Below are 71,523 nucleotides of genomic sequence, written 5' to 3'. Positions count from 1 at the left end.
TACCAGCTTCTGGCAAACAGAGGCTAGGGACACTTTAAGAGCATGGTTTTTTATCCCTGCCCATCCTGGCTAATAGCCAATGATGGACCTATCCTCCATGAACTTATCTAGTTCTTTGTTGAACTCTGTTATAGTCTTGGCCCTCACAACATCCTCTGGCAAAGAGTTTCCCCAGGTTGACTGTGCGTTGTGTGAAGAAATACTTCCTTTTGTTTGTTTTAAGACTGCTGCCTATTCATTTCATTTGGTGACCCCTAGTTCCTGTGTTATGAGAAGGAGTAAATAACACTTCCTGATTTACTTTCTCCATACCCGTCATCATTTTATAGACCTCTATCCTATCCCCCTTAGTCATCTCTTTTCCAAGCTGAAAACTCCCCCCAGTCTTATTAATTTCACCTCATACAGCAGCTGTTCTATACCCCTAATCGTTTTGGTTGCCCTTTTCTGTACCTTTTCCAATTCCAATATATCTTTTTGAGATGCGGGGACCAGCTCCAGTATTCAAGATGTGGGCATGCCATGGATTTATAGAGAGGCAATATTACATTTCTGTCTTGCTATCTATCCCTTTCCTAATCACTTCCCAACATTTTGTTCGCGTTTTTGACTGCCGATGCACATTGAGTGGACATTTTCAGACAACTATCCACAATGACTCCAAGATCCCTTTCTTAAGTTGTAAGAGCTCAATTAGACCCCATCATTTTAGATGTAGAGTTGGGATCATGTTTTTCAATGTGCATTACTTTGCATTTATCAACAATGAATTTCATCTGCCTTTTTGTTGCCCAGTCACTCCGTTTGGTGAGATCCCTTTACACTCTCACTTTGCACTCTCTTTTGGACTTAACTAACTTGAGTTGGTTTGTATCATCTGCAAATGTTGCCACCTCACTGTTTACCCCTTTTTCCAGATCACTTAGGAGTATGTTGAACAGTACTGGTCCCCGCAGTACAGACCCCAGGGGGACACCACTATTTACCTCTCTCCATTCTGAAAACTGAGCACTTAGTCAGACCCTTTCTTTCTTGCCTTTGAACCAGTTCCCTATCCCAGAGAGGACCTACCCTCTTATCCCATTTTGCTTCAGAGCCTTTGGGGAGGGACCTTGTCAAAGGTTTTCTGAAAATCTAAGTACACTATATCCACGGATGACCTTTATCCACATGCTTGTTGACTCCCTCAAAGAATTCTAGTAGATTTGTGAGGCATGATTTCCCTTTACAAAAACCATGTTCACTCTTCCACAACAAATTGTGTTTATCTTTGTGTCTAATAATTGTGCTCTTTACTATAATTTTACCCAATTTGCCTGGTACTGAAATTAGCCTTAGTGGCCTGTAATTGCCGGGAGCGTCTCTGGAGCCCTTTTTCTACATTGGTATCATATTAGCTATCCTCCAGGCAGCTGGTACGGAAGCTGATTTAAAGGACAAGTGTCCTAACCATACAGCTAAGGGTAGCCTAGAATTCCTCCTTACCTGTAAGCGGTTAAGAAGCTCAAATAACCTGGTTGGCACCTGACCAAAAGGACCAATGGGAAAGAAGATACTTTCAAATCGTGGGGGGGTGGGAGGGGGAGGCTTTGTTTGAGTGTTTTCTTGGGAAGCAGAGAAGCATCAAGTCAGAAAACTCCTTCTCCTATAAACCATCCTAAAATGAGTCTCAATATTGCAAAAAGAGTAAGTAAACAAGGCAAGGCGTGTTAGATTATCTTTTGTTTTAGCTTGTGAATTTTCCCTTTGCTAGAAGGAGGTTTATTCCTGGATTTTGTAACTTTGAAACAAAGCCTAGAGGGAGTTCTGCTGTGTTTCTGAATCTTTTGTTACCCTGTAAAGTTATCTTCCATCCTGATTTTGCACAGGTGATTCTTTTACCTTTTTTTTTTTTAAAATAAAATTTTTCTTTTAAGAACCTAATTGATTTTTAGTGTCCTAAGACCCAGGGGGGTTGATCTGTGCTCACTTTGTAACCAGTTGGTTAGGATATTATTCTCAAGCCTCCCCAGGAAAGGGGGTGTAAGGGCTTGGGGGGATATTTTGGGGTAATAGGAACTCCAAGTAGTCCTTTCCCTGATTCTTTGTCTAAATCACTTGGTGGTGACAGCTTACCATCCAAGGACAAAGGATTTGTGCCTTGGGGAAGTTTTTAACCTAAGCTGGTAGAAATAAGCTTAGGGGGGCTTTCATGCGGGTTGCCACATCTGTATCCTAGAGTTCAGAGTGGGGAGGGAACCCTGACAACAGGTTACATACCACAGTTATTTATTAGTACTGCAATTTCACATTTGAGTTTCTTCAGATCTCTTCGGTGAATACCATCTGATTCTGGTGACTTATTGCTGTTTAATTTAACGATTTGTTCCAAAACCTTCTTACTGGTCCTTACTGAATAGTCAAGTCATGATCACTGGCCCCAGAACAACCATGGACATCCAGTCCAGTGATCAGTTCATCTTTATCCTCCACAAGCAGGCCCACAATAGCCACCCTTAGTTGGGTACAAAACTTTGTATTAGAAAAGTATCTATAATTTTTCAAAATCTCCAAGGACGATTTACTCCTGGCTACTTGAGACCTCCACCGTTTGTCTCCCAATAGGAAGTCCCCCGTGCTAACCTAATTTCTTCCCACAAGTCACAGACAGTTGCAAAAGGAGAAACATTTCCTGCTCTCTGGTTTGGATTCAGTGAACTGTGCCAGCCCCGCAACGGTTCATCTGCTGGGCTGTGTTAGTTAGCCGATTGATCCCTATCCATTCGAGGTCCTGGGGTTCTCCAGAACCAAGAACGGAAAACAGGTAATGATGTGTCTAATGCAGGGGTTCTCAAACTTCACTGCACTCCCACCCCCTTCTCACAACACTTACTACACGACCCCAGGAGGGGGAACAGAAGCCTGAGCCCTCCCGAGCCCCACTGCTCCGGGTCTGGGGGAAAGCCAAAGCCTGAGTCCCCCCCACCCTGCGCGGGGAGGCCAAAATCGAAGCCCAAGGGCTTCAGCCCCAGACAAGGGGCCTGCAACCTGAGCCTGACTGCCCAGGGCTGAGGCCCTTAGGCTTTGGCTTCGGCCTCAGGCAGTGGGGCCTGGGCTTCAGCTTTGGCCCCAGGCCCCAGCAAGTCTAAGCCAGCCCTGGGGACTCCATTAAAATGACCCATAGTTGGAGAACCACTGGTCTAATGGAAAGTGCCACCCTGCCCACCACTTTTTTTACCCTCTCTCCCCTACCTCAATGTGTTGTAACCAGCGACACGAACATTCCAGTCAGACGCATCGTCCCACCGGGTTTCCCCATTTCCCCTCCCCATGGAGAATTTCCAACTCCTCTTCCTTGCCCAGTTTCCTTGCCTCTTCCTTGCCCAGTTTCCACTGCCACCACGCAAAGTGATCTGTTTGTAGAGATGCATAAAGCCCTGCACTGATTCTCTGAGAGAATTTCCCCTGAGCAGTTGGGGGAGGCAAGACCTTATTCCTTACCTCTCGTGACAGGGCTGCGTGAGAGCTTGTAGAAAGCCAGAGGCAGCTTTCTAGAGCGTTAATTCAGAAATTCCCTGTGGAACCTAGGGGCTGCGGCCTATGGCAGGAAGGAGCCAGGTGGTTCTTGGAGTGACTCTAGGAGGAATGCTAGGGGATGACTCTCTGATCACCTCTTTACTCTGCTTCTCCCCACCCCCACCTTTGGGGTAAGTCCATCACCTCCTCCTTAGTGCGTGTGGGCTGGAAACCAGATATGGCAGTAGAGAGGTTGCCCACTCAGCCCACGCACAGGAGGATCCATTGCAGCTCACGTCCTCCGACTTGTCACAGCCCAGAGAAATGCATGACACCGATCCTGGACTCTGTGACTGCATTAGTCACCAACAGGTGAGTGTGGCAGGAGAGGACACATAATATGTCTACAAATAATTTTTTCTGGACTGCTAAGGTGGGGGGAGAGAGGCCAGATTCCATCTGGCTCTTTAGGACTCTGAGGAAGCTCTGGGATCTGGAGAGAAGTCTCTGGAGCCTCGAGATGTGCAGGTTTGGAGACATGTGGCTCCTACCTAGTCCGAAGTAACCTCCCGTGCTCCCCCACAAGAGCCATATTAACAGGCAACATTGCCTCTCTATTTCCTTGGCCAAATGTATCATGTCCTTTTTCTGGTGGCTAGTCCAGAAAAGAAAAGGAGTACTTGTGGCACCTTAGAGACTAACAAATGTATTTGAGCATAAGCTTTCGTGAGCTACAGCTCACTTCATCGGATGCATTCAGTGGAAAATACAGTGGGGAGATTTATATACACAGAGAACATGAAACAATGGGTGTTACCGTACACACTGTAAGGAAAGTGATTACTTAAGGTGAGCTATTACCAGGAAGAGAGTGAGTGCCATTGAGCAGCCTGATGGAAATCCCTGAGTCCTCTGTCTAGGCACACAGGCCCCGCAGCTAAAGCCAAGCCCCACTGAGAGCAGTGGGAGATTAGCCTGGAGTGTCAGGAGGGGAGGCTTGGCCCATGGGGACCCCAGGCACTGCAGCTGCTGACACCCACAAGGTGAATCCCCCAACCCATCGCCAAAAGGCTCTTCCACATTCTGCAAACTGGCCTCACTGGCTGACTGTCTAGGAGAACAGAAATCCTTTGTTAGAGCAGGAGAGTCTCTTCAATGCAGCACTCTTTCCACGGCTCCCAGAGGGTCCCAGTGAAACCCCTGCGAGTCTCTAGGAGGCTCTCAAGGAGTTCCCTGCTCAGTCACTTGGCACCCACTAGCAATGGTCTCGACAGTGGCATTGCAAAGGGGAGCTCAGCAGATGGTCCCTTCTATGGCTTCCTGAGTGGGAGGGAGGTTGGTCTTGTCATTTAAGGCCTAGCTGTCAGAGTCAGGGCTCCTGGGTACTCTGACTTTGGAAGTGGGTGGAGGAGTCTAGTGGTTGGAGCTGGACTGGTGTCAGTACCACGCTTCCTTCCTGCCTCTGTCAGTGACACTGTGTGTGACCTTGCAGCAGGGGTGAAAGTAAATTGAGTGACTTACCGGTACTTTGGGTCCAGCTCTGTCCCCTGGAAGGGGCGGGGCCTAGGGCAGAAGGAGCGGGGTTGAGGGGGGTCAGAGCCAGCCCCAGCCCACCCTGTAAGGTAAGTGCCCCCTCCACTGGGGTCGCAGCAGCAGCTCAGGTCTCCGGGGCTATTTAAGGGGCCCGGGGCTCCCCTCTTCTACCTCCCTAGCCCTTTAAATAGCCGCCAGAGCCCTGGGGAAGCAGCGGGCTCCAGCGGCTATTTAAAGGACCGGGGCAGCAGAGGCAGCTGGAGCCCGGGCCCTTTAAATAGCCCTTGGAGCCCCCGCTACCCCAGGGCTCCGGGAGCTATTTAAAGGGCCCACGGCTCCCCTGCTTCTACTGCCCTGGTCCTTTAAATAGCCGTCGGAGCCCTGGAGTAGCGATGGTGGGGCTCCAGTGGCTATTTAAAGGGCCTGGGCAGTGGAAGCAGAGGAGCCCCAGGCCCTTTAAATAGCTGCCAGAGCCCTGCAGCCACTGTCCCAGGGCTCCAGCAGTGGGGCTCTGGAGGCAATTTAAAGGGCTTGGGGCTCCAGCCACTGCTGGGAGCTCCAGGCCCATTAAACTGCCCCCTGGGGAAGCCGGGCTGCCCCATTACGGTGCACTGGCTCTTGCTGGTACGCCGTACCGTGGCATACCGGCTTACTTTCACCTCTGCCTTGCAGCCAGTTGCTTTCTATCCCTATGCCCCAGCTAACAGGGATAATACTGACCCACCTCAGAGGGGCTGGCAGGGGTCACCACTGTCATGACTCAAGTTGGAATGAGTTGTGCTCTTGGTAGTGAAGGGCCCAGATTCAGTCTGCATGGATGCCCAGGGTGTCTGTATTGTGCCCGTGGTTTGACTCACCTAGCATTCCAGGCTGTTTAGCCCGGTCCTGGCCAGGCGTGGTGCATCTGCTCCTGGCCCTCTCTGGCACACAGCTCCGTCACACACAGAACACTGCCCGCCAAGGACAATCTATCAGCTCCCATCTGGTGTTCAGCTCCAAGATGGATGGTGAGCCCTAGCCAGACCACAGAAAGAGAGGGTGGTGCTCTTTGGTGGAAACTGCTCGAGCTTCAGCCTCTGCTCCCACCTCCACCCACAAGCTAAGGGCTTCAAAAGTGGTCCCTGACCCCAGGTAAACAAAGTAGCTGAGCTGAGGCCAGGGTGGGTGGAATTACTGCTGGGACTGATCCTAGAGGAAGGGCAGATTTCTCCTCTGCTCTAGGGAGATTCCCATCGGAAAAGTAGCTGAGGTGGGGGTGGGGGTAATACAAGCACTACCCCTCAGCCCTTGAATAGCGGGCAACTAGGACTTTGGGAGCCAAGGGACTGGTGTATCTTGCTGGAGAGCAGAAAAGGGCATTGGAGAAATTGTACAAAAGTCAAGGTCACGGCTGAGTCAAGGGCAGCCAGGTCTACTGGTCAGAGTAGGGTCCAAACTCCCATGACAGGAGTTGAGAGTCAGCTGGGTCAGGATACTGGAAGATCGGCAGCAAAAGACAAACTTGCGATCACAACCACAAATCAGATGCCAGGAAACCAAGCCAGGGGAGCGGCAGCAGAAACAGGCACCACACGGTCCAGAACAGGGAGCAGCCCTGGTGTTCAGTCAGCTTCCTGTTCCCGCTGCTGTCTTAAGCAGGGCCAGGGGGCCAATTAGCTTTTCTGGGACTCCCCAATAGGACCTCAGGAGTGGAGCCTCAAACTGGGGCTGAACTTCATGGGTCCTAGGTAAGCAATTTTCAGCAGGCTTCTGGGTGGAGGGTTAGAGTGTGGCTGCTCCCATGAACCCTGCAGACCCGGGTTGAAGGCCCCTGGGTTGTGACAGTGAGTGATCGCTCCCTGCTCAAACCTCCAGCAGCAGGAAACAGTCTCCAGGATCCTGGACACATCCTCTGAGAATCAAATGAGGATATCATGATGAGAAATAGGTCTCTGTACCAGGGCCAGGATCCAGGGACAGGGAAAGCTCCCAACCAGGTTATGTAGCAGGAGCTCCGTTTGTTGCAAGGGCCCCAAGTGGCGGGACAAGTGAATGGTTCTTACCTCCAGGAGGTGCATGGGATCTTCCATCTGAGCCTCAATGGGACCCATGTTGCTTGGTTTGACAGGATGAGATGACCTGTTCCCACTGCTCCCTGAGCTGGGCTGGCTGAGGGATATATCTGTTTGAGAGACTGGGACAGAGCCTGAAAGACAGATGTGACAATCAGGGTAGGGTTCTCTCACCTCAAGGGGAGAACAGAGGGTCTGAACCCCAGAGAATAAGCATTTGAATCAACTGATTCATTGAAGAATTATTGTGCCATACAGGTACATCATACGGTCCTCTCATGGATTGGTAACTGGTTAAACACTGCTCTGCACTGACTGCCCTGACCGTGGGTGGCTCAAGGGCCCACTGCACCCCCAACTTAGCAGCTCCAGCTACCAAGAGAGCAAGAACCAGAGGCCTTCCTGCTCCTGGCACAGAGGAGTAGGTTGATGATCTACCTGGATGTGAGTGTTGGCCTTCCCCATGTCATGTTTTACGAAGCTATGCAAGAGCAGAACGGAGACTGTTCTAAAGGAGAGCTACACATGAAGCAGCTCTGGGTTGCACTGATGTACTGTCTCAATTTGAAGAACAGAGATATTTGCAAACTAAACCTTTAATATGGTGTTTTGGGGCTCTTGTGATAATATCAGCACCCAATCATTATGTCAGGAATCAGCTGTAATTTAACCATATACAATTATTTCCCCTCTGCATTTGAATCCGCTCTCTCTGCTGGATTTACAAGAAAAGCTTGGTACTCTTGGGCATCATAAGTATCAGAAATCTCATGCTAACCCTCCTGAGGACTATGATGTCTCTCTTCTGGTATCTATAGCATCACAAAAAGAAAAGGAGGACTTGTGGCACCTTACAGACTAACAAATTTATTTAAGCATAAGCTTTCGTGAGCTACAGCTCACTTCATCGGATGCATTCAGTGGAAAATACAGTGGGGAGATTTATATACATAGAGAACATGAATGGGTGTTACCATACACACTGTAAGGAGTATCACAGAATTCTGAACATGGGGCGTCAGTAGCAAAGCTGGAAAAACAGGTATCGTGGCAGGAGGGGAGCGGTTTGAAAGAATTTTTGGAACGTAAATTAAAACGGATTTCTGTGCTCAATCTCCTGTGCCCAGCCCAGTGAGCAGACGTTCCAGTCACCTATCTGAGCCTGCCTACAATTCCATTTTCTCTCTACACTTCACTTTTAACTAGAGATGGGCCCCAAACTAGGACATAGAATCCAGACCGCTCAGAAACATGAGGAAAGTCAGATCTAGGTGCAGATTTCAACTTCACAGCTCAGGTTTCTTTTTATGGTGTCCCATTTAAGAACTCAAATCCCAACACTCTTATGAAGTGACTTGGGTTTGGATCTGAAGATTAGGAGCTTGAATTTGGATCAAAGCTTCACAACTGACCCACTTGTGCTATTAACATTACAAAGTTGAATTGTGTGACTTTCCAGTTCTTAATAATATATTCTTATAATATATTCTAGCATTAAGGCCTAATCCAGCAAGCTCTTAAGCATATGGTCAATTATAAGCATGTGAGTAGTCCCACTGAAATCAATGGAACTGCTCAAGTGCTTGGATTTAAGTACATTCATAGAATCACAGAATATCAGGGTTGGAAGGGACCTCAGGAGGTCATCTAGTCCAACCCCCTGCTCAAAGAAGGACCAATCCCCAATTAAATCATCCCAGCCAGGGCTTTGTCAAGCCTGACCTTAAAAACTTCTAAGGAAGGAGATTCTACCACCTCCCTAGGTAACGCATTCCAGCGTTTCACCACGCTCCTAGTGAAAAAGTTTTTCCTAATATCCAACCTAAACCTCCCCCACTGCAACTTGAGACCATTACTCCTCGTTCTGTCCTCTTCTACCACTGAGAATAGTCTAGAACCATCCTCTCTGGAACCACCTCTCAGGTAGTTGAAAGCAGCTATCAAATCCCCCCTCATTCTTCTCTTCTGCAGACTAAACAATCCCAGTCCCTCAGCCTCTCCTCATAAGTCATGTGTTCCAGACCCCTAATCATTTTTGTTGCCCTTCGCTGGACTCTCTCCAATTTATCCACATCCTTCTTGTAGTGTGGGGCCCAAAACTGGACACAGTACTCCAGATGAGGCCTCACCAATGTCGAATAGAGGGGGACGATCACGTCCCTCGATCTGCTCGCTATGCCCCTACTTATACATCCCAAAATGCCATTGGCCTTCTTGGCAACAAGGGCACACTGCTGACTCATATCCAGCTTCTCGTCCACTGTCACTCCTAGGTCCTTTTCCGCAGAACTGCTGCCTAGCCATTCGGTCCCTAGCCTGTAGCGGTGCATTGGGTTCTTCCGTCCTAAGTGCAGGACCCTGCACTTATCCTTATTGAACCTCATCAGATTTCTTTTGGCCCAATCCTCTAATTTGTCTAGGGCCCTCTGTATCCTATCCCTGCCCTCCAGCGTATCTACCACTCCTCCCAGTTTAGTATCATCCACAAATTTGCTGAGAGTGCAATCCACACCATCCTCCAGATCATTTATGAAGATATTGAACAAAACCGGCCCCAGGACCGACCCCTGGGGCACTCCACTTGACACCGGCTGCCAACTAGACATGGAGCCATTGATCACTACCCGTTGAGCCCGACAATCTAGCCAACTTTCTACCCACCTTATAGTGCATTCATCCAGCCCATACTTCTTTAACTTGCTGACAAGAATACTGTGGGAGACCGTGTCAAAAGCTTTGCTAAAGTCAAGAAACAATACATCCACTGCTTTCCCTTCATCCACAGAACCAGTAATCTCATCATAGAAGGTGATTAGATTAGTCAGGCATGACCTTCCCTTGGTGAATCCATGCTGACTGTTCCTGATCACTTTCCTCTCATGTAAGTGCTTCAGGATTGATTCTTTGAGGACCTGCTCCATGATTTTTCCGGGGACTGAGGTGAGGCTGACTGGCCTGTAGTTCCCAGGATCCTCCTTCTTCCCTTTTTTAAAGATGGGCACTACATTAGCCTTTTTCCAGTCATCCGGGACTTCCCCCATTCGCCACGAGTTTTCAAAGATAATGGCCAATGGCTCTGCAATCACAGCCGCCAATTCCTTTAGCACTCTCGGATGCAACTCGTCCAGCCCCATGGACTTGTGCACGTCTAGCTTTTCTAAATAGTCCCTAACCACCTCTTTCTCCACAGAGGGCTGGCCATCTATTCCCCATGTTGTGATGCCCAGCGCAGCAGTCTGGGAGCTGACCTTGTTAGTGAAGACAGAGGCAAAAAAAGCATTGAGTACATTAGCTTTTTCCACATCCTCTGTCACTAGGTTGCCTCCCTCATTGATTAAGGGGCCCACATTTTCCTTGGCTTTCTTCTTGTTGCCAACATACCTGAAGAAACCCTTCTTGTTACTCTTGACATCTCTCGCTAGCTGCAGCTCCAGGTGCGATTTGGCCCTCCTGATTTCATTCCTACATGCCCGAGCAATATTTTTATACTCTTCCCTGGTCATATGTCCAACCTTTCACTTCTTGTAAGCTTCTTTTTTATGTTTAAGATCCGCTAGGATTTCACCGTTAAGCCAAGCTGGTCGCCTGCCATATTTACTATTCTTTCAACACATCGGGATGGTTTGTCCCTGTAACCTCAACAGGGATTCCTTGAAATACAGCCAGCTCTCCTGGTCTCCTTTCCCCTTCATTTTAGTCCCCCAGGGGATCCTACCCATCCGTTCCCTGAGGGAGTCCAAGTCTGCTTTCCTGAAGTCCAGGGTCCATATCCTGCTGCTTACCTTTCTTCCCTGTGTCAGGATCCTGAACTCAACCAACTCATGGTCACTGCCTCCCAGATTCCCATCCACTTTTGCTTCCCCTACTAATTCTTCCCGGTTTGTGAGCAGCAGGTCAAGAAAAGCTCCCCCCCTTGTTGGCTCCTCTAGCACTTGCACCAGGAAATTGTCCCCTACGCTTTCCAAAAACTTCCTGGATTGTCTATGCACTGCTGTATTGCTCTCCCAGCAGATATCAGGATGATTAAAGTCGCCCATGAGAACCAGGGCGTGCGATCTAGTAGCTTCTGCGAGTTGCCGTAAGAAAGCCTCGGCCACCTCATCCCCCTGGTCCGGTGGTCTATAGCAGACTCCCACCACTACATCACTCTTGTTGCTCACACTTCTAAACTTAATCCAGAGACACTCAGGTTTTTCTGCAGTTTCGTACCGGAGCTCTGAGCAGTCATACTGCTCCCTTACATACAGTGCTACTCCCCCCCCTTTTCTGCCCTGCCTGTCCTTCCTGAACAGTTTATAACCACCCATGACAGTACTCCAGTCATGTGAGTTATCCCACCAAGTCTCTTATTCCAATCACGTCATAATTCCTTGACATCACCAGGACCTCCAGTGCTCCCTGCTTGTTTCCAAGGCTTTGTGCATTCGTATATAAGCACTTGAAATGACCTGCTGATCGCCCCTCATTCTCAGTATGAGGCAGGAGCCCTCCCCTCACAGACATTCCTGCCTGTGCTTCCTCCTGGTATCCCGCTTTCCCACTTACCTCAGGGCTTTCGTCTCCTTTCCCCGGTGAACCTAGTTTAAAGCCCTCCTCACTAGGTTAGCCAGCCTGCTTGCAGAGATGCTCTTCCCTCTCTTCGTAAGGTAGAGGCCGTCTCTGCCCAGCCCTCCTCCTTCATGGAACACCATCCCATGGTCAAAGAATCCAAAGCCCTCTCTCTGACACCACCTGCATAGCCATTCGTTGACTTCCACGATTCGATGGTCCCTACCCAGGCCTTTTCCTTCCACGGGGAGGATGGACGAGAACACCACTTGTGCCTCAAACTCCTTTATCCTTCTTCCCAGAGCCACGTAGTCCGCAGTGATCCGCTCAAGGTCATTCTTGGCAGTATCATTGGTGCTCACGTGGAGAAGCAGGAAGGAGTAGCGATCCGAGGGCTTGATGAGTCTCGGCAGTCTCTCTGTCACATCGCGAATCTTAGCCCCCGGCAAGCAGCAGACTTCTCGGTTTTCCTGGTCAGGGCGGCAGATAGATGACTCAGTCCCCCGGAGAAGAGAGTCCTCGACCACCACCACCCGCCTCCTTCTCTTGGGAGTAGTGGTTGTGGAACCCCCCCATCTCAGGACAGTGCATCTCATGCCTTCCAACCAGCGGAGTCTCCTTCTGCTTTCTCCCCCCAGACATATCATCTGGTCCACTCTCCGCAATGGTACCTGTGGAGAGAACATGAAAGCGGTTAGTTACCTGTGTCTGCATTGCTGGAACCCGGACATTCCCCCTTCTTCTTCTGGAGGTCACATGTTGCCAAGCTTCTTCACTGGCCTCTTGGCTCCACTATGCAACCTGCTCTAAATCTTTAGAGCTTTGTGCCCGTAGAAGCATTCATGTACTCTGCCGGGTGAGGGTCTTAAGAAAAAATGAAATAAAATATTGTCAGTTTCAAGGGAACTGCACTTGTATTCCCCTCATCTTCCCATTGCCCTGGCCCCTGCTGCCTCCTCACCCACCTCCCCATTGCCTTGGTCCCACTCCCCACCCCCAGGCCCTGGCAATCCCCTCTTACCCCTTCTGTCTTCCCCATGCACATCCCCATCATCCTGGTTCCCTGCTGCTTCCTCCGGTCGCCCCAGCCATCCACTCTGGCCCCGATGCCTCCCCCAGGCTCCCCAGCCATCCCCACATTGCCCCTGGAGTGTTCAGCTTCCCACGGGCTCCCCGAGCCTTGCTGTCTACCCCCCACCTCCGAATTTGCCCAAGCTTCCTTCTGCAGTCAGCCAAGCACACCAACACTGTTCTCACCAGCCTGGATTATCGCAGTATGAACCCAACACACTCCCAATCCCAGATTTTCCCTCAGAAATGTATGTTCTGTCATGTCCAACCCTCTCCCAGGCAGTCGAGAAATGCTAAATTCGTTATTCCTTTAAAGGGAAAATCAACTGCAATATAAATATTGTACTTATATTTCAGTGTGTAGTATATAGAGTGGTATAAACAAGTCATTGTCAGTATGAAAGTTTAGTTTGTACTGACTTTGCGAGTGCTTTTTTTGTATCTGTTGTAAAACTAGGCCACTCTCTAGATGAGATGGTGTACTGCCTGGTGTACCCCCTCAGCATACCCCCAGGGGTATCTGTACCCCTGGTTGAGAACCACTGACTGAGTGATTTGCCCAAGGTCAGAGAGGGACTAAGTGGCAGAACTAGGAATAGAAACCACGAGTCCTGTAGTCCAGGCCACCACCATAATTACAAGCCCAGCCTCGCTCCCTCATTCAAGGCTCCAAACGCCCCGTTTTAATATATTTGTATCTTGTGATTTTATAGCGTTTTTAATGAGGTTTTATGATGTTATCCCCTCATAATCACTAAAATGGTGATTATCCAATATGGAGTCGGACACTTAATATGGTGTCTCTTTGCCACAAACAACAAGACTCCATCTTGTTTCAGCTGGGTGGTGGTGGTTTTGCGCCGTTTTGAACTTTGGTGGGAAAGGGCAGCTAACAGGCCACAATGAACTGGTTCTGTAACTGACTACCTCAGTCTACCTCAGGTTTTCCTGTCACAGAACCGTTAAAAGGAACTGCATGACGTCACCACAATGCTGTCCATCACAGAGGCAGCCAAGCACAGTGGCGTTCGCGTGGTCCCCAGATCACGGGTCAGCGAATCCTGAGAGACAACTCATCCTCATCCATCCCATCCGCGTACCTGCCGCATCCAGGGTTCCTGGCCATACCCCTGCCATTGGCTCCAAGTCCAGCTACAGCACGATCCAGCGTTCCTCCCTTCGGGCCATCACCACATCTGGGGGTAGTAGGTCCTGGGTCTGACGCACTCCAACACCCAGCCTGTCCGGAGAAAGCATCTGACAGCAGCAGGACTTTAGGGGATTTTATCATTTTAGTTTGCTTCAAGCTCCTTGTATTGTGATCCCACTTTGCTTAGGTTTTATGACAGTTGTGTTTCCTTTTCCCCTTTTCCCCAGTTATTGTAAACCAACCTTCATACACTTACCTTTTGTTAACATAAGTATGGCCATACTGGGTCAGACCAAAGGTCCAGCCAGCCCAGTATCCCATCTACCGACAGTGGCCAATGCCAGGTGCCCCAGAGGGAGTGAACCTAACAGGTGATCAAGTGATCTCTCTCCGGCCATCCATCTCCACCCTCTGACAAACAGAGGCTAGGGAGACCATTCCTTATCCATCCTGGCTAATAGCCATTAATGGACTTAATTTCCATGAATGTATCCAGTTCTCTTTTAAACCCTGTTATAGTCCTAGCCTTCATAATCTCCTCAGGCAAGGAGTTCCACAGGTTGACTGCGTGCTGTGTGAAAAACTTACTTTTCTTTGTTTTAAACTTGCTGCCCATTAATTTCACTTGGTTTCCCCTAGTTTTTATATTATGGGAAGAAGTAAATAGCTTTTCCTTATTCACTTTCTCTACACCATTTATAATTTTATATACCTCGTGCATACACCCCCTTAGTCTCAGTCTTAGTTGACCTTCTCTGAACTTTTCTAATGCCAGTATATCTTTTTTGAGATGAGGAGACCACATCTGTACGCAGTATTGAAGATGTGGGCGTACCATGGATTTATATAAGGGCAATAAGATATTCTCCGTCTTATTCTCTATCCCTTTTGTAATGATTCCTAACATCCTGTGTGCATTTTTGACTGTCGCTACACACTACATGGATGTCTTCAGAGAACTATCCACGATGACTCCAAGATCTTTTTCCTGCTTAGTTGTAAAGAAATTAGCCCCCATCGTATCATATGTATAGTTGGGGTTATTTATTCCAGTGTGCGTTACTTCACACTTATCTACATGAAATTCCATTTGCCATTTTGTTGCCCCCTCACTGTTTACCCCTTTCTCCAGATCATTTATGAATAAGTTGAATAGGATTGGTCCTAGGACTGATCCTTGGGGAACACCACTAGTTACCCTTCTCCATTCTGAAAATTTACCATTAATTCCTATCCTTTGTTCCCTGTCTTTTAACCAGTTTTCAATCTATGAAAGGATCTTCCCTCTTATCCCATGGCAACTCAATTTACATAAGAGCCTTTGGTGAGGGACCTTGTCAAAGGCTTTCTGGAAATCTAAGGTCACTATGTCCACTGGATCGCCCTTGTCCACATGTTTGTTGACCCCTTCCAGGAACTCTAATAGATTAGTAAGACCTGATTTCCCTTTACAGAAACCATGTTGACTTTTGCCCAACAATTTATGTTCTTCTACGTGTCTGACAATTTTCTTTTTATTATTGTTTCAACTAATTTGCCCAGTACTGACATTAGACTTACCGGTCTGTAATTGCCGGGATCACCTCTAGAGCCCTTTTTAAATATTGGTGTTACATTAGCTATCTTCCAGTCATTGGGTATAGAAGCTCATTTAAAGGACAGGTTACAAACCATAGTTAATAGTTCCGCAATTTCACATTTGAGTTCTTTCAGAACTCTTGGGTGAATGCCAGTTGGTCCCGGTGACTTGTTACTGTTCAGTTTATCAATTAATTCCAAAACCTCCTCTAGTGACACTTCAATCTGTGACAATTCCTCAGATTTGTCACCTACAAAAGACGGCTCAGGTTTGGGAATCTCCCTAACGTCCTCAGCCGTGAAGACTGAAGCAAAGAATTCATTTAGTTTCTCCTCAATTACTTTATCATCTTTAAGTGCTCCTTTTGTATCTCGATCGTCCAAGGGGCCCCACTGGTTGTTTAGCAGGCTTCCTGCTTCTGATGGACTTAAAAAACATTTTGTTATTACCTATTGAGTTTTTGGCTAGCTTTTCTTCAAACTCCTTTTTGGCTTTTCTTATTACATTTTTACACTTAATTTGGCAGTGTTTATGCTCCCTTCTATTTACCACACAAGGATTTGACGTCCGCTTTTTAAAAGATGCCTTTTTATCTCTCACTGCTTCTTAAGGCTCTTTTTTAGTTCTTTTACTGTGTTTTTTAATTTGGGGTATACATATAAGTTGGGCCTCTATTATGGTGTGTTTGAAAAGTGTCCATGCAGCTTGCGGGAATTTCACTCTATTCACTGTACCTTTTAATTTCTGTTTAACTAACCCCCTCATTTTTGTATAGTTCCCCTTTCTGAAATTAAATGCTATAGTGTTGGGCTGTTGACATGTTCTTCCCATCACAGGGCTGTTAAATGTTATTATATTATTTTGGAACACCTATCTGTCTCTGTCCTCTTTCCTTGCACTACACTGGAAGGAGGATGGGACCAACATCACCAGCTGCTTCCACAGCGATAGATGCAGATACCAGGTACAAGATCCTGCGTCCTGTGAAGGGGGAACATATAGGTTTACAATGGTTTTCATTTTTCCCTGTAACACCTCGGCATGGTCTGGTCTGATCCAGAGAATTCAAAAAGGCTGCAGCCCATGAGCCCAGCTGGCAGGACGCAGCGACGTACCCTTCCCTTGATGGCCACCTCAGTGGATGCTATGGTCCTTGACTCCATGCTCCATGCTCCGGCACTGCTCAGTGAGGTTGGCCAGGTTGGTGTTGAAATCAGGGTTGGGTCCCCCTGCTGCAAAGGACAGAGATGGAGCATCACAAGGGAGGCACAGCTGGGACCCCACTTGAGGGCAGTCCTGACTCCCAGCCCCCACTGCTTTAACCCACCACGATCCACTACCCTCCCAGAGCCAGGAATAGAAACAAGGTGCCCCCCCTGCTGTAACCCACTATCCAATTGCAGAGGTGGCGATTAGACCCAGGAGTCCTGGGGCTCCTGGTGACCCTCCCTGCCCCAAATTACCTGTTCCAGGGCCCTTCCCCTCTTCAGCCACCGTTAGCTGTTATCTTAGGCCGCCTGAACCACAGAGACTGGGCTGCCCCCTCTTATGCGAAACATCTGCGAGAGATGGGGAGAGACTCAGCCACCGTAGGGGAGGTGCTGTGAAACAGAAGAAAGGTCCAGTGGAGAAAGGATGCGAAGGGGAGACTCTACCCCTCAGACCAGCATCCTCTGCTCCAGCAGCCAAGAAGGATGCTGGCCTTGGGTTAACAGAGGTTAGGGGGTGCTGTGGTTATTACGGGCAACAGGGTCAGTGCTAGTGGTCAAGGCTGGGCTGGCAGGGCTCTGTAGCCACAGCCTCTGGCTGGGACCTGTCAAGTACTGGGAGGCTGGGAAGTCTCTGTAATGCCCCCTCTGGCTGCAGCGGGGCCTGTGGGGCATGGGGGAGCTGGCAGGGCTCCGTAGCACTCCCTCTGGCTGGGGCTGTGTCACACACAAGATCCATCCTTTCCTCCCCCCGCGATACCTTTGCGAGCAAAGCGCAGCAGCATGGTGAGCTTCTGGAAGAGCCGGCTGCGCTCGGTGTCCCGCAGGCCCTTGATGTGCTTCACCTTGGACCATTTGTTCTGACCGGCCGGGGGCACCTGAGGTGTGCAGGGCCCGGCCCAATGAACCGGGGACAGGGGCAGCTGCTTCAGTGCCAGCACCGAGGCCAGAACACGGCATCTTATGGGGCACCTGCCCTACCCATGGCACTGGGAAGGGACATGGATGTGAGCGCTTGAAACACACCCCAGGCTGTGATCCCCTGGAAGTAACACACACACCAACATCACACAGCCAGACCCTTGTCTTACTGTGACACACACACTCCACAGTCACGTTGTGATCTGTAAACCACTCACATCACACAGCCTTCCTGTACCACTCAGACCCACACCCCAGACCCAGCCTGGGGGGGATCTCCTCAAATACACACACCAACTTCACAGAGCCTAGCAACAGGAGAGTGGGTTTATGGGGGGGGGCAGGAGGGGAAGAGAAAACCTGGATTTGTGCTGGAAATGGCCTAACTTGATTATCATACACATTGTAAGGACAGTGATCACTTTAGATAAGCTATTACCAGCAGGAGAGTGGGGTGGGGGAAGGTATTTTTTCATGCTTTCTGTGTATAGAAAGATCTTCTACACTTTCCACAGGATGCATCCGATGAAGTGAGCTGTAGCTCACGAAAGCTCATGCTCAAATAAATTGGTTAGTCTCTAAGGTGCCACAAGTACTCCTTTTCTTTTTGCAAATACAGACTAACAGGGCTGTTACTCTGAAATCTAACAACAACCACCACCCACCTGCCCTGCTCCCAGCTCCCCACAGCACAGCGGGGCCTTGTGCACAGCCCAGGGGCGGGGACCGGGTTGCCCCATTAGGGGCTCCTGCCGCCCGGGAAACAGGTGCCGCGAGCGCCCCCGGCGGCGAGACTCGGGACCCAGGCGTCCGGGGGCTGGGCCGGAGGGTCGCTGCGCTGGGGCCTCCCCCGGCTGCTGGAGCTGGCGGCGCAGGCGCGGGCCGGGCGCGGAGCGGGCGGGAGGCGGCTGCGGGGAGGCACCAGCCGCGGGGCGGGAAGTCGCTGCCCGGGCGGAGGAAGCGGCCGGGGCCGGAGCCGGAGCCGGAGCCGAGCCCGGCGATGGCTGCAGCGGGGCCGGCGCAGGTAGGACGCGGGGCGGGGACTCCCCGGCCGGGCACTGGCTGGTCCCGAGGGGGGCCGGGACCGGGTCCCTCCCGCGCTAGTGACCCCGGGGCTGGGGGCTGCCGCAGCCGGAGCGCTGGGGCCGGGGAGCGGCGCTGGGAGCCCCGGGCCGGGCGGACACGCGGAGCCGGGCCGAGGAGCCCCGAGGCGGCCGAGCCGGGGGCGGGGGCGGGAGCGGGGCCGAGCACAGGCCTGGGGCGGAGGCGGGGACTCCGGCCGGGGGAGGAGCCTGGTCCCTGCCCTGGGATTCGGGCCCTTCCCAGCGCCCCGCCCCAGAGCCCCGTGGGGAGCCGAGGGCGACTCCTGTCGCCGGCCAGCAGGGCCCGAGTCCCCGGGGGGCTGTGCGGGGGGGTCTCCCTGGGTCACAGCTGCTGGGCTGGGGGTTCCCCGGGAGCCGCTGCCCTAGAACCCGCGTCCCCTGCTGAGAGCCCGGGCTGGGGCTGGCGCGGAGGGTGCTGAGTGTGTAACGCTTGTGCCAGCAGCTGCGGGTGGCGTTTGAGGACGTCGCTCTGTATTTCACCCGGGAGGAGTGGGAGCTCTTATCCCGGCCAGAGAAGCAGCTGTACCGGGACCAGATGCTGAGGAATTACCAGGTCCTTGTTTCCCTGGGTAAGGACCGATTTATCTCTACTCATAGCTGTCAAATGTCTGTGTTTCCTTGATGGCACCCCTGGCATGTGCCACCCGATGGCTGAGTAGTGTCAAATGACAGCCTCTTTCAGTTCGGCTTCCTGTTGAAGAACTCAGGGCGACAGAGCCTGGGGCTAGTCTTAGTTGTAACTTGTTTACTTGCATTACCTACCTCACCTCAGTCGTGGTACAGGGCTGGTTCCAAACAGCACATGAGCAAATAAGGGAGGAAGAAAACTCTTCTTCTGCTTGTAACAGCTCCCTACCTCCCCAAAAAGAATGAACATCATAAACTTAACAACCGTGCAGTTGACCAATACTTGCATCCTAAGCAAAAGAACTGATAAGTCTGTGTAATGGTGACACCTGCCGTGTCTAAGTCCCCAAAGCAAATTGAGACGGGTCATAGACATTGCTGCTTCAGAGTATGAACTGAACTTGCCTGGTGAGAGACAGGAAGAAATTTCCTCTAAGGAAGGTTTATTTCATTACTCTCCTGCTTGGGATCTCCTGCGCTTTCCTCTCAAGCAGCATCCGAGATTGGGGCCCCATCATGCCAGGTGCTGTGCAGACGCACCTTGACTGAGATCGGGGTCCTGTTGTGCTGTTTAGCTGTTAGTACTCAAGAAAGAGAACTCGGAGTCATTGTGGATAGTTCTTTGAAAACATCCACTCAATGTGCAGCAGCAGTCGAAAAAGCAAACAGAATGTTGGGAATCATTAAGAAAGGGATAGATAATAAGACAGAAAATATCATTTTACCGCTCTAGAAATCCATGGGATGCTCATATCTTCAATACTATATGCAGATGTGGTCGCCCCATCTCAAAAAAGATATATTAGTGTTGGAAAAGGATCAGAAAAAGGCAACAAAAATTATTAGGGGTATGGAACGGCTTTCGTATGAGCAGAGATTAATAAGACTGGGACTTTTCAGCTTGGAAAAGAGACAGCTAAGGGGAGACTGAGGTCTATAAAATCATGACTGGTAGAGAAAGTAGGTAAGGAAGTGTTGTTTACTACTCATAACACAAGAACTAGGGGTCACGAAATCAAATGAGTAGGCAGCAGGTTTAAAACAAATAAAAGGAAGTATTTCTTCACACAATGCACAGTCAACCTGTGGAACTCCTTGTCAGAGACTGTTGTGGAGGCCAAGACTATAACGGGGTTCAAAAAAGAAGCAGATACATTCATGGAGGATAGGTCCATCAATGGCTATTAGCCAGGATGGGCAGGGATGGTGTCCCTCGCCTCTGTTTGCCAGAAGCTGTGAATGTGAATCCAGGAAATGGATCACTTGATGATTACCTGTTCTATTCATTCCTTCTGGGGTACCTGGCACTGGCCACTGTCAGAAGCCAGGATACTGGGCTAGATGGACCTTTGGTCTGACCCAGTAGGGCCATTCTTTGGTCTGCACCAACATATAAATGAGTCCCTGTCCCCAAAACTTCAGTAATAAAACTGATTCTTTCCCCCCAAACAGGCTATTCAGGTTCCACACCAGATTTAATCCACAGAATTGAGGTAGAGGAGGCAGAGCTCTGGATCCAGGATGCCGAGGACTCCAGGGAAAGCTCGGGGCCTGAGAGCCCCTCCCGAGGTGAGTCGTCATAACCCAGTCCCTTGTGATTTATATACCTGCTAGCACAGGGCTCCTTCATGTAGAAGGCAAAGGCCAAGTGAGATCCACTGGCTGGGAGCAGAAGGGGACAAATGGAGACTGGGAATTAGGGGCCAGTGTTTATCTGGGAGGGGAATGAACCACTGGGAGAGCTCCCCACAGGACGCAATAGATTCTCCCTCACTGGAAGTCTGTCAGTGGAAATGGGGTGTGACTTTCTCAAAGCTTTGTTCTTCTTCAGCCAGGAGGTAGGAGTCACGGGGGAGAGATTCTTTGGCTGCGATAGATGGGAAGCCAGGCTGGATGGGCACAGTGAGCCTGTCTGGCCTTGATATCTATGACTCCTGGAAATCCTAGAAACATAGAATTAGAAGGCACCTCAGTAAGTCATCTAGTCCAGTCAGTCCCCTGCACTGAAGCAGGACTAAGTATTATCGAGTCCATGCCTGACATGGTCTTAAAAACTTCCCATGATGGAGATTTCACAACCTCTCCAGGTAATTTGTTCCAGTGCTTAACTACCCTTACAGTTTGGAAGTTTTTCCTAATGTCCAACCTAAATCTCCCTTGCTGCAATTTAAGCCCATTACTTCTTGTCCTGGCCACAGTGGATAAGAACAACAATTTATCACCCTCCTCTTTGTAACAACCTTTTACGTTCTTGAAGACTGTTATCAAACCCTTTCTCCCCCTCCCCCGGCCGTCTTCCCTTCTCCAGACTAAACAAACCCAATTTTTTTCAATCTTACCTCGTAGGTCATGTTTTCTAGACCTTTAGTAATTCTTGTTGCTCTCCTCTGATCCTGTCCAGCTTATCTACATCGTTTCTGAAGTGTGAGGCCCAGAACTGGACACAGTATTCCAGTTGAGGATTCACTTTGTTGACTCACTTAGTTTGTGATCCACTATAACCTCTGATGGTTTTCTGCAGTACTCCTTCCTAGGCAATCATTTCAATTCCGACCATTTCTCCATTTTGTCAAGATCATTTTAAATTCTAGTCCTGACCTCTAAAGGGCTTGGAACCCCTCCCCAGCTTTAAATCATCCATAAACTTTATGAGTGCACTCTCCATGCCATTGTCTAAATCATTAATGAAGATACGGAATAGAACCGGACCCAGGACAGATCCTTTTGGGATCCCACTCAAGATACCCTTTCAGCTCATTAGAGAATGATAAGAACCACTCTCTCAGTGCAGTTTTCCAACCAGTTGCGAACCCACCTTACAGTAGCTTTGCCTCGGCTATATTTCTCTAGTTTATTTATGGGAAGGTCATGTAAGACAGTATCAAAAGCCTCGCTAAATTTGAGATGTGACATCTACTGCGTCCGCCCAGTCCAAAGCTTGTTACCCGTCAAAGAAGGATGTTAGGTTAGTTTGACATAATTTGTTATTGACAAATCCATGCTGACTGCTAGTTATTACTTTATGTCCTTCTAGGTGCTCACAAATAGAATGTTTGATTACTTGGTCTATAAATCCCTGAGTTGTCCTTATCCCGTTTCTATACCTAGGTACTATATTTGCCCTTTTCCCATCCTCAGGTCTCTCAACCATCCTCCACACATTCTTAGAGATAATCACTAATGGCTCAGAGATCTCTTCATCCAGTTCCTTAAGTATTCTAGGACGTATTTCATCAGTCCTTGCCAACTTGAAGACTTCTAACTTGTCTAAGTAATTCATAACTATTTTCCTCGCCTATTTTAGGCGCAGATCCTACCCCATTGACACTGATGTTGACTATGTTAGTCAGCTGATCACAGCTAACTTTTTTGGTGAAAACTGAAACAAGAGGCATTTAACTGTTCGGCCATTGCTGCGTTTTCTCTTATTCTCTTTCCCTCCATTTAGGAATGGGCCTAGCCTGTCCTTGTTTTCCTCTGCCTTCCCATGTATTTGTAAAATGCTTTGTTTTTTCCCTTTATATTACTGTCTAGTTTAATTCGCTTTTTTGCCTTGGCCTTTCTAATTTTGTTCCTACATGCTTGTGGGTTTGTTTGGGTTTTTTTTTTTTTTTTTTAATATTCATCCTTTGTAATTTGACCTAGTTTCCACTTCTTGTATGACTCTCTTTTTGAGTTTCCGGTCATTGAAGATCTCCTGGTTAAGCCAGGGAGTCTTACTATCATACTTCCCATCTTTCCTACTCATTGGATATCTGTGACCTACGATGGGACCTAAAAATGATGGGGCCTCAAAGCTGTGACAGAAATGGATCAGAGATGGGGAGGTGATTATTAAGGGGCTTATTCCTTCACCCACTTACTTTCCTGGTCCTTCTCGCATGAACAGAGAGCAACAATACCCGAAATCCAAAGGTGCAAACAATTCGATGTTTATTGGGGTGAACTTCCAGCAAGCATGATTCCAGTTTCCTTCCTTAGTGTCCCCCTTCCCAGCTCTGACACCACAGAGCCTTACACCTGTGTCCCTGTTCCCATTCCTGCCCTTAGCCAAACATGATTCCAGTTTCCCCATCCCCATTCCCTGTTCCCATTTCCCCCTTTAGCAAAACATTATTTCAGTTTCCTTACCCCCATTTCCTGTTCCCACTTCCCCCCACCCACTTCCTGATTGAATGCAGACTATATAGTACAACTTGAGTTCTGCTTAGCTATACCTAAACCAATCCTTTTCCTGAAATTTAACTCACCAATCCTAACATATTGTAACATGATTATGTAACCAATTATATCCCACCACCTTAATTAGTTTACACCCAGCAAAATTCATTATACAGCAGACAGAAACAATCACAGAACCAGACAGAGATTATACAGACAAACAATAGCAAAATGGGAACTATAATGACAGAACAATACAGAAGTGAGGATTTCACATCCCAGCTATTGATAAGTGAGTTCTTGCCAGACAGGATGCTATCAAACTAAGTTTCCTTTTACGTCTTCTAGGCACTTCCCTTTCTCTGGAGGTGATAGGCATTATCAGGACAGGATTGTATTCCTAACAGCCCAATAGCACCTTCTTTCAATGTGACTAGTTTGGAATGGGAGGATATGACCGGTCGCTTCCCAGCTTATGGCTGCCTCTGCTGCTTAGCCAAAGGCCTTAGCCTAAGAACAGGGCCTCAGACTGCCACAGTAAGAGAAGGCCCTTACACTGGCAGACAGTGATTTTGATTCTTTCTTTTATACCTCTAACTAGCCAAGTGGTAAAAATATACCTAAATTCTTAGAGTATAGGCCTTTACAGACAGGCCTGAATATCTATATCCTAACAGTGATGAACTTGGAAGAGATGTGGGGTGGTGGATGTGATGGGTTGGATCACAGAAACCCCCTTGGGGTTGCCAACTGATGTGCCAAGGCTACTTCTGAACCTGCTTTCCCTGCCCTGGCAGCTTGGGACTTCAGTGCCCTACCTGGTTTGAGCCAGACCCGCTAGCCTGCTGCAAACCCAGACCCAGGTCTGAACCACGCCCCCTAACAGCTGTAGGCTTAAACTGAAAGCAGCTTAAGAAGTGTTCCTGTCAAGATTCCATACCACTATTAATGGTCCACACTTTGCATAATTACAATAGGCCCTCAGAGTTATATATTATATTTCTAGTTTCAGATACAAGAATGAGACATTCATACAAATAGGATAAACACATTCAGTAGATTAGAAGCTTTGTAATGATACCTTACAATGAGACCTTTTGCATGAAGCATACCTCAGTTACATTATAGGCACACTCATTAGCATATTTTTATAAAATCATATAGAGTGCAATGTCACAGTGGATTTGAGAGATGCTAAGGGAAAGAGAGAGGTCTCTGTGATGGGGGAGCATATGGGGACTGCATTTCCCTGGTGGGTAGGACTTTGCAGCAGGATTCAAAACATCTTGTTTCGGTTCTAGAAGTGAGTCACTGGGACTCCCCCATGCCTCAGTTACCCCACCTGTGTAATGGAGAGGGCACTGGGGCTGTGAGAATAAAATATGTGCGTGTCAGTGGATCTGGCACTGGGGGGCAGACAAGCACCTGGGTAGAAAGACACTCCTACTGGTCCATAGACCACAACACCTTCTTCAAGGCTTTCTGCACCTCAGAAAATCATACCGAGCTGGGGGCATTCTAGACATTTTTCAGATGGGCTTCATGCCTCTGCCCCTCCTGACTCAAGTTGTGTGCGCTGGTGTTCTCTGGCTCTGGGCACCTGGATCCAGACATAGCTCAGACAGGCAAAAACCTGCTTGCAGCCTGGGAGAACATCCCCAAGTCACTGGCCCTTAGCAGAGAAGGCGCTGTCCTCTTCAGGTTCCCACCCCACCCCCTCTCTGCCACTTCACATCACACGTGACCTCTCCGACTGGAGAAACATGTCCCCGGCGAGCAAGGAGAAAGCTGGGAATGACTCAGGGCAGGATCAGTCATGTACGATAAGTGCAGAGGACGCCATTTTGTAGAGCAGGTCTCCAGTATTTGCAGCGTTTCACTGTAATGCTCTAAAACTGCCCCACGTGCCAGACAGCTGCTGCTGGGGGCACGAACGCACATGGGAGCCAGAGGAAATTATCCTGTGTAGCACGACTTGGAGTATCCTGGTGTATGGGCTGGGTATGAGGGAGAAGGTGGTGGGATGGCCTTTAACACATCCCCCTTTCCTCCTGCTCTCTCAGTGGCACAAAATCATTGTCACTTACATTGCTTCAGTGTCAATGCTTAGCACAGCCCTCAGCCTTAACATGGTCTGTGACAGTCTGTAGATCAAAGGCCTGCTGGGTGGCAGCCGTTCACCCCTTCCAGCTCAGCAGTGTCACTGATTGTCTTGTGACACAATACGGACCTGTTTTTCAGGTTACGTCACACAAACCCTGACTGAGTGGTCATCCCCTCAAACCTCCCCCCAACCCTCTTGAGGTTTTAGTTTAGTTTTGCACAAAGAGTGAAACAGGCTCAGGATAAATGACATCTTTAGAAGGAATTCCTTGAAAAGAACTCACTCCTGCACAGGAATAAGCTACGCTGATGTAAGCAGCTTTATACCGGTCTCAATGTGTCCACGAGGGGATTGTAGATCCTAAGCTGGTTTCAAACTAATATAGTTTAAACAGAGCAAATACTGGGGAACAAGAGACGTACTGTCGCCTGTTTTACAGCACAGAACCAGCAACATGTAAATAAACCCCTCTGATGGAAATAAAACCAAAATCAGTGAAAACAAAACCCGGATCCTGTGTGTTAGCACTTGGAGCCCCTCGTTCTGGATGAGGGCCCCATTGTGCCAGCCGCTGCCTGTATCCTGGGCAGGCTCCAATTTAAGCATCAAACAAGACCCAAGAGGTGCATGGCGCACGTGGGAACAGGTGCTAGGTGCTGCACAAACAGCATAGGGTAGAACCACCCTGAGTCAGGCTGCAGATTTGTGTCAGCATTTCCTATCAGAAATTACGGAGCAGTTGTAGTAAATTTAGTAAACGTCACAGGTCACTAAATTTACTGTGACTGCTCCATGATTTTTCACAAAACCTGTCCTCCTCCTCGCCCTGCCCAGGAACCCTCCAATACTGCAACCCTAACCGCAGGCTGATGCAGAGGCGTTGAGGCAGGCTGGAGAAGATATGAGTGGCAAGTCCATTCACTGAAGTTTGCCCCACCTCCCCCACCATCATGACTGGGGGCGGGGGCAAATCTGAGTGGCACTGTAAGCCCGCAGGCCAGGTCTCAGTAACCAGAGCGAGGCTTTGGGTCCAGCCCTGTGGGACAGGAGCCACCATTGCTGGGTGAGGCACCCATCCAAAAAACAGTCACAGACAAATGGGGAAATCGCTCCATCCTTGAAATTTTTCCTTCCTTGACAAACCTGTAGCCTTAACTATGAGCTAACACTGGGATTGTCTCTGCTCTCTCCAGCAGGGCTCGGGATACTGGGGGGACCGAGGACGCCGTCTGAGTGTGGGGAGAGCACGGCAGGAACGCAGGATCCCACAGCCCACAAAAGGATCCATGCACAGGACGCAGTCCGTCCCCCGAATAAACTCAGCAAGAGACTCCCCATGGGCCGGTGTCCCTATCGCTGCACTGAGTGTGGCAAGAGCTTCAGACAGTCCTCAATCCTGAGAACACACTGGTTTACGCACACTGGGGAGCGGCCGCACCACTGTGCTGACTGCGGGAAGAGCTTTGCACAGAGCTCACACCTGAGAACACACCAGCGCACGCACACCGGGGAGCTACCGCACCGCTGTGCTGACTGCGGGAAGGGCTTTGCACAGAATTCAAGCCTGAGAACGCACCAGCGCACGCACACTGGGGAGCGACCGTACCGCTGCGCTGACTGCGGGAAGAGGTTTTTCCGGAGCTCACACCTGAGAACACACCAGCACACGCACACCGGGGAGCGACCGCACCGTTGTGCTGACTGCGGGAAGAGGTTTTCACGGAGCTCACACCTGAGAAGACACCAGAGCACGCACACCGGGGAGCGACCGCACCGCTGTGCTGACTGCGGAAAGAGGTTTTCACGGAGCTCACACCTGAGAAGACACCAGCGCACGCACACCGGAGAGCGACCGCACCGCTGTGCTGACTGCGGGAAGGGCTTTGCATGGAGCTCAAGCCTGAGAGCGCACCAGCGCACACATCAAGGAGCAGCCGCACCATTGTAACGATTCTAGTAAGAACTTCACCAGAACCAGTGCACTGATCAAGCACCAGTGCACGCAGGCTGGGGGCAGGACATTCCGATGCATTGGCTGAAGCAGGAACTTTGCACGGGCCTCCTCCTTGCTATCACATCGGTTCATTCACAGCCGAGGGCGGCCATACAGCTGTGCTGGCTGGGGCAAGCACTTTGCTAGATTGGCCAACTTCTCAGCACCCGGTCATGCACCCCAATGCCCTTCTGCCACCTGCAGGGCCTCAAGGGCTTCTGGCAGTCAGTGGGCCTGACACAGCTCCAGCAGAGCAGATCAGGACATAGTCCTGTCCCCACGATGCCCAGCAGAGAGATGGGGGGGACGGGGCCAGGGAAGGGGACTTGGCTTAGCAGTGTGTGGAAGAGCAGACAGGTGGAGTGTATTTAGAACAGATGGTCACAGCCTACTGCATTAGGTGGGATCCAACCAGGTCTCTCTCTTTCCGTCCCACGCTCGCTCCCCCTCCCCCCCGTCTCAATGGGACGAAGCTAGGATCTTCCCCCACACATCTACATTGGTTCCAGCCAGAGGATTACTCTTGGATAACATTTGGAGGTGGGATTTGCAGTCCTGTCTCAGGATGGATTGGGCTGAGGGGCAGGACAACCTAGTGCAGGGCTGGGCAAACTTTTTGGCCCGAGGGCCACATCAGGGTGCAAAGCTGTATGGAGGGCTGGGTAGGGAAGTCTGTGCCTCCCCAAACAGCCGGGCCCCCGCCCCTGAGGGCCCCTCTCGAACCCCCAACCCATCCAGTGCCGAATGCTCCTTGTCCCCTGATCGCCTCCTCCCAGGACCCCCCACCCCAACTGCCCCCCCCCCGGGACTCCACCCCCATCCAACCCCAGCTGCTCTCTTTCCCCTGACTGCACTGACCCCATCTACACCCCCAGCCCCTCACAGGCTCCCCAGGACTCCCATGCCTGTCCAACCCCCCCTCCCCGTTCTCCGTCCCCTGACCGCTCCCAGAAGCTCTGCCCCATCCAACCCCCCTGCTCCCTGCCCCCTTACCATGCCGCTCAGAGCAGCAGGACTAGCAGCCGCACCGCCCTGCCGGAGCTAACCATGCTGCCCATGCGGCTGCGGGGGAAGGGGGACAGCGGGGGAGGGGCCGGGGGCTCGCCTCCCTGACCGGGGGCTCAAGGACCGGGCAGGACGGTCCCGCGGGCCAGATGTGGCCCACAGGCTGTAGTTTGCCCACCTCTGACCTAGTGTGTGTGATTGAAAGAAGACTCAGGAACTGCTCATGCTGTCTATTCTAAATAGAAATGTAACAAAGAAGAATTATGTACCTAATCTGTAACAGAGGTCTGTCTAACCCAGTGTTTCTTTCCTATTAAATAAGCTGATGCATTCACACAGCATGTGGAGAAGCCAGTGTAAACAGTGTAACCAATCAAAATGTTCTCAGCCCCAACTGCCCATGAGGCCTGTGACTGGCAGGTGCACAGAGAGAGTTTCCCACTTATTTGTTTTCCCCCTGCCTTATTTGTCTGACTAGAGTCAGTTCTTGAGGCAACTCTGCCCCAACTCTAGTCAGACAAATAAGGCAGGGGGAAAACACTGCTGCTGCAACAGCTCCCCACCTCCCCCAAAAGAATGAACATTGTAAATTTAACAACTGTATAACTGAACAATGCAAAAGAACTGGAACGTCTGTGTAACGGTGACACCTGCCATGACACGTTGTGGCCGATTTGCCTTAATGACATATCTGAAACATTTCAACCACTGTAAGATGGCAAAGGAGCAAAGTTCCCTTCTTCCAAAGTCTTCCCCATGATTCTCCATACAATTTTGCAACCCCGATGTGGCCCTCTGGCCAAAAAGTTTGCCCAGCCCTGTGTCAGCAGAATGGGATATTTCTATGGAACATCTAGAGTTAACCTCAGCAAGGCTTTAAACTCGGCCCCCACTGCAAAGTGAGAAGGGTTGTAAAAGCTGCCGATTCAGAGTACAAGTGAGAGACAGGAAGAAATCTCCAATAAGGAAAATTAATTTCATTACTCTCCTTCTTGGGATCACTTGTGCTTTCCTCTGTTTCAGATTGGACAGATTGGTGTCCTGTCATTCCACGTGCTGTGCCAACATATTAATGAGTCCCTGCCCCCAAAACTTTAGTAATAAAGCTTTCCCCCCAAACAGGCTCTTCAGGTTCCAAACCAGACTTAATTCACTGGATCGAGCTAGGGGAGGCAGAACTCCGGATCCGGGATGCCAAGGACTCTCATTGGGAGCTACTACAGAAGCACATCATTACTGGGCACCCCAGGTTACAGGGCAGGCGGTGACATGCTCCCCCACCTCTCCTTACTAGTTTGGATTACACCCTGGATTGTGATTGTCTCATTGGACAGTAAGAATGGACACAGCTCATATCCTGGTTGGATGTTCCAAGATTCTGCCATGAGTATGGGTCATTTCCTGATTGGCCCAGGCCAGCTTTGCCCAGCAGCGTGACCAGGCTGCACCATCCAACAGAAATGGTATAAAATGTCCCATGTTGTTCGGCATGTCGCTTCCTCAAGTCAAAATGTCTGTACGAAGGAGACGTGAGTGGGACCAGCAAAGCCTGGCCATAGAGAACACCGCCTGCTGGGTAACAATTTTATTCTGGTTGCTGACAAGCACCCTACTAACTCCCTGTTTTAAAGTCTGGTCTTGGGCAACCGCTGAGAAATCCACCCAGAGAACAGGCGTCTGGCTGGCACAGCACCTTGAGTAAATCGCCTGAATGAACTCCCTCTCCGTCTCTAGAACCAGTCACTGCAATGGTGAAGCTGAGCTAGAGAAGTCACCTCCATGCCAGCTCCAACAGATATGTAAAAAAAAAAGTCATTTTGCTATTTATTGGTTAATGAACCATATTTACACACTGGTTAATGAATTGACAGCATGGTTGTGTTAAGTGAACTGCTTCATATCTGAGTTAACACCCTCTGGGCGACTAAAATGTCTGACGCGTAGAGGTGACTGGTAACGGCTGGCAGTGCGGGGAGGAATATGTAAAGGCTCTGGTGGTGTGCTGCAGGGTCAGGGCAGGTACTCAAGCGACAAAGGAGTTTTGATTTCTAGACCTACTTTTGATGTCATTGTGTCTGTTGCCGCCCCCACCCTTCAGGGTGCCACCTGATATACTTTGGGTACCACTGAGCCTGCCTGCTCCACAAGCCTGGGCTCCCTTACCCTGTCCTGCTGAGCCAGGCCCTCAAGCCTTTTTCAGCACGCACACAGGTAGGGCCACACCCAGCTGCAGAAAGACACCGATACTGCAACCAGCACTGCAGGGGAAGGCTTCAACTAAGGAATTGCTTAGCACTCAAGTGCACAACCCCTCTGGAGTGTAAACCCAAACTTACATCGTCGTGCACTGCATAGAGAACTATATGGCATAAGCTCATGAAATTCGTCCCCTTCCTCAGCATGGAGGAAGAAGTGTGGTTTTAGCGAAAACGAACCCAAGTTTATTAACTACAAAAGATCGATGTTAGTGATTATAAGAGAGAGTAAACAGATCAAAACAGATTACGGATCAACTAAAACAAACATGCAAGATAAACTCAATAAGCTAAAGAAACCAGTTACCAGCATCAATTTCCCACAGCATCTTGGGCAGGGATTCACTGAAAACCAAACACTGATTATGTCGCTCCCCTGCCTTAAATAGGTTTCACATATGGCCAGAATCCCTTGTTTTCCAGGGTGATTCTATCCCCAGTCAGTGGAAAAGTATTAATTTTATCATAGAGTTCAGTATCTGGCGACGTGATCATATGATCCTGCAGCCACCACTCAAAGTCTGTTTGTTGGGTCCACTGGAAGGGTTTCCAGGAAGGTGGGATATTGGAATCTTAAAAGATGTATTGTTTTTCCTCGTAGCCCATCCAGACTGATTGCATTTTCTGGTGGGTGTTCCCCGGTGAAAACCCACTTGTAATTGATTCATAATCAATATTCCTAACTACAGATACCAAAATGAAACATGGTTACAAATAGGATAATCACATCCAGTAATCATAACCTTTCCAGTGAAACCTCACATAACGCATCTTGCATAAAATACATCTCAGTTATGCTATGAAGAATACGGAGCGCAGTGTCACAGTCATGTTTTACAAAACTATGCCATAGCACACATGAAGCAGCTCTGGGTTGCACTGATGTACTGTATCAATTTGAAGAACAGAGATATTTGCAAACTGAACTTTTGATATGATCTTTTGGGGCTCTTGTGATAATATCAGCACCTAATAATTATGTCAGGAATCAGTTCTAATTTAACCATATACAATTATTTCCCCTCTGCATTTGAATCCGCTCTCTCTGCTGGATTTAGAAGGAAAGCTTGGCTCTCCTGGGCATCACAAGTATCAGAAATCTCATGCTAACCCTTCTGGGGACTATGACGTCTCTCTCCTGGTATCTATAGTATCACAGAATGCTGAATATGGGGCGTCAGTAGAAAAGCTGGAAAAACAGGTATCGTGCTAGGAGGAGAAGGGTTTGAAAGAATTTTTGGAACATTAATTAAAACAGATTTCTATGCTCAATCTCCTGAGCCCAGTCCAGTGAGCAGGGACGTTCCAGTCACCTATCTGAGCTTGCCTACAATTCCATTTTCTCTTTACAGTTCACTTTTAACTAGAGATAGACCCCAAACTAGGACACAGAATCCAGACCGCTCAGAAACATGAAGAAAATCAGATCTAGGTGAAGATTTCAACTTCACAGCTCAGGTTTCTTTTTATGATGGCCCATTTCAGAACTCAAATCCCAACACTCTTGTGAAGTGACTTGAGTTTGGATCTGAAGATTAGGAGCTTGAATTTGGATCAAAGCTTCACAGCTGACCCGCTTGTGCTATTAACGTTACAAAGTTGAATAGTCGCAAAAAGAAAAGGAGTACTTGTGGCACCTTAGAGACTAACAAATTTGTTAGAGCATAAGTTTTCTTGAGCTACAGCTCACTTCATCGGCTGCATCCGATGAAGTGAGCTGTAGCTCACGAAAGCTTATGCTCTAATAAATTTGTTAGTCTCTAAAGTGCCACAAGTACTGTTAGATTAGATTAGATTACTGACCAAACAAATTAGGCCTCCGCTCTGATCCAGTCTGGCTATTCCCTATGACTTAAATCAGTGGCTCTCCACCTTTCCGGAATACTGTACCCCTTTCAGCACTCTGATTTCTTTTGCGTGTGCCAAAGTTTCTCCTTACTTAAAAACCACTTGCTTACAAAATCAGACATAAAAATACCAAAGTCTCCCAGCACACTAGTACTGACAAAATGCTGACTTCCTCCTTTTTTCCATATAATTATAAAATAAATCAATTGCAATATAAATATTGTACTTGTATTTCAGTGTATAGTATATAGAGTGGTATAAACAAGTCATTGTCAGTATGAAAGTTTAGCTTGTACTGACTTTGCAAGTGCTTTTTTTGTATCCTGTTGTAAAACTAGGCCACTCTCTAGATGAGATGGTGTACCCCCTGTTGTACCCCCTCAGCATACCCCCAGGGGTATCTGTACCCCTGGTTGAGAACCACTGACTGAGTGATTTGCCCAAGGTCAGAGAGGGACTAAGTGGCAGAACTAGGAATAGACACCACGAGTCCTGTAGTCCAGGCCACCACCATAATTACAAGCCCAGCCTCGCTCCTTCATTCAAGGCTCCAAACGCCCCGTTTTAATATATTTGTATCTTGTGATTTTATAGCGTTTTTAATGAGGTTTTATGATGTTATCCCCTCATAATCACTAAAATGGTGATTATCCAATATGGAGTCGGACACTTAATATGGTGTCTCTTTGCCACAAACGACTCCATCTTGTTTCAGCTGGGTGGTGGTGGTTTTGCACCTTTTTGAACTTTGGTGGGAAAGGGCAGCTAACAGGCCACAATGAACTGGTTCTGTAACTGACAGTCTACCTCAGGTTTTCCTGTCACAGAACCATTAAAAGGAACTGCGTGACGTCACCACAGTGCTCTCTGTCACAGAGGCAGCCGAGCGCAGTGGCGTTCGCACGGTCCTCAGATCACGAATCAGCGAATCCTGAGAGACAACTCATCCTCATCCATCCCATCCACGTACCTGCTGCATCCAGGGTTCCTGGCCGTACCCCTGCCATTGGCTCCAAGTCCAGCTACAGCACGATCCAGCGTTCCTCCCTTCGGGCCATCACCAGGTCTGGGGGCAGTAGGTCCTGGGTCCGACGCACTCCAATACCCAGCCTGTCCAGAGAAAGCATCTGACAGCAGCAGGACTTTAGGGGATTTTATCATTTTAGTTTGCTTCAAGCTCCTTGTATTGTGATCCCAGTTTGCTTAGCTTTTATGACAGTTGTGTTTCCTTTTCCCCTTTTCCCCAGTTATTGTAAACCAACCTTCATACACTTACCTTTTGTTAACATAAGTATGGCCATACTGGGTCAGACCAAAGGTCCAGCCAGCCCAGTATCCCGTCTACCGACAGTGGCCAATGCCAGGTGCCCCAGAGGGAGTGAACCTAACAGGTGATCAAGTGATCTCTCTCCGGCCATCCATCTCCACCCTCTGACAAACAGAGGCTAGGGAGACCATTCCTTATCCATCCTGGCTAATAGCCATTAATGGACTTAATTTCCATGAATGTATCCAGTTCTCTTTTAAATCCTGTTATAGTCCTAGCCTTCATAATCTCCTCATGCAAGGAGTTCCACAGGTTGACTGCGTGCTGTGTGAAAAACTTACTTTTCTTTGTTTTAAACTTGCTGCCCGTTAATTTCACTTGGTTGCCCGTAGTTTTTATATTATGGGAAGAAGTAAATAACTTTTTCTTACTCACTTTCTCTACACCATTCATAATTTTATATACCTCGAGCATATACCCCCTTATTCTCATCTTAGTTGACCTTCTCTGACCTTTTTTAATGCCAGTGTATCTTTTTTGAGATGAGGAGACCACATCTGTACGCAGTATTGAAGATGTGGGCGTACCATGGATTTATATAAGGGCAATAAGATATTCTCCGTCTTATTCTCTATCCCTTTTGTAATGATTCCTAACATTCTGTGTGCTTTTTTGACTGTCGCTACACACTACGTGGACGTCTTCAGAGAACTATCCAAGATGACTCCAAGATCTTTTTCCTGCTTAGTTATAATGAAATTAGCCCCCATCGTATCGTATGTATAGTTGGGGTTATTTATTCCAGTGTGCGTTACTTTACATTTATCTACATGAAATTCCATTTGCCATTTTGTTGCCCAATCACTTAGTTTTGTGAGATCTTTTTGAAGTTCTTCACAGTCTAATTTAGTCTTAACTATTTTGGGCGGCTTAGTATCATCTGTAAACTTTGCCCCCTCACTGTTTACCCCTTTCTCCAGATCATTTATGAATAAGTTGAATAGGATTGGTCCTAGGACTTATCCTTGGGGAACAACACTAGTTACCCTTCTCCATTCTGAAAATTTACCATTAATTCCTATCCTTTGTTCCCTGTCTTTTAACCAGTTCTCAATCTATGAAAGGATCTTCACCTCTTATCCCATGGCAACTTAATTTACATAAGAGCCTTTGGTGAGGGACCTTGTCAAAGGCTTTCTGGAAATCTAAGTTCACTATGTCCACTGGATTGCCCTTGTCCACATGTTTGTTGACCCCTTCCAGGAACTCTAATAGATTAGTAAGACCTGATTTCCCTTTACAGAAACCATGTTGACTTTTGCCCAACAATTTATTTTCTTCTACGTGTCTGACAATTTTCTTTTTATTATTGTTTCAACTAATTTGCCCAGTACTGACATTAGACTTACCGGTCTGTAATTGCCGGGATCACCTCTAGAGCCCTTTTTAAATATTGGTGTTACATTAGCTATCTTCCAGTCATTGGGTATAGAAGCTCATTTAAAGGACAGGTTACAAACCATAGTTAATAGTTCCGCAATTTCACATTTGAGTTCTTTCAGAACTCTTGGGTGAATGCCAGTTGGTCCCCGTGACTTGTTACTGTTCAGTTTATCAATTAATTCCAAAACCTCCTCTAGTGACACTTCAATCTGTGACAATTCCTCAGATTTGTCACCTACAAAAGACAGCTCAGGTTTGGGAATCTCTCTAACGTCCTCAGCCGTGAAGACTGAAGCAAAGAATTCATTTAGTTTCTCCTCAATGACTTTACCGTCTTTAAATGCTCCTTTTGTATCTCGATCGTCCAAGGGGCCCCACTGGTTGTTTAGCAGGCTTCCTGCTTCTGATGGACTTAAAAAACATTTTGTTATTACCTATTGAGTTTTTGGCTAGCTTTTCTTCAAACTCCTTTTTGGCTTTTCTTATTACATTTTTACACTTAATTTGGCAGTGTTTATGCTCCCTTCTATTTACCACACAAGGATTTGACGTCCGCTTTTTAAAAGATGCCTTTTTATCTCTCACTGCTTCTTAAGGCTCTTTTTTAGTTCTTTTACTGTGTTTTTTAATTTGGGGTATACATATAAGTTGGGCCTCTATTATGGTGTGTTTGAAAAGTGTCCATGCAGCTGGCGGGAATTTCACTCTATTCACTGTACCTTTTAATTTCTGTTTAACTAACCCCCTCATTTTTGTATAGTTCCCTTTCTGAAATTAAATGCTATAGTGTTGGGCTGTTGACATGTTCTTCCCATCACAGGAATGTTAAATGTTATTATATTGTTTTGGAACACCTATCTGTCTCTGTCCTCTTTCCTTGCACTACACTGGAAGGAGGATGAGACCAACATCACCAGCTGCTTCCACAGCGATAGACGCTGATTCCAGGTACAAATCCTGCATCCTGTGAAGGGGGAACATATAAGTTTACAATGGTTTTCATTTTTCCCTGTAACACCTCGGCATGGTCTGGTCTGACCCAGAGAATTCAAAAAGGCTGCAGCCCATGAGCCCAGCTGGCAGGACGCAGCGACGTACCCTTCCCTTGATGGCCACCTCAGTGTATTCTTTGGTCAAGACCATGCTCCGGCACTGCTCAGTGAGGTTGGCCCGGTTGGTGTTGAAATCAGGGTTGGGTCCCCCTGCTGCAGTGGACAGAGATGGAGCGTCACAAGGGAGGCACAGCTTGGACTCCACTTGAGAGCAGTCCTGACTCCCAGCCCCCACTGCTTTAACCCACCACGATCCACTACCCTCCCAGAGCCAGGAATAGAAACAAGGTGCCCCCCCTGCTGTAACCCACTATCCAATTGCAGAGGCGGCGATGAGACCCAGGAGTCCTGGGGCTCCTGGTGACCCTCCCTGCCCCAAATTACCTGTTCCAGGGCCCTTCCCCTCTTCAGCCACCGTTAGCTGTTATCTTATCTTAGGCAACCTGAACCACAGAGACTGGGCTGCCCCCCTCTTATGCGAAACATCTGCGAGAGATGGGGAGAGACTCAGCCACCGTAGGGGAGGTGCTGTGAAACAGAAGAAAGGTCCAGTGGAGAAAGGATGAGAAGGGGAAACACCACCCCACAGACCAGCATCCTCTGCTCCAGCAGCCAAGAAGGATGCTGGCCTTGGGTTAACAGAGGTTAGGGCGTGCTGTGGTTATTAGGGGCAACAGGGTCAGTGCTAGTGGTCAAGGCTGGGCTGGCAGGGCTCTGTAGCCACAGCCTCTGGCTGGGACATGTCAAGTACTGGGAGGCTGGGAAGTCTCTGTAATGCCCCCTCTGGCTGCAGCGGGGCCTGTGGGGCACGGGGGAGCTGGCAGGGCTCCGTAGCGCTCCCTCTGGCTGGGGCTGTGTCACGCACAAGATCCATCCCTTCCTCCCCCCGCGATACCTTTGCGGACAAAGCGCAGCAGCATGGTGAGCTTCTGGAAGAGCCGGCTGCGCTCGGTGTCCCGCAGGCCCTTGATGTGCTTCAGCTTGGACCATTTGTTCTGACCGGCCGGGGGCACCTGAGGTGTGCAGGGCCCAGCACAATGAGCGGGGGGCAGGGGCAGCTGCTTCAGCGCCAGCACCGAGGCCAGAACACGGCATCTTATGGGGCACCTGCCCTCCCCATGGCACTGGGAAGGGACATGGGTGTGAGCGCTTGAAACATACCCCAGGCTGTGATCCCCTGGAAGTAACACACACACCAACATCACACAGCCAGACCCTTGTCTTACTGTGACACACACACTCCACAGTCACGTTGTGATCTGTAAACCACTCACATCACACAGCCTTCCTGTACCACTCAGACCCACACCCCAGACCCAGCCTGGGGGGGATCTCCTCAAATACACACACCAACCTCACACAGCCTAGCAACAACCACTACCCACCTGCCCTGCTCCCAGCTCCCCACGGCACAGCGGGGCCCCGCGCACATGTCAGGGGCGGGGACCGGGCTGCCCTGTTACGGGCTCCTGCCGCCCGGGGAACAGGTGCCGCGAGCGCCCCCAGGGGCGGGACTCGGGACCCAGGCGTCCGGGAGGGGCGGGGCGGGGCGGGGCCGGAAGGTCGCTGCGATGGGGCTTCCCCCGGCAGCTGAAGATGGCGGCGCAGGCCCGGGGCCCTTGAGTCGAGGGCGGGTGGGGAGCGTAGCGGGTCCCAGCCCAGCCCAGCCCAGCCCAGCCCGTGCGCAGGGAGGCGGCCCAGGGGAGGCACCAGCCGCGGGGCGGGAAGTCGCTGCCCGGGCGGAGGAAGCGGCCGGGGCCGGAGCCGGAGCCGAGCCCGGTGATGGCTGCAGCGGGGCCGGCGCAGGTAGGACGCGGGGCGGGGACTCCCCGGCCGGGCACTGGCTGGTCCCGGCTGGGGCCGAGGGGGGCCGGGACCGGGTTCCTCCCGCGCTAGTGACCCCGGGGCTGGGGGCTGCCGCACTCGGAGCGCTGGGGCCGGGGAGCGGCGCTGGGGGCCCCGGGCCGGGCGGACACGCGGAGCCGGGCCGAGGAGCCCCGAGGCGGCCGAGCCGGGGGCGGGAGCGGGGCCGAGCACAGGCCTGGGGCGGAGGCGGGGACTCCGGCCGGGGGAGGAGCCTGGTCCCTGCCCTGGGATTCGGGCCCTGCCCAGCGCCCCGCCCCAGAGCCCCGTGGGGAGCCGAGGGCGACTCCTGTCGCCGGCCAGCAGGGCCCGAGTCCCCGGGGGGCTGTGCGGGGGGGTCTCCCTGGGTCACAGCTGCTGGGCTGGGGGTTCCCCGGGAGCCGCTGCCCTAGAACCCGCGTCCCCTGCTGAGAGCCCAGGCTGGGGCTGGCGCGGAGGGTGCTGAGTGTGTAACGCTTGTGCCAGCAGCTGCGGGTGGCGTTTGAGGACGTGGCTCTGTATTTCACCCGGGAGGAGTGGGGGCTCTTATCCCGGCCAGAGAAGCAGCTGTACCGGGACCAGATGCTGAGGAATTACCGGGCCCTCGTTTCCTTGGGTAAGGACCAATTTCCCTTCATTTATTCACATCTGAAAAACGTTTGTGCTCCCCATGTGGCACCCTGTCACTGAGTGGTGGCAAATGCCAGCCCCTTTCAGGTCAGCTCGCTGTTGGAGGAGAACTCGGGGCTACAGAGCCTGGGGCTAATCTTGGTGTAACTGGTTTATTTGAATTACCTGCCTCAGTCGTGGCACATTCCTGATGGTAGCAAAGAGCCGATGAGCAACCATCTCTTCCCGGAATCCCAGCTAGAGGTTGAGGGCAGCAACTCTGCATCAGGAGCTGATTCTAGTCAGACAAATAAGGCAGGGGGAAAACACTGCTGCTGCAACAGCTCCCCACCTCCCCCAAAAGAATGAACATCGTAAATTTAACAACTGTACAACTGAACAATGCAAAAGAACTGGAATGTCTGTGTAATGGTGACACCGGGTGACACCTGCCATGACACATTGTGGCCGATTTGCCTTAATGACATGCCTGAAACGTTTCAACAGCTATAAGTTGACAAGGAGCAAAGTTCCCTTCTTCCAAAGTCTTCCCCATGATCCATGTTTCAGGAGACAGTTGGGTAAGTGAAATAATGACCAGAAAGAAGGTGGTTGCAGATTTTCTATTCGCCTTGTCTCTTAATCTGAAACTAATGGGTGTTCACTGGTCTTTTTGTGGGTTAAAAGAAATCCATGTCACACACTTGTCCTATGGAACGTAGTGCCACAAGATAGCATAGAGGCCGAGGTGTTAGCAGAATGGTATATCTCAAGGGAACATTTAAAGTTACCCCAGCAAGGCTTTAAACTCAGCCCCACTGCAAACTGAGAGCGTTGTAGATGTTGCCGATTCAGGGTACGAACTGAACTTGCCTGGTGGGAGACGGGAAGAAGGTTATTGCTAAGGAAGGTTTATTTCTTTCTTCTGCTTTGGATCTCTTGAGATTTCCTCTGAAGCAGCCTGTGAGATTGATGTCCTGTTGTGCCAGGTGCTGCACAAACATATAAACGAGTCCCTGCCGCCAAAAATTTATTAATAAAACTTTCCCCCAAACAGGCTCTTCAGGTTCCAAACCGGACTTAATCCACCGGATCGAGCTAGGGGAGGCAGAGCTCTGGATCTGGGATGCCGAGGGCTCCAGGATACACTCTAGGCCTGAGAGCCCCTCCTCAGGTGAGTCCTAATAATCCAGTCCTTTCTGATTTACACACCTGCTAGTAGAGAACTCCTTGATATAGAAGGCAAAGGCAGAGCGAGATTCACAGGCTGGGAGCTGAAGAGAGACAAATTGAAGCTGGGAATTAGGGGCCAGTGTTTATCTTGAAGGGGGAATAAACCATTGGGAGAGCTCCCCTTAGGACGCGATGGATTCTCCCTCTGGGAGTCTGTCCGTGGAGATGGGGTGGCTCTCTCTCAAAGCTTCACTTTTGTTCCACCAGCAGTTACTGGGCCAGAGTCAGGAATGACTGGGGGAGCGTCTCTGGCTGGGATAGGCAGGAAGCCAGGCTGGATGAGCACAATCAGCCTGTCTGGCCTTGACATCTATGAATCTTAGTCCTGTCTCAGTGCAGAGATGATTTCTAAGTATTACCTAGTCCATCCCTGACAGGTGTCTGTCTAACCTGTTCTTAGAAACCTCCCATGGTGGAGATTCCACAACCTGCGAAGGTCATTTTGTTCCAGTGCTTAACTACCCTCAGAGGTTGGAAGTATTTCCAAATATCTAACCTCTATCTCTCTTGCTGCAATTGAAGCCCATAAAGTCTTGACCTATTCTCAGTCAATAAGGAGAACACTTTATCACCCTCCACTTTGTAACAACCTTTTATGTCCATGAGGACTGTTATCAGGGGTTCTCCCCTGCCCCCGTCCCCTTCTTCTGACTAAACAAACCCAGTTTTTTCACTTACTTCAGAAGTCATGTTTTTGAGACATGTAATCAGTATTGTTGTTCTCCTCTGACCCTCCCGAATTTGTCCACATACTTCCTGAAGTTTGGGGCCCAGAAGTGGACACAGTAGTGGACCTAGCCTGTCCTTGTTTTCCTCTACTTTCCCGTGTATTTGTAAAATGCTTTGTTTTTTCCCTTTATAATGCTAGTTTAGTTTTGCTTTTTGCCTTTCTAATTTTCCCCCTACATGCTTGTTTTGTTTAAGACTCATTTTTGTAATTTGACCTGCTTTCCGTTTCTCGTACGACTCTTTTTTCAAGAGTCGCTCCAGCTCCACCATGCCTCAGCTTCCCCAGCTGTTTAATGGAAAGGGCACTGGGGCTGTGAGCAATGTTCCCTCTCATTTTTTTCAATCCATCTGCAGAATAAATTTTGTTATGTGCACCGAGGTCTGTGCGCCACCAATAGAAACAAAAAACCTCGATATAATATTTTTTAAAGTTACCATAGGGATAATTACTCCAGCCAGGAGACATTAGGTATTTCAGAACTCGCTAATTAAATTAAATTTTTTTTTTTTAAGTAGAAGAGAAATAAAAATCATGAAATGCACAGACCAGTCAAAACCCTAAAGTAACACACTTAGGAAGCATAAAATTGCAGAGATGATATGTGCATTACAGGAAGTACCAAGAAGTAGCAGAAAGCTCATGCTCAAATAAATTGGTTAGTCTCTAAGGTGCCACAAGTACTCCTTTTCTTTTTGCGAATACAGACTAACACGGCTGTTACTCTGAAACCTACTACAACTCTGTGTTGGGAGGTGAGTGTGAAAGAGCCAGAGACTGTGTGGGTTTGTACCACACAGAGTCAGTCTGTGTGCTGGGGAAGTTTCTGAGAGACGCTGGGTGCTGTATTTAAGGCATTCACTGAAAGCTCTCCTGAGCCCTGTCTCCCCTTCCCTCACTCTGAGGAGATGGGTACATGGACTGGTGGTGGGGAGGAGGGGAGATAGAGGGACTGTGTGAGCTGGCTGCTGGGGAGGAAACAAGCACCTGGGTAGAAAGACAAGCCTGTCCAGCCGTACACCACAACACCTTCTAGGCTTCCCACACCTCAGAAAGTCATACCAAGGTAAGGGGCGCCCTAGAGATTTTTCAAAAGGCTTTTGTGCCTTTTAGTTTCATTTTAGTTTTGCTCAAAGACTGAAACCTCAGGCCAAGAGTAAATGATTTCTTCAAAAGGAATTCCTAGAAAAGGACTCTCTCCTCCCCCGCAAGAATAAGCTACATTGTTCTAAGCAGTTTTAAACTGGTCTCACTGCATCTGCATGAAGGGATTGTAGCCCCTCAACTAAACTAGTTTCAAACCAATATAATTATAACAGCAAAAATACTGAGGAACAGGCCTCATGCTATAAAACAGGAGAAAGTGAAGAACCAATACCACATAAATAAACCCCTCTGATTGAAATAAAGACAAAATCAGTTTGAAAACAAAACCCTGCTGCGAGAGGTGTTGCCTGTATCCTGGGCAGGCTACAATTTAAGCTTAAAACAAGACCCAAGACATGCATAGTCCCTGTGGGAGCAGGCGCTAGGTGCTGCAGAAACACCATAGGGTAGAACCACCCTGAGTCAGGTTGTAGATTTGTCACAGCATTTTGTATCAGAAATTACAGAGCGGTTACAGTAACTTTAGTAAAATCACAGGTCTGTAAATTTACTGTGACTGCTCCAGGATTTTTAATAAAACCTGCTGTCAAGGCTGATTCCTTGCTCTGGTACTTTGAGTGCAGAAGGTGGGGGCCCGGAAGGACTTTAAAACGTAATACTTGCCACTCCAGGCTTGTATTAAACTCCCAAGGGCAGAGATTCCCCCCTGGTCTTGGGTTGGTAAATTCTGCCACCCCCCAAGTGCAGATCCCCTTTGAGAGCCCAGGAAGGCACACTTGGGAATTCCTTCCTGTGGGGTACCCCCAGACTGTTTCAGACCCCCTACGGGGAAGAGCTGAGAAAAGGAAAAGAAATCAGCTATTGCCACCAGCTAATTGAAAAACATGGGCACGGACCTCTTAAGACACAGAAATCCAATCCTCTTCTTAAACAAACAAACAAAAATAAGTTTTATTGAAAGGAAAAAAAAAAAGCAAGAAAACACATCTGGAAAATTAGGCTGCTGTTAGATATTAAATAAAAAAAGTAACTGCAAGGATTAAACACCAGAAATGGCTTTCTTGGGGTCCAGCTTAAAGGTTACAAAAACAAAACAAAAGCACCTGTTTTAGCACAGACGAATCCACAAGCCCAAAATAAAGAGAGAGACCTGATCACATCTCACTAAATGTTCCTGTTCTACTTTCCTAGCTGTAGTTCCAAATGAGAAAGTCTAGGTATAGATATTGATGATTTTCGTACCTGGCCCCAAGCTTCTTACAGCGCAGCTGCCGCCCTGTCTCTCCAGCCAGAGAACAAGAGAGAGACAAAAGGGAAGTTTTTTCTCTATTTTAAAAAGTTCTAGCCTTCCCATTGGCTCTTTTGGCCAGGTGCCCACTCACTTCCTCTTACCTAAGCATCGCAGTGAGACTCCTTAACCCTTTACAGGTAAAGCAAAGGGAACAGCTACTAAGGATTTTTATAGCTAGCTGGCTGGCTGGCAGGTGTACTACTCCCCCACCACCACCATTTACAACACCTGCCCTTCTCCTTGCCCTGCCCAGGGGGAACTTGCTGCCCAAAGAAGCACCCTTCTCCCAGCACTGCAACCCTAACCCCAGCCTGGTGCAGAGGGGTTGGTGTGGGGTACTGCAGTGGTTCTCAGCCAGGGGTCTGGGGGCCCCTAGAGGGATGTTGATCAGGTTTCGGGGGGGCCTCCAAGCAGGGCCAGCATTAGACTTGCTGGGGCTCAGGGCAGAAAGCCGAAGCTCCCTCCACATGGGGCTGAAGCCCAGGTCCCCAAGCCCTGCCACTCAGGGCTGAAGCCTGAGCCATGTAGCTTCATGGGGGTCCCTGTAGCATGGGTGCCCTGCTTGCTACCGCCTAACGCCGTCCCCACCTTTGATATGCAGAAAACCAATTATTGTGGCACAGGTGGGCTATCGTGTTTTTATAGTATGTTTGGGGGGGGGGTCTCAGAAAGAAAAAGATTGAAAACCCCTGGGTTGTAGAACACGTGAGTGTTAATGCCATTCACTGAAATTTGACCTGCCTCCCTCACCATCATGACCGTGGGCAGGGGCAAATCCGAGTGGAACTGTAACCCTGCAGGCCAGGTCTCAATGCCCAGACAGGAGCTGCCATTGCAGGGTAAGACGCCCATCCCAAAAACAGTCACAGACAAATGGGGCAATCGCTCCATCCGTGACATTTTCTATCCTTGACAAACCTGCAGCCCTAAGCGTGAGCTAATGCCAGGGTTGCCTCTGCTCTCTCCAGCAGGGCACGGGATCCCGGGAGGAACGCAGACACAGTCTGAATGTGGGGAGAGCATGGTAGGAACACAGGATCCCACATCCCACAGAGGGATACATACACAGGATGCAGTCCATCCCTGGGGTAAATTCAGCCAGAGACCAAATCTGATTACACACCAGAGACTCCCCATGGGCCGGTGTCCCCATCAGTGCATCGACTGCAGCAAGAGGTTCAGGAACCCGTTCGCACTGACCCAGCACCAGTGCATGCCCACCGGGGAGCGGCCGTACTGCTGCGCTGACTGTGGCAAGAGCTTTGCAAAGAGCTCAGCCCTGAAAACACACCAGCGCACGCACACCGGGGAGCGGCCGTATCGCTGCGCTGACTGTGGCAAGAGCTTTGCAGAGAGCTCAAAGCTGAGAATACACCAGCGCACGCACACCGGGGAGCGGCCGCACCGCTGTGCTGACTGCGGAAAGGGCTTTGCACAGTTTGCACACCTGAAAAGACACCGGCGCACGCACACTGGGGAACTGCCATACAACTGTACCATCTGCGGCAAGGGCTTTGCCCAGAGCTCAAGCCTGAGAACACATCAGTGCGCACACACCGGGGAGCGGCCGTACTGCTGCGCTGACTGTGGCAAGACCTTTGCAGAGAGCTCAACGCTGAGAATACACCAGCGCACGCACACCGGGGAGCGGCCGTACCGCTGCACCGACTGCGGAAAGGGCTTTGCACATAGCTCAACTCTGAGAAAACACCAGCGCACGCACACCGGGGAGCAGCCTTACCACTGCAGTGACTGTGGCAAGAGCTTTGCAGAGAGCTCAAAGCTGAGAATACATCAGCGCGTGCACACCGGGGAGCGGCCGTACCACTGCGCTGACTGTGGCAAGAGCTTTGCAGAGAGCTCAAAGCTGAGAGTACACCAGCGCACACACACCGGGGAGCGGCCGTACCGCTGCACTGACTGTGGCAAGGGCTTTGCACAGTTTGCACACCTGCAAAGACACCAGCGCACGCACACTGGGGAACAGCCATACAACTGTACCGACTGCGGCAAGGGCTTTGCCCAGAGCTCAAGGCTGAGAACACACCAGCGCACCCACACCGGGGAGCGGCCGCACCGCTGCACCGACTGCGGGAAGGGCTTTGCACAGAGTTCAACCCTGAGAATACACCAGCGCACGCACACCGGGGAGCGGCCCTACCACTGTGACGACTGCAAGAAAAGCTTCAGCAATGCCAGTACGCTGACCAGACATCAGCGCACACACACACCGGGGAGCAGCTCTACCGCTGTGCCAACTGGGGTAAGAGGTTCAGCAATGCCAACAAGTTGACCCAGCTTCAGCGCATGAACACCAGAGAGCAGCCGGACCACTGCGCTGTCTGCGGCAAGGGCTTTGCACACAGCTCAAACCTCTGAATACATCTGTGCACACACACACCGGGGAACGGCCATTCCAATGCACTGTCTGCAGAAAGAACTTTGCACAGAGCTAATACCTGAGAATACACCAACGCATTCACAGCGGGGAGCGGCTGTCCAGGTGTGCTGACTGTGGCAAATGCTTTGCTCACTTGGGCAACCTAACCTGGCACCAGTTGACTCGCCCTTCTGCCACCGCTAGGGCCCAAGGGGCTTCTGGCAGCTGGCAGGCCTGACACAGTGCCAGCAGAATCAGACCAGGGAGTGGTCCTGTCCCCATGATGCCCATCAGAGACTGTGGGGCAGAGAATGGGACTTGGCTGAGCAGTGTGGGGAAGAGGAGACAGGTGAGGGGATTTTAGAGCAGATGGGCACAACCTTCTCCATTTGGGACCCCCTCCATCTAGGTGGGGTCCAGCCAGGTCTCTCTCTTTCTGTCAAACTCCCCGCAACACATATAGCTGTCAGGCAGCCAGGACAATCCCCCTTCCTCCCCCTGCATCCCTCCCCCAGAGTTACCTTGATTTCAGCCAGGAGGTGACTCTTAGGTGACATCTAGAGGTGGGATTTGCAGTCCTGTCTCGGCATGGATTGGTCCGAGGAGGGCGGGGGGGGGGGACGACAGCGCGATGTGTCAGATTGAAAGAAGACTCAGGAACTGCTCAAACCGTCTATTCTAAATAGAAATGTGATGAAGAAAAACTACGTGCCTAATGTGTAGCAAAGGTCTAACCAGTTCTTTCTTTGCTATTAAAGAAGCTGACGCATTCGAATGGTGTGTGGAGAAACCAATATGAAGTGTAAATCTTTAAGATAAACCTGTCCAAATGTCGTAAGGCCTAACTGACCATGAGGCCTGATGAACTGTGTGACTGGTGGGCCGCACAGAGAGTTTTGTATTACTCCTTGGGGAATTCTGTGCCAAAAAAAATAAAAATTTTGCACACCATATTTTAAAATTCTGCATATTTTATTTGTCATAATATAATCACACTAGTTTCATAGATTATCAGGGTCGGAAGGGACCTCAGGAGGTCATCTAGTCCAACCCCCTGCTCAAAGCAGGACCAATCACCAATTTTTGCCCCATATCCCTAAATGGCCCCCTCAAGGATTGAACTCACGAGCCTGGGTTTAGCAGGCCAAAGCTCAAACCACTGAGCTATCCATCCCCCCCACTAAGTTTCAATTATTTTGATAGGTAGTTTGAAATAAATTATCAGCAACTATGTTTGTAACACTACAAACAAAATTCAGGAAGGGATTTTTCACAAATAGATTCCTTACTCGTCATTTTAACACAGAACTTTGAGTAATAATTCATTTAAACTACAATATAGAAATGTATTTCCTGCACCCCTCAGAAGTAGTGCAAAGACTTGCGGGAGCCAGGGGTAATGGAGAAGCTGAGGGAGAGGGAAGTAATTGCTGGGAAGGAGCCTGGAGTGAACTTTGAGAATTGTTGGGTGTTGGTGGGAGACATATGCAAGAGGGGGTTTTGTGGGGGGAGCGGAAGAGTGATTGTTAGAGACTTGGGAAGCCTCCCATATGAAACCCTGGCTCACCCTTGGTCTCTCCCATTCAGTCAGGCGCATCTGCCCTTTGTCCCCATGTGTCCCTGCATCCCCCTATCCCTGTGTATTCCTGCCCTCCTTTTTCCCCCATGTGTCCCTGCCTCCCCACTTGCATTCCACCCCTGGCTCAATGTTACCTCACTAGCTCCTGTGACCCTCCCAGGGACCCCTATATGCCCCATTTTGTCCATCTCCCCCATATTCCTTGCCTCCATACCTGACCCCATGGGCAGAGATCTGTGAAGTATCCTCTGACCCCGTCCCTCTGTGGCTGGCTGCTCCAGCTGTAAGCCAGCTGCCCTCTCTTCTGGTGTCACAGCAGCCCCAGAGGGGGGAAAAGGTGTAATTGCAGCGCTGCTCCATCAAAATCAATTATTCTGGGGTGAAAAATAATATGTGGGGAACATGAAGTTTGTGCTTTCGCAGGTGGCACAGAATTCCTCCATGAGTATCGCATATGAAGTGACGTCACACATGTAATCACTGATGTGTAGGGAAAAATCAAGCCCTAGGCACGGAGGTGCGTAGAGCCGTTAGTGTTCTTTCCTCAACTGTTCCTCTCCTGTTAGCCATGCCCACAGACTACGCAAATGAGTCAAATCCCTGTATATGTCTCTGGGATGAGCTACTCTCCAAGGACGGAGCCATCCAGGAGTGGAAAGAGTCTTTCCATAGAGATTGTTTGAACTTCTAGATGGAAATTTCTGCTAGGGATGTAAATACTGTTTTAAAAGTTAACCGTTTAAACAAGTAAAATATGTCATTTAAACAGTTAACTGTTTAAGCAGCTGGGGCCCATCTGACTGGGGCTGGGGCCTGGTCTGTCTGGATGGTGCTGTTCTGGCTAGGCCTGCTCCAGCTGGGCAGCACTGCTCCGGCCGGGTGCCGTGTCCGGGCCTGCTCCAGCTGGCGTGGGGGTTAACAGTTAAGGCAGTTAACTGGTAAGACTATGCTTACCAGTTAACTATCTACCTTTTAGATCCCTAATTTCTGCACACAGCTAAGAGTGCTGATAGAAGGAGCATGGAGTCATGCAAAGCTGACCAAAGGAGCACAGGGCAGGGATTCCATAGAAAGTAGCTTGTGGAGGTAGGTTACTGACTGGAGCTGAGGTTCACTCCATGACCCCACAGGTCTGACACCAACTGGGACAACACAAAGTGTTTTACACAGGGATACTGGAGTTTTCCAAAGTCTCAAGAGGTCTCTGGGATGGAATACACCCCTGTATTCAAACCCTACACACTGCTATAATCATCTATGTACAAATTATGCCTTATAAGGTAGGTATCATTTGAAAACTAATAACTTACTGGCCAGCGTGATCATACTGAAATGTATGCAGCAACTTTATATAAAAACTTATGAACAGAAGCTGAAATTGCAACTGAAGCGTGTTGACCAGACACGTCTTGGGAGTGGGTAAAACTGTTTCTCAGAAACAAAGGAAAAGTTAACCCCTCTAGCCAAGGTGTCCTCAGAGCTGATGAGCCATCACCTATAAAGTAGCCATTCTTTGGAAAGGAAGGGAATCAGGAACAAACTGATCTGCATTTTAGCAAACAACAGCATGAAACTTCTTCCCCACCAAAGTTCATGTCTCCCCACTCAGTTGAGAACTTTATCTAGGGGTCGCTTTGAGAAAATTCTGCATTTCAAAGGGTGATTGAATTATAAAAGAGAGGGGCAAAAACACCTCTTGTTCTTTCTCCCTGTTCATCTCTCGTTTTCACCTAAGAGGACCAAAAAAAAGAAAAAAAAAAAAAGAAAGAAAGAAAGAAAGAAAAGCAGCCCTTGGACCCAAGGAACTGATCCTGAACTGAAAACTTCATCAACAATGCTCCTGGAAACCTGTGGTAAAGGACTTCAGTTTGCACCACGTCTAGTTTGTTCAGTTTAGTACTAGGAAGTGTTTTTATCTCTTTTTTTCTTGAAACCATTTCTGACTTGGTGCCTCATCACTTGTACTCACTTGAAATCTACCTTTGTGATTAAGTAAATTTGTTCACTTCATTTCAATTAAAGAAGAAAACTGTGTGGGTAACTCCATTTGGGGTGGGAAAAATGACTGTATATTGATCCCCTTAGAGAGGCAATGGACCTATTCTATCAGGACTGTCCAGGAGAGGGCTGGACAGTTCAGGCCACACATTTCTGGGGGGAAATCTGGGACTTTATGTGTATTGGGGTCACCCTGCAGTAATAACCAAGGCTGTGAAAGCCAGAATGTGAGCTGAGCGTGGCTGGCAGGCAGCAGCTACACACAGACACTCGGGGTGACACCGGAATGCTGGAGGCTGTTTGTGAGTGGGCCGGGTTGGGAGCTACAGCAGCAAAGCATTACTGGGCACCCCAGGTTACAGGGCAGGTAGTGACACTAACCCCCATCCCCACCCCCACCCCCGTCTGGATTACATCCTGGATTGTTTACATAAATAACAATGTGTGAATTCTTTGCAGAAAAGGACATCCCGGAACACGAGCACGAAGCGCTGCTTAACCTCCCCAATTTTAATCCACAGAAAATAAGGTTCCAGTATAAGGTCTGGCTTTAACTGCTTCTGGGAACTTTTAGTGCCCAGATAATTAGAGCAACCATGGGAGAAGTTGCAGCCCCCCCTTATAAGCCAATATTTAAGGAATAATTCATTCCCCGCCAGCCAATCATGGATTCCTACCCGTGATCCAGTAATCCTCATGGAATGGTATGATAAAAATACTAGCCAACTCTTAAGTCTTAGGAAATACCAGTATGTATGCCTGGGAAGGGGAAGTGGGACTTAAGGTTCACCTTATAAACACCACAGGAATACCAAACTACTGGGAAATAGGGGTTAAATAGAAGGTCCCTATGGGGCTACCACCTGGAGTTCCAGTTGCCCACAGTTACCGTACCAGTGGGATGAGCCTGTTAAGACAGGAACAATATTAACAGTGATTGTGGGATACTGTCCAATACCCCGTAGTAAATTGAACCTATGGTTCCCGGACACATGAACCAGAACCAGGACCAGAGACTATGCATTCGAAAGAGGTACCCCAATTAAGATAAAGAAACCAAAATTGTTTGTGACTCAAAGCGACCCAGTAAAAGTTTTGTTAAACCCACTATTAGTAAAAATAAAAATTGGTATGGATTGGACTCAGTTGAACGTGTCTAAATTGGAACCCAAATGTTCACTCTATTCCCTTCCTATTATAATGGCCTGGATAAAAACACATCAACACTCCAATGGCCAAGCAAAAGGAGAGGTAGTAGACACCATATTAGGAGGAGGTGGATTTGGAGCAGGAATTATGAATATTATAGACCTGGAGGTAATTAAGAATAAATTGAGGTTTTTGTCACAACTGCAAGATAGTCTCATTCACAAGCAGGCAGATACTACTGTGGATTTGGTACAAATAGGTCTGGGAAACCTGAAAGCATGTACCAGTTTCAGTTTTCCATCTTTTTCAATACAGTATACCAATGGGCTAAGGCGGTCCACTGTGGATAAGGGCCTTTACATTTTGATTCCAATGAGTGGTCCCTTTTTTCCATTTTAAGGTACAGGATTGGTCCCCTGTTTCCCACAGGGCTGCCTTTAGTGGGCCTTTGTTTCTGAATTTTGTTGTTCATGTGTTCGGTGGCCTGATTAACCCTATACTAGAGGGTGCTTTTATCTTCTTGTAACTGTTTGAGCCATTGAAAGTCATAGAGTCATAGAATATCAGGGTTGGAAGGGACCTCAGGAGGTCATCTAGTCCAACCCCCTGCTCAAAGCAGGACCAATCCCCAATTTTTGCCCCAGATCCCTAAATGGCCCCCTCAAGGATTGAACTCACAACCCTGGGTTTAGCAGGCCAATGCTCAAACCACTGAGCTATCCCTCCCCCCAAACCACAGAGCTATCCCTCCCCCCATGAAAAGTAATCATGAAAGTAATCATGCTGGGTTATATTAGAGCTCTCTTCTTGACCCTGTACCAGGTAACTAGGATCAATCATTAGGCGCATTGGATGTCCAAACAGGATTTGGAAGGGTTGAATTTTTGTCTTTAGTCTATTACTGATGCAGATGGCAGCCAAAATCAGAGGCAGTTTATCCGGCCAGTCTTTCCCTGTGTGATTTAGTACCTTCTGGAGCGCTTCCTTAATAGTGAGGTTCATGTGCTCTGCTTGGCCTGAGGACTGAGGCTGGTATGGTATGTGGAGCTTTTGTTTAATTCCCAAGGCTTGTATCGCTGTTTTAAAGATTTCTCATGTGGGGAACAGCTTGTGCTGGGAAGGAATACTGAGGAATTGACTTCCATGCCTTCACATTCCGATGGTTTTTTAGCCCAACTCATGGGAAATTCCCCTATCCACTTATTGTCTGGCAGTCCCACAGCCGCCATAGCTTTACAGTCCCGCTTTCTTAATCCTTCTGAAATAACCTGCTCATTCACTGTCCCTCTCTCTTTTTTCCCCCGCAACGAGCCTCCTGTCAAATCAATTATCCGCTTTTCCTGTGGATCCACAACTACTTCCAAGATAGCTTCCTCAGTCATGCTGTGACACATCACTGTACCTGTTTACAATTGAGGTTGAGCTACTACCTATGGCAGATGTTCCAATAAGGTTCCTTTTACTTCTTTGCTGTGAAATTGAAACAAAGGAATGATTTACCCTCTCTGCACATTCTCCTGCACTGACTTAATTAAAAAGAACAGGAGGACTTGTGGCACCTTAGAGACTAACAAATTTATTTGAGTATAAGCTTTCGTGAGCTACAGCTCACTTCATCGGATGCATTCAGTGGAAAATACAGTGGGGAGATTTATATACACAGAGAACATGAAACAATGGGTGTTAACGTACACACTGTAAGGAGAGTGATCACTTAAGATGAGCTATTACCAGCAGGAGAGTGGGGGGGGGGGGAGAAAACCTTTTGTAGTGATAATCAGGGTGGGCCATTTCCAGCAGTTAACAAGAATGTCTGAGGAACAGTGTGTCGGGGGTGGGGGGCGAATAAACAAGGGGAAATAGTTTTACTTTGTGTAATGACCCATCCACTCCCAGTCTCTATTCAAGCCTAAGTTAATTGTATCCAGTTTGCAAATTAATTCCAATTCAGCAGTCTCTTGTTGGAGTCTGTTTTTTGAAGTCTTTTTGTTGTAATATTGCGACTTTTAGGTCTGTAATCGAGTGACCAGAGAGATTGAAGTGTTCTCTGACTGGTTTATGAATGTTAGAATTCTTGACATCTGATTTGAGTCCATTTATTCTTTTACGTAGAGACTGTCCAGTTTGACCAATGTACGTGGCAGAGGGGCATTGCTGGCACATGATGGCATATATCACATTGGTGGATGTGCAGGTGAATGAGCCTCTGATAGCGTGGCTGATGTGATTAGGCCCTATGATGGTGTCCCCTGAATAGATATGTGGACACAGTTGGGGTGGGGGGGGGACTGGAGTCAGGGCTTGGGTCATGGGGGGTGCAGGGGTCAGGGCAGAGGGCTGGAGGTGTGTGAGGGGGGTGCAGGAGTCAGGGCTGGGGGGTGGGCTGGGGTCGTGGGGGTGCTCCCAGCCCCTTGCCCAGAGCGGCTCACAGCAGGGGGCTGGAGGGGATATGCCCTGATTCCACCCCCTGTCCCCACGGCCCTGTCCCCACCTCTTCTCCACCTCCTCCCCGGAGCCGCGAGCGTGCTGTGGCTCCGCTTTCCCCCCTCCCCCGCAAGGGCTATCAGCTGAACGGTGGCAGGGAGGGAGAGGAGGAGGGGCAGGAACCCAGCGCGCTGCGGGAAGAGGCAGGGGAGGGAGAACTTGCCTGTCCTGCAGCAGCAGCCAGCAGGATCAAGCTTCTTCACCCTGCCCCCCCGTGGGGAGGGCAGGGGGGGCGGCGCGTGGAGAAGAGCAGGCCGGGGCGGGTGGGATTTTTAATAGCATGCTGCTGCCTGCCGGGTCCCGGCCGCTGGCCCCGCTCAGCCCGCTGCCGGCCTGGGTTTGGCAGCAGGCTGAGCGGTGCCGGCAGCTGGGACCCGGCAGGTAGCAGCGTGCCATTAAAAATCGGCTTGCGTGCCGTCCCCTGCATTAGGGTGTGCCTGGGAACACCCCGTACGCACGCCTAAGAATGGAAGCAAGGTTTGTGGTGTGACACCTCATGTTTGTTTCTTGAGAGCAGGGAAAGATCCCAGGTGCTCGTTCTTTAGCTCTGTTGCTCTAGCAGTGAAGCACTGACATCCAAAGCTGGGCTTCTAACCTGAATGTGCAGCAACCAGCCCCCGCTCCTGCCTGAGCAGCCGTGTCCACTGGCGTCACAAGGAGGGGAACACCCCATGGGCGAGAGGTTTCAGAGGGGTAGCCATGTTAGTCTGTATCAGCAAAAACAACAAGGAGTCCTTGTGGCACCTTAGAGACTAACAAATTTATTTGGGCATAAGCTTTTGTTGGCTAAAATCCACTTCATCAGATGCATGGAGTGGAAAATACAGTAGCGGGTATAAATACACAGCACATGAAAAGATGGGAGTTGCCTTACCAAGTGGCGGGTCAGTGCTAACGAGCCAATTCAATTAAGGTGGAAGTGGCCTATTCTCAACAGTTGACAAGAAGGGGTGAATACCAAGGGAGGGAAAATCACTTTTGAAGTGCTAATGAGGCCAATGCAATCAATGTGGCCCATTTTAAACAGCTGACAAAAAAGGTGTGAGTATCAGCAGAGGGAAATCAGTTTTTGTAGTGACCCAGCCAGTCTTTATTCAGGCCTAATTTGATGGTGTCCAGTTTGCAAATTAATTCCAGATCTGTGGTTTCTCACTGAAGTCTGTTTTTGAAGTGTTTTTGTTGAAGAATTGCCACTTTTAAGTCTGTTATTGAGTGTCCAGGGAGATTGAAGTGCTCCCCTACTGGTTTTTGAATCTTACAATTCTTGATGTTTGATTAGTGTCCAAGGACTCCATGAGGGAGAGACACCCAACCCAGCCACCGCCGCCTCCCCAGGTGAAGCGCCAGCTGCTGCTTCCCGCTATGAGCACCTGCTTCTCCCTCCTCTCCCGGGCTGGCTGCGGCCGGGGAAGATGGCGAGGGAGTTCTCCTGGCCTGGGTGTGTCTCTCGGGGCAGAACGCGGTTTTGCCATTTTTTTGCACTACTTTGCGTAGGGCATATTTCATAGGGTTTTTTTTAATTGTTTCTGAGAATTGAGGATGACAGGGAATATGTAGTTGTTGCTTTACTTCTAAAGCTTTTAATAATTTTTAACTACTTTTTTTTTCTTTTTTTACAAAATATGGTCCATTATTTGAATTAATTACTTTTGGGGTTTCATATTTACTGAACACTTTTGGCGGTGGTCTTTGCAGTATGATTTCTGGTGGGAATTGCCTCCACCCATCCAGGAAAATAATTTACTATTACTAATAAATACGGATTCTCCCTTATCTACATAGGAGGTGACATTTTTCCAATTTTATTTGGATAATTGATCCAGCAGTACCACTGTTTCTTAAAAGTAAATGCAAAGCGGGCCCAAGAATCCGGATGCAACGGGATGGCGAAAAAACAATTTGCCAAATCTATGACAGAGACCCATTTAGGGGCCCCCTGTATTCTTGCGATCACTTGAGGCAAATCTGTTACTATTGGTGCCATGGCGGGGGTAGCTTTATTAATTTGTTTTAAATTCACTGTTAATTTCTAATCTTTTGAAGCTTTTAGTACTGGCCAAATTGGGCTATGGTATGCAGATTTTCCCTTTTTAATCACTCCCTCTTCCAGTGATTTGATTGTTTTCTTAATTCCTGCCTCTGCCTGCACAGGATATTTATATTGTCTCCGTGGTGGCGCTTTATTCCTCACGATTTTAACACGTGCTTTGATTTTACCACAGTCTGCTTTGTTCTTTGTCCAGACATTGGGACACTCTTTTACCCACGTATCTTGTTGATTTAGTGTAATTTCCTTCACTGCTTTTGCAGCACATATTCAGGAATGTACCCTGCTGTCGGGGTGTCTTCTGTCCAGTCCGGCACACGCCCCAGAACTCCGTTAAATTCAGAACCAACCGATTTCTCTTTAAAAAAGGAGTCCCTAATATCACTGGCTCAGTCACCTGATCTATTGGAAGCATTTGTTCTTTACAACAAAAATTCCCCATTTTCTCTCTGGGTATAGCTGTTTTTACTGAATGATACATTTTTTTCTGTCACTCCTTCCCCAATAGAGGAGGCTGCTGTAATGACTTCAGACACATATGGAGTCAAATTACAACTTCTGTTTACAATATTGACACCAGCCCCACTATCCAATAGGGAATTTTTGGGTCCATTATTTTCCACAATGACAGTTATCGTAGGTCTTCCATTCAAGTCCCATCTTAATTTAGTTATTGTCTCCCACTCTTGGGGACCCATTTCCAGTGGGAGCAACTTGTTATCAGGGATTCCCTGGTAAGCAGCATTTTTTGAACCCTCAGCTTGCACAGCTGCAACTCTTTTCTGCTCCCTAGACATTTCCTCTTTCATCCTTTGCATTTTTTAATTAATTTATCCGTGTGTCTCCCATTCTACATATTCATATTTACTTCCTCAATTTCAAAAACCTCCTTCTCCCCCACCCAGTGCGCCGCATCCCCGCTGGGGTGGGAAAAGGCAGGGTGGGGCAGGGACTTTGGGGAAGGAGTGGAATTGGGGTGGGACAAGGGCAGTGCAGGGGTGGGAAGAGGCAGGCCAGGGGCCGAGGGGATCAAGCTCCCACTGGGCAGCGGGGAAGTCAGCACCTTTGGCCCTGGGGTTTGTCACTAGTTGTATTTCTCCAGCCAATAACCCCAATGTTATTCTTCTTAACAACTAATTCCTGGGCGAATCCTCAGGCTTCATGTAATTTGCACTGGATAAAACTTCATGGGTCTTTGACCTGATTTTTTTTTCCTAACAGCATAATAAATCGCAGTACCAGCCGGTGTGCTTCTGGCTGCCTCTCCAAAGCATTTTTTGCTCAATCTACGGCCTGTCTAATCTCTCCAGTGGTAGCTGTCCTGATCAACCTGTAACATTTACCCATACTTAAATTTTCCGTTCCTCCTGACTCTGCCCACTGTACTAGCCATGTAGCTAGATTTTTTATATTTACTGGGCATAATGACTTTGTCATCAACTGTAAGTTGATGAACTTGCAGGAATTATTTCTGTTTGTTCTGAGGGTACCTCTCTGGCTGCATCTTTGACAGTTGATCTATGTTCTATTCCTGCTATGGACTTTCCTGACTTCGGCTTTTCCGGACAGTTTTTTATTTCTTTTCTCAATTTAGTATAAAGCCCCTCTCGAGGCCGATCAAGTTCCCTTTTCTCTTGATCCCCACATGCGTCCTCCAAATCCTCCAAACCAGATATCATTGGAATCCAAATCCAAATCTCTCCCTTTTCGACAAACAGCTGCAACCTGCAGCTCCGGTATTTTTACTTGCTTTTATAATGTTGCTATAGTTTTCTTGCACCAACTATGAGAAACTCTTGCAATTTCTGTTTCCTTAGTCAGTTTTTGAATTAATTGTTTCATCCCTACTGCTTATTTTTGTCTGCCTTAATTTTTTCCCGATCCACCATTTTCTTTTTTTATTCCCTATTTTGTTTTTCCATTTCTTCTAACTGAGTTTGCATTATCTGTGCCTGCCTCACTTCCCTCTCCAAATTTTTCTGGCAAGTTTTAAAATTCTCTTGTAATGTCTGGAACTCCGCACAGATTTCCCCCTTACATGTGATTGCCTGATTTACAGCCTGCCACAACAGCCACACTCTGGCTGGCTGCCTTTTACTGGCATTAGGGTTGTACAACTGTCCATATTTCTCAAACATGTTTTCTAAAGTGTCAGCTGTTACATTGGGTTCAACCACACCTTCCATACAGAGGTGCATAGAGCTGTTAGTGTTCTTCCATTAACTGTTCTCCCCTGTTGGCGACGGATAGGGTTGCCAACCCACTTCCTAATTTCTGAAAACAGGACACTACAGCAGGAGCATTGGAATCCTGCCCCTGCCCCACCTCTTCCCCCTGAGGCCCTGCTCCACCTCTTCCCTTGATGCCCTGCCCCTTCTCCATCTCTTCCCATAGCCCCCCACTTGCTCCCCTCCTCCCCCCACTGCATTTCTCATCGCTCAGTCCTCTCCACCTCCCCCACCTCCCCAGCTGGGCTCCCTCTCCTTCGGGGAGGGGAGCTGCAGCTCCTGACACAGAGACTGTCTGCCCACGAGTTGCAGGTAGGAGGCCTCCCCGGCTGTGCAGATGCTGGCACAGGTTGCTGACCTTTTTCCACCTACCCCCACCCCCTCCCGCGGTAATCGGACTTTTGGTGTGTGGTCGGTACATCTGACAAGACACTGTACAGGTCCCCTTTTGACTGGACTTTGCAGTTGAAAATGGGACACCTGGCAACCACAGCCACGGACCACACAAATGAGTCAAATCATTGTACATGACTCTGTGATGAACTACTACCCAAGGGCAGGGCCATCCAGGTGTGGGAAGAGATTTTCCAGAGAGACTCTATTCTAACTTCCAGATGGACATTTCTGCAGACAGCTATGGAGTGGAAGTGACAGCTATGGAAAGACAGCCATGGAAAGAGCATGGAGTCATGCACAGCTGGACAAACGAGCACATGGCAGAGAGTCCAAGGAACGCAACTTGTGGAGGTAGGTTACTGACTGGATCTGGATCTTCAGTGCATGACCCCACAGGTCTGACACCAACTGGGCAGCACAAAGTGTTTTACACAGGGATACCAGAGTTTTCCAAAGTTGCAAGAGGTTGCTGTGATGGAATACACCACTATTCACACCCTACACACTACCCTAATAATATTTGTACAAAATATGCCTTATAAGGTATAATTTCAATCTTGCTGGCCAGTATTATCATAGTGAAACGTATGCAGCAACTTTGTATATACAATTATGAACATAAGCTGAAATCACGACTGAAGTGTGTTTACCAGACACACCTGGGGAGCGAATAAAACTTTTTCAAAAACAAAGGAGAAGTTAGTGCCTCTAGCCATGGTGCCATCAAAGCTGATGGGCCATCAATTGTCAAGTCGGCCGTTCTTTGAAAAGGAAGGTGGGCAGGAACTAAGAGATGCAAACAGCAGCATGAAACCCCTTTCCCACCAAAAAGTTCATGTCTCCCCACTCAGCTGAGGAGACCTTTAACTAGGAGTCACTCTGAGAAAAATCCATTTCACAGGTGATTGAACTATAAAAGAAAGGGCCAAACACACCCCTTGTTATCTCTCCCTGTACATCTAAGAGCACAATAAAGAAAAGAAAAACAGCTCTTGGACCTCAGGAACTGATCCTGAGCTGACAACTTGGTCAGCGATGCTACTGGAAACCTGTCCTAAGGGTTTCCCTTTGAACTAAGTCTAATTTGTTCAGTTTAATACTAGGAAGTATTTTTATGTTTCTTTTTCTTGTAACCATTTCTCACTTTGATGTCTCATCACTTGTACTCACTTGAAACCTACCTTTGTGGTTAAATAAATTTGTTTTCTTCCTTAATTGAAACAAAGCCAGTGTTGTGATGTGTGGGTAACTCCCTTTGGGGTGACAAACTGTCGCATATTGATCCCCTAGCGGGGCAATGGACCTATTCTATCAGGACTGTCCAGGAGAGGGCTGGACAATTCAGGCCAAACATTTCTGGGGGGAAATCTGGGACTGTGTATGTATTGGGATCACCCTGCAGTAATAACCAAGGCTGTGAAAGCCAGAGTGTGAGCTGAGCGTGGCGGGCAGGCAGCAGCTACACACAGACACTCGGGGTACGACCGGAATGCTGGAGGCTGTTTGTGAGTGGGCCGGGTTGGGAGCCAGAGCAGCAAACGGTTACTGGGCCCCCCTGGTTATAGGGCAGCCGGTGACACTGCCTTGCACTGGTCTGGATTACACTCTGGATTGTGATTGCCTCATTGGACAATGAGAGTGGACACAACTCATATCCTGGTTGGATGTTCCAAGATTTTGCCATGACCACGGGTCATTTCCTCATTGGTCCAAGCCAGTTTTGCCCAGCAGGGACCAGGCTGCGCCACCCAGCACAAACACGAGGAAGATCAGATCTAGGTGCAGATTTCAACTGAACAGCTCATGTTTATTTTTATGATGGACCCACTTCAGAACTCAAATCCAACACTCTTGTGAAGTGACTTGGGTTTGGAGCTGAAGTTTAGGAACTTGAATTTAGATCAAAGCTTCATAACTGACCCATTTTTGCTATTAGTGTTACCGAGTTGATAGTGTGACTTTCCAGTTCTTAGTTATTACTCATTATAATGTATTCCGACATTAAGGTCCCAATCCAGAAAAATCTTAAACTTATGCTCAACGATAAGCATGTAAGTAGTCGCACTGAAATCAATGGAACTGCTCAAAGTGCTTGGACTTAAGCACACTGAAGTACTCTGTCCTGTGAGGGCCTTCAGAAAAAAATGAAATAAAATATTGTCAGTTTCAGGGGACCTGCACTTATATTCCCCTCACCTTTCCATTTCCACAGGTTCCCGCTGCCTCCCCAGGCTCCTCACCCACCTCCCCATTGCCTTGGCCCTGCTGCCTTGCCACAGCCCTGGCAATCCCCTCTTAGCCTTCTGTGTTCCCCAGGCCCGTCATGCACATCCCCATCATCCTGGTTCCCTGCTGTCTCCCCCAGTCTACCCAGCCATCCCCCTGACCTCCAATGACTCCCCCAGGCTTCCCAGCCATCATCCCATTGCCCCTGGCCTGTCCAGCTTCCCGCAGGCTCCCTGAGTCCCTCTGCTAACCCCCCCTTCCTAAATTGCCCTGAGCTTCCTTCTGCAGTCAGCCAGGCACACCTTGCTTTTCTCACCAGCCTGGATTATCTCAGGGTGACCCTAATGCACTCCCAGTCCCAGATTTTCCCTCAGAAATGTATGTTCTGCCAAGTCCAACCCTACCGAGAGAGTCCAGAAATACTAAATTTGTTATTCCTTTAAAGAAATATATACAGCAGCTTATTTCCATAGACAAAGTTACTCTGACACTTTACTTAAACACACTGGGTTAGATGAAACGATGAATCAAGTTTATTAATAACAAAGATAGATTTTGAGTACAAGCAACGAGGCATAACAGTCAGAAATGGTTACAAGAATAATAAAGATAAAACTCTGTCTAGTGCTCCAGCAGCCAGGGAGGATGCTGGCCTTGGGCTAACAGAAGTTAGGGGGTGCTGGGGTTAGGGGCAGCAGAGTCAGTGCTAGTGGTCAAGGCTGGGCTGGCAGGGCTCTATAGTGCCCCCTCTAGCTGGGTCTGGGTCCATGGGGTGCTGGGGGCCTCAGCAGTCTCTGCATCAGCCCCTGTAGCTGGAGCGGAGCTGGCAGAGCCCAGTAATATCCCCTGTGGCTGGGGCTGTGTCACACACAGAGTCCATCCCTTCTTTCCCCACTGTAGCTTTCACAATGAAGCACAGCAGGGCGAACTTTTGGAAGAACCAGGTGCCCTGGGCATCCGGAAGGCCCTTGATGTATTTGATCTTGGACCATTTGTTGTAGCCAGCCTAGTGTGCAGGGTCTGGCCTGATGGGCGGGGACCAGGGGTAGCCAGCTGGGGCGTGAGCACTGAGGCCAGAATGCAACATCTGTATGGGGCAGATGCCCTCCCAAGGGTGCTGGGCAGGGACATGGGTGTGAGCTCCTGAAACACACACACATTACACAGCTGAGTGAGAGCTCCTGTAACACACACACACAGAGCACAGCACAACTCTCTTGAAACACACACACACACACACACACACATACAGCCATGTGAGAGCTCCTGGAACCACAGGGGCTAGAATTAGGGGTGCTATGCGTCATAGCACCCCTAATTGAAGTGGTTTCCAATACATACAGGGGTCACGGTTTGGTTCACTGGCTCTCAGCAGCCCCCCAATACAAACTGCTCCAGTCCTGCCCCTTGCCTGTATCGCGCATAGACACAGAGCGAGCGCTGCGCACACACCCACCACACACAGCCTGGGGTGTGATCTCCTGTGACTCACGCACCAACACCGCACAGCCGAGCAACACACACGACACAGCCCGACCTTTGTCCTTCTGTCACACGCGCTGCCCCACTAGTTCCCCCTCCGCTCCCAGAGCCGGGAGAGAACCCAGGAGTCCGGGAGAGAACCCTAGCTCCCCACGGTACAGCCCAGGGGCGGGGACCGAGCTACCCCCTTACGGGCTCTGCCGCCCGGGGAACAGGTGCCGCGAGCGCCCCTAGGGGCCGGACTCGGGACCCAGGCGTCCGGGAGGGGCGGGGCGGGGCCGGGCCGGAAGGTCTCTGCGCTGGGGCTTCCCCCGGCAGCTGAAGTTGGCGGCGCAGGCGCGGGGCCCTTGAGTCGGGGGCAGGTGGGGAGCGTAGCAGGGCGGGGCTTTCCCGGACACCTGGGTCCCAGCCCAGCCCAGCCCGTGCGCAGGGAGGCGGCCCCGGGGAGGGAGGCACCAGCCGCGGGGCGGGAAGTCGCTGCCCGGGCGGAGGAAGCGGCCGGGGCCGGAGCCGAGCCCGGCGATGGCTGCAGCGGGGCCGGCGCAGGTAGGACGCGGGGCGGGGACTCCCCGGCCGGGCACTGGCTGGTCCCAGCTGGGGCCGAGGGGGGCCGGGACCGGGTCCCTCCCGCGCTAGCGACCCCGGGGCTGGGGGCTGCCGCACTCGGAGCGCTGGGGCCGGGGAGCGGCGCTGGGGGCCCCGGGCCGGGCGGACACGCGGAGCCGGGCCGAGGAGCCCCGAGGCGGCCGAGCCGGGGGCGGGAGCGGGGCCGAGCACAGGCCTGGGGCGGAGGCGGGGACTCCGGCCGGGGGAGGAGCCTGGTCCCTGCCCTGGGATTCGGGCCCTTCCCAGCGCCCCGCCCCAGAGCCCCGTGGGGAGCCGAGGGCGACTCCTGTCCCCGGCCAGCAGGGCCCGAGTCCCCGGGGGGCTGTGCGGGGGGGTCTCCCTGGGTCACAGCTGCTGGGCTGGGGGTTCCCCGGGAGCCGCTGCCCTGGAACCCGCGTCCCCTGCCGAGAGCCCGGGCTGGGGCTGGCGCGGAGGGTGCTGAGTGTGTAACGCTTGTGCCAGCAGCTGCGGGTGGCGTTTGAGGACGTGGCTCTGTATTTCACCCGGGAGGAGTGGGAGCTCTTATCCCGGCCAGAGAAGCAGCTGTACCGGGACCAGATGCTGAGGAATTACCAGGCCCTCGTTTCTTTGGGTAAGGACCAATTTCATTTGGGTTCCCCATGTGGCACCCTGTCATTGAGTAGTGGCAAATGCCAGCCCCTTTCAGGTCAGCTGGCTGTTGGAGGAGAACTCGGGGCTAATCTTGGTGTAACTGGTTTATTTGAATTACCTGCCTCAGTCGTGGCACATCCCTAATGGTAGCAAAGAGCCGATGAGCAACCATCTCTTCCCGGAATCCCACCCAGAGGTTGAGGGCAGCAACTCTGTGTCAGGAGCTGATTCTAGTCAGACAAATAAGGCAGGGGGAAAACACTGCTCCTGCAACAGCTCCCCACCTCCCCCAAAAGAATGAACATCGTAAATTTAACAACTGTACAACTGAACAATGCAAAAGAACTGGAATGTCTGTGTAACGGTGACACCTGCCATGACACATTGTGGCCGATTTGCCTTAATGACATGCCTGAAACGTTTCAACAGCTATAAGTTGGCAAGGAGCAAAGTTCCCTTCTTCCAAAGTCTTCCCCATGATCCATGTTTCAGGAGACAGTTGGGTAAGTGAAATAATGACCAGAAAGAAGGTGGTTGCAGATTTTCTATTCGCCCTGTCTCTTAATCTGAAACTAATGGGTGTTCACTGGTCTTTTTGTGGGTTAAAAGAAATCCATGTCACACGCTTGTCCTATGGAACGTAGTGCCACAAGATAGCATAGAGGCCGAGGTGTTAGCAGAATGGTATATCTCAAGGGAACATTTAAAGTTACCCCAGCAAGGCTTTAAACTCGGCCCCACTGCAAACTGAGAGGGTTGTAGATGTTGCTGATTCAGGGTACGAACTGAACTTGCCTGGTGGGAGATGGGAAGAAGGTTTATTGCTAAGGAAGATTTATTTCTTTCTTCTCCTGCTTTGGATCTCTTGCACCTTCCTCTGAAGCAGCCTGTGAGATTGATGTCCTGTTGTGCCAGGTGCTGCACAAACATATAAACGAGTCCCTGCCGCCAAAAATTTATTAATAAAACTTTCCCCCAAACAGGCTCTTCAGGTTCCAAACCGGACTTAATCCACCAGATCGAGCTAGGGGAGGCAGAGCTCTGGATCCGGGATGCCGAGGGCTCCAGGGTACACTCTAGGCCTGAGAGCCCCTCCTCAGGTGAGTCCTAATAATCCAGTCCTTTCTGATTTACACACCTGCTAGTAGAGAACTCCTTGATATAGAAGGCAAAGGCAGAGCGAGATTCACAGGCTGGGAGCTGAAGAGAGACAAATTGAAGCTGGGAATTAGGGGCCAGTGTTTATCTTGGAGGGGGAATAAACCATTGGGAGAGCTCCCCTTAGGACGCGATGGATTCTCCCTCACTGGGAGTCTGTCCGTGGAGATGGGGTGGCTCTCTCTCAAAGCTTCACTCTTGTTCCACCAGCAGTTACTGGGCCAGAGTCAGGAATGAGTGGGGGAGCTTCTCTGGCTGGGATAGGCAGGAAGCCAGGCTGGATGGGCACAATCAGCCTGTCTGGCTTTGATATCTATGAATCTTAGTCCTGTCTCAGTGCAGAGATGATTTCTAAGTATTACCTAGTCCATCCCTGACAGGTGTCTGTCTAACCTGTTCTTAGAAACCTCCCATGGTGGAGATTCCACAACCTGCCAAGATCATTTTGTTCCAGTGCTTAACTACCCTCAGAGGTTGGAAGTTTTTCCAAATATCTAACCTCTATCTCTCTTGCTGCAATTGAAGCCCATAAAGTCTTGACCTATTCTCAGTCAATAAGGAGAACACTTTATCACCCTCCACTTTGTAACAACCTTTTATGTCCATGAGGACTGTTATCAGGGGTTCTCCCCTGCCCCCGCCCCCTTCTTCTGACTAAACAAACCCAGTTTTTTCACTTACTTCAGAAGTCATGTTTTCGAGACATGTAATCAGTATTGTTGTTCTCCTCTGACCCTCCCGAATTTGTCCACATACTTCCTGAAGTTTGGGGCCCAGAAGTGGACACAGTAGTGGACCTAGCCTGTCCTTGTTTTCCTCTGCTTTCCCGTGTATTTGTAAAATGCTTTGTTTTTTCCCTTTATAATGCTAGTTTAGTTTTGCTTTTTGCCTTTCTAATTTCCCCCCTACATGCTTGTTTTGTTTTTTAAGACTCATTTTTGTAATATGACCTGCTTTCCGTTTCTCGTACGACTTTTTTCAAGAGTCGCTCCAGCTCCACCATGCCTCAGCTTCCCCAGCTGTTTAATGGAAAGGGCACTGGGGCTGTGAGCAATGTTCCCTCTCATTTTTTTCAATCCATCTGCAGAATAAATTTTGTTATGTGCACCGAGGTCTGTGCGCCACCAATAGAAACAAAAAACCTCGATATAATATTTTTTAAAGTTACCATAGGGATAATTACTCCAGCCAGGAGACATTAGGTATTTCAGAACTCGCTAATTAAATTAAATTAAAGTAGAAGAGAAATAAAAATCATGAAATGCATAGACCAGTCAAAACCCTAAAGTAACACACTTAGGAAGCATAAAATTGCAGAGATGATATATGCATTGCAGGAAGTACCAAGAAGTAGCAACAATATTACAACTCTGTGTTGGGAGGTGAGTGTGAAAGAGCCAGAGACTGTGTGGGTTTGTACCACACAGAGTCAGTCTGTGTGCTGGGGAAGTTTCTGAGAGACGCTGGGTGCTGTCTCTAAGGCATTCACTGAAAGCTCTCCTGAGCCCTGTCTCCCCTGCCCTCGCTCTGAGGAGATCGGTACATGGACTGGTGGTGGGGAGGAGGGGAGATAGAGGGACTGTGTGAGCTGGCTGCTGGGGGGGCAAACAAGCACCTGGGTAGAAAGACAAGCCTGTCTGGCCATACACCACAACACCTTCTAGGCTTCCCACACCTCAGAAAGTCATACCAAGGTAAGGGGCGCCCTAGAGATTTTTCAAATGGCTTTTCATGCCTCTGCCCCCTGCAAGAGCATCCCAGAGTCACTGATCCTTGGCAGAGAAGGTGCTGTTCTCCCCAGGTTCCCACCCCACCCCCTCTCTGCCGCTTCACTTTGCATGTGACCTCTCAGACTGGAGAAACCTGTTCCCAGCGAGCAAGGAGAAAGCTGGGAATGACGCCGGGTGGGTCAGTCACATAGGACTAGTGTAAGGTGACGCCATGCAGAGGTGCCATGGTGCAGAACAGATCTCTAGCACCTGCAGCACTTCGCTGTAATGCTCTAAAACTGCCCCGCGGGCCAGGCGGTTGCTGTGGGGGGAGTGGACACATTTGGGGGCCAGATTAAATCGACCTGCGGGCCATGACTTAGAGTACCCTGGTGTATGGGCTGGCTGTGAGAGAGAGGGTGGCGGTATGGCCTTTGTCCCATCCCTTCTTCTCCTGCTCTTTGTGGCATGAAATTGTTGTCGCTTACATTGCTTCAGTGTCAATGCTTAGCACAGCCCTCAGCCCTAACGTGTCTGTGACTGTCTGTAGACCAAAGGCTGGGTGGCAGCCATTCACCCCTTCCAGCTCAGCAGTGCCAGGGAGCGGGTTGTGACACAATACAGACATGTTTTCCAGGTTACATCACACAAACCCTGAGTGACTGGTCATCCCCTCAAAGCCCACACACAGACCCACACCCCCTACCTCTCAAAACCCTCACCTTCTTGAGGATTTTAGTTTCGTTTTAGTTTCGCACAAAGACTGAAACCTCAGGCCGAGAGTAAATGATTTCTTCAAAAGGAATTCCTAGAAAAAGACTCACGTCCCCCCCACCCCCAGAAATAAGCTACATTGTTCTAAACAGCTTTAAACTGGTCTCACTGCACCCGCATGAAGGGATTGTAGCCCCTCAACTAAACTAGTTTCAACCTAATATAATTACAACAGCAAAAATGCTGAGGAACAGGCTTCATGCTATAAAACAGGAGAAAGTGAAGAACCAATACCACATAAATAAACCCCTCTGATTGAAATAAAGACACAATCAGTTTGAAAACAAAACCAGGCTCTGCTCTGACAGGTGCTGCTTGTATCCTGGGCAGGCTTCAATTTCAGCTTAAAACGAGACTCAAGACATGCATAGCCCCTGTGGGAGCAGGCGCTGGGTGCTGCGGAAACACCATAGGGTAGAACCTATGCCTGGATTGGTGTACTACCCCGCCCCGCCCCCCATTTACAACACCTGCCCTCCTCCTTGCCCTGCCCAGGGGGAACTTGCTGCCCAAAGAAGCACTCTTCTCCCAGCACTGCAACCCTAACCCCAGCCTGGTGCAGAGGGGTTTGTGTGGGGTAAAGCAGTGGTTCTCAACCAGGGGTCTGGGGACCCCTAGAGGGGCCTTGAGCAGGTTTCGGGGGGGCCTCCAAGCAGGGCCAGCATTAGACTTGCTGGGCTCAGGGTAAAAAGCCAAAGCCCCCCTGACATGGGGCTGAAGCCCAGGTCCCCAAGCCCTGCCACTCAGGGCTGAAGCTGAAGCCTGAGCCATGTAGCTTCACGGGGGTCCCTGTAGCATGGGTGCCCTGCTTGCTACCACCTAACGCTGTCCCCGGCTTTGATATGCAGAAAACATATTATTGTGGCACAGGTGGGCTATGGTGTTTTTATAGCATGTTGTGGGGGGTCTCTGAAAGAAAAAGGTTGAGAACCCCTGGGGTGAAGAACATGTGGGTATCAAGACCATTCACTGAAATTTGACCTGCCTCCCTCACCATCATGACCGTGGGCGGGGGCAAATCTGAGTGGAACTGTAACCCTGCAGGCCAGGTCTCAATGCCCAGACAGGAGCTGCCATTGCAGGGTAAGACGCCCATCCCAAAAACAGTCACAGACAAATGGGGCAATCGCTCCATCCATGACATTTTCCATCCTTGACAAACCTGCAGCCCTAAGCGTGAGCTAATGCCAGGATTGCCTCTGCTCTCTCCAGCAGGGCACGGGATCCCGGGAGGAACGCAGACACAGTCTGAATGTGGGGAGAGCACTGTTGGAACACAGGATCCCACATCCCACAGAGGGATACATACACAGGATGCAGTCCATCCCTGGGGTAAATTCAGCCAGAGACCAAATCTGATTACACACCAGAGACTCCCCATGGGCCGGTGTCCCCATCAGTGCATCGACTGCAGCAAGAGGTTCAGGAACCCGTTCGCACTGACCCAGCACCGGTGCATGCCCACCGGGGAGCGGCCGTACTGCTGCGCTGACTGTGGCAAGAGCTTTGCAAAGAGCTCAGCCCTGAAAACACACCAGCGCACGCACACCGGGGAGCGGCCGTACTGCTGCGCTGACTGTGGCAAGAGCTTTGCAGAGAGCTCAAATCTGAGAATACACCAGCGCACGCACACCGGGGAGCGGCCGCACCGCTGTGCTGACTGCGGAAAGGGCTTTGCACAGTTTGCACACCTGAAAAGACACCGGCGCACGCACACTGGGGAACTGCCATACAACTGTACCATCTGCGGCAAGGGCTTTGCCCAGAGCTCAAGCCTGAGAACACATCAGTGCGCACACACCGGGGAGCGGCCGTACTGCTGCGCTGACTGTGGCAAGACCTTTGCAGAGAGCTCAACGCTGAGAATACACCAGCGCACGCACACCGGGGAGCGGCCGTACCGCTGCACCGACTGCGGCAAGGGCTTTGCACATAGCTCAACTCTGAGAAAACACCAGCGCACGCACACCGGGGAGCAGCCTTACCACTGCAGTGACTGTGGCAAGAGCTTTGCAGAGAGCTCAAAGCTGAGAATACATCAGCGCGTGCACACCGGGGAGCGGCCGTACCACTGCGCTGACTGTGGCAAGAGCTTTGCAGAGAGCTCAAAGCTGAGAGTACACCAGCGCACGCACACTGGGGAGCGGCCGTACCGCTGTGCTGACTGTGGCAAGGGCTTTGCACAGTTTGCACACCTGCAAAGACACCAGCGCACGCACACTGGGGAACAGCCATACAACTGTACCGACTGCGGCAAGGGCTTTGCCCAGAGCTCAAGGCTGAGAACACACCAGCGCACCCACACCGGGGAGCGGCCGCACCGCTGCACCGACTGCGGGAAGGGCTTTGCACAGAGTTCAACCCTGAGAATACACCAGCGCACGCACACCGGGGAGCGGCCCTACCACTGTGACGACTGCAAGAAAAGCTTCAGCAATGCCAGTACGCTGACCAGACATCAGCGCACACACGCACCGGGGAGCAGCTCTACCGCTGTGCCAACTGGGGTAAGAGGTTCAGCAATGCCAACAAGTTGACCCAGCTTCAGCGCATGAACACCAGAGAGCAGCCGGACCACTGCGCTGTCTGCGGCAAGGGCTTTGCACACAGCTCAAACCTCTGAATACATCTGTGCACACACACACCGGGGAACTGTCTGCAGAAAGAACTTTGCACAGAGCTAATACCTGAGAATACACCAACGCATTCACAGCGGGGAGCGGCTGTCCAGGTGTGCTGACTGTGGCAAATTCTTTGCTCACTTGGGCAACCTCACCTGGCACCAGTTGACTCACCAGTTGACTCGCCCTTCTGCCACCGCTAGGGCCCAAGGGGCTTCTGGCAGCTGGCGGGCCTGGCACAGTGCAAGCGGAATCAGACCAGGGAGTGGTCCTGTCCCCATGATGCCCAGCAGAGACTGTGTGGGGCAGAGAATGGGACTTGGCTGAGCAGTGTGGGGGAGAGGAGACAGGCAAGGAGATTTTAGAGCAGATGGTCACAACCTTCTCCATTTGGGACCCCCTCCATCTAGGTGGGGTCCAGCCAGGTCTCTCTCTTTCTGTCAAACTCCCCGCAACACATATAGCTGTCAGGCAGCCAGGACAATCCCCCTTCCTTCCCCTGCATCCCTCCCCCAGAGCTACCTTGATTTCAGCCAGGGGGTGACTCTTAGGTGACATCTAGAGGTGGGATTTGCAGTCCTGTCTCAGCATGGATTGGTCCAAAGGGGGCGGGGGGGCAGGACAGCGCGGTGTGTCAGATTGAAAGAAGACTCAGGAACTGCTCAAACCGTCTATTCTAAATAGAAATGTGATGAAGAAAAACTACGTGCCTAATGTGTAGCAAAGGTCTAACCAGTTGTTTCTTTGCTATTAAAGAAGTTGATGCATTCGAATGGTGTGTGGAGAAGCCAATGTGAAGTGTAAATCTTTAAGATAAACCTGTCCAAATGTACTAAGGCTTGACTGACCATGAGGCCTGATGAACTGTGTGACTGGTGGGCCGCACAGAGAGAGTTTTGCATTACTCCTTGGGGAATTCTATGCCAAAAGAAAAATAAAAATTCTGCACACCATATTTTAAAATTCTGCATATTTTTTTTGTCAAAATAACACAATAGAATCACACTAGTTTCAGTTATTTTGATAGTTTGAAATAAATTATCAGCACCTATGTTTGTAACACTACAAACAAAAAAGATTCAGGAAGTGATTTTTCACAGATTCCTTACTCGTCATTTTAACACAGAACTTTGAGTAATAATTCATTTAAACTACAATATAGAAATGTATTTTCTGCACCCCTCGGAAGTAGTGCAAAGACTTGGGGGAGCCGGGGTAATGGAGAAGCTGAGGGAGAGGGAAGTAATTGCTGGGAAGGAGCCTGGAGTGAACTTTGAGAATTGTTGGGTGTTGGTGGGAGACATATGCAAGAGGGGGTTTTGTGGGGGGAGGGGAAGAGTGATTGTTAGAGACTTGGGGAGCCTCCCATATGAAACCCTGGCTCACCCTTGGTCTCTCCCATTCAGTCAGGCACATCTGCCCTCTCTCCCCATGTGTCCCTGCATCCCCCCCATCCCTGTGTATTCCTGCCCTCCTTTTTCCCCCATGTGTCCCTGCATTCCCACTTGCATTCCACCCCTGGCTCAATGTTACCTCACTAGCTTCTGTGACCCTCCCAGGGACCCCTATATGCCCCATTTTGTCCATCTCCCCCATATTCCTTGCCTCCATACCTGACCCCATGGGCAGAGATCTGTGAAGTATCCTCTGACTCCTTCCCTCTGTGGCTGGCTGCTCCAGCTGTAAGCCAGCTGCCCTCTCTTCTGGTGTCACAGCAGCCCCAGAGGGGGGAAAAGGTGTAATTGCAGTGCTGCTCCATCAAAATCAATTATTCTGGGGTGAAAAATAATATGTGGGGAACATGAAGTTTGTGCTTTCACAGGTGGCACAGAATTCCTCCATGAGTATCACATATGAAGTGACATCACACATGTAATCACTGATGTGTAGGGAAAAATCAAGCCCTGGCACAGAGGTGCGTAGAGCCGTTAGAGTTCTTTCCTCAACTGTTCTCTCCTGTTAGCCATGCCCACAGACTACGCAAATGAGTCAAATCCCTGTATATGTCTCTGGGATGAGCTACTCTCCAAGGACAGAGCCATCCAGGAGTGGAAAGAGACTTTCCATAGAGATTGTTCGAACTTCTAGATGGAAATTTCTGCTAGGGATGTAAATACTGTTTTAAAAGTTAACCGTTTAAGCAAGTAAAATATGTCATTTAAACAGTTAACTGTTTAAGCGGCTGGGGCCCATCTGACTGGGGCTGGGGCCTGGTCTTCTGGATGGTGCTGTTCCGGCCGGGCCTGCTCCAGCTGGGCAGCGCTGCTCTGGCCGGGTGCCGTGTCCGGGCCTGCTCCAGCTGGGTGGCACAGCTGGGCCCGCTCCAGCTGGCGCGGGGGTTAACAGTTAAGGCCGTTAACTGGTAAGACTATGCCTTACAGCTTCCATGCCTTCACATTTCCCAACTCATGGGAAATTCCCCTATCCACTTATTGTCTGGCAGTCCCACAGCCGCCATAGCCTTACAGTCCCGCTTTCTTAATCCTTCTGAAATAACCTGCTCATTCACAGTCCCTCTCTCTTTTTTCCCCCGCAACGAGCCTCCTGCCAAATCAATTATCCGCTTTTCCTGTGGATCCACAACTACTTCCAAGATAGCTTCCTCAGTCATGCTGTGACACATCACTGTACCTGTTTACAATTGAAGTTGAGCTACTACCTATGGCAGATGTTCCAATAAAGTTCCTTTTACTTCTTTGTTGTGAAATTGAAACAAAGGAATGATTTACTCTCTCTGCACTTTCTCCTGCACGGACTTAATTAAAGTTTCCTCCGCTCCTGTACAAATTAATGCCAGCAACCATTATATGTTTCCTTCTCTCCCCACTTCCCCCCTCAGATCTACCAGTTA

At 49.7% G+C, this 71,523-nt stretch overlaps 3 protein-coding genes across 3 annotated transcripts; all 3 read left to right on the top strand.

Annotated features, from left to right (window-relative positions):
- The first annotated feature begins 16,468 nt into the window (after window positions 1-16,468).
- LOC144266065 (uncharacterized) lies at window positions 16,469-27,725 on the top strand. The gene is given in 6 exon segments (XM_077819211.1): window positions 16,469-16,538; window positions 18,324-18,580; window positions 19,099-19,228; window positions 20,739-20,855; window positions 26,745-27,477; window positions 27,479-27,725. Coding segments are annotated over 6 exon segments (1,419 nt in total). The 3' UTR covers window positions 27,591-27,725.
- Window positions 27,726-38,000: 10,275 nt separating this feature from the next.
- On the top strand, window positions 38,001-46,556 carry LOC144267033 (uncharacterized). Its single transcript, XM_077820675.1, is given in 5 exon segments — window positions 38,001-38,220; window positions 38,743-38,872; window positions 39,923-40,039; window positions 44,192-45,444; window positions 45,447-46,556. Coding segments are annotated over 5 exon segments (1,680 nt in total). The 5' UTR covers window positions 38,001-38,196; the 3' UTR covers window positions 45,603-46,556.
- On the top strand, window positions 39,922-69,627 carry LOC144267029 (uncharacterized). The gene is given in 6 exon segments (XM_077820669.1): window positions 39,922-40,039; window positions 57,703-57,835; window positions 62,261-62,390; window positions 63,394-63,510; window positions 67,264-68,522; window positions 68,525-69,627. Coding segments are annotated over 5 exon segments (1,722 nt in total). The 5' UTR covers window positions 39,922-40,039; window positions 57,703-57,769; the 3' UTR covers window positions 68,675-69,627.
- Window positions 69,628-71,523: the final 1,896 nt, after the last annotated feature.

Source organism: Eretmochelys imbricata, chromosome 6, assembly GCF_965152235.1.
Source record: "Eretmochelys imbricata isolate rEreImb1 chromosome 6, rEreImb1.hap1, whole genome shotgun sequence".
NCBI classification, from domain to species: Eukaryota; Metazoa; Chordata; order Testudines; family Cheloniidae; genus Eretmochelys; species Eretmochelys imbricata.
Note: the sequence above shows the minus strand (reverse complement) of the source record. Positions and strands in the feature narration are given on the sequence as shown.